Raw genomic sequence first — 70053 nt, forward strand, 5'->3', positions numbered from 1 at the left:
GCAGCCAGTTCAGTCACAATGCATGCATAAGAAATCTGCATTTTATAAGCCTTTTATGGTCATTACTCCTGATGCTCTGTGCGATGTGTCCGGAGTTGGTACGCAGCACTTACACGCATCATTTGCCTGTGTAGGTGTCAGGTGTCTCACAGGTGTCGGAATGTCAAAGTCTTTCAGTGCCGAGGAGATGGCGGAGATAAAGGAGGCCTTTAACAAAGTGGGTGAGTAAAAATGTGTGTGTTTGTGTGTGTTCGTTCACATTGCAGAAAACTATGAATTAACCACTTATTTTTGACTGTGTGGTGTACATGACTGTGAAAAGTGCCTCTTTGTGCACGCCTGTGTACGTGTGCAGGATCTGGCAGACAGAAGCTTTGATACGCCTACATTCCCGTTATTGTTTAAAGCAGCGATCCCCAACCCCCGGGTCACGGACCGTTAGCGGGCCGTGAGAGTTTGGTACCGGGCTGCGAGAGTTGAAGCTCAGGTGTGAAATTGATGATTTTCAGGGTTTTTAACGCTAACTCGGTTTCACTGGGTCTTTTTTCCCATTTTTTTGGTACCAGGCCGCACAGAAAAAATAAAAAACTTACTAGTGCACGATCAACTGTCTTTTCTTTTAAAAATAATCTGAGTGTTACTTCCCATTCACAAAAGACCCACGAACTGCTTTAAAAGCTTTAAAAGTATGTTCGAGACATCAACTACTTTGAATAAAAGTCATGGCAGAATATTCCAAGATTGCCACAACAGCACACACACACTACCTGTGTGAAGCGGGGTTTTCTGCGGTTCCAGCTACCAAAACAAAATTGCGGAGCAGGCTGAGCATAAGCAACACACTTCAGGTGTCATTGTCTCCCCTCTCATTGATTTAGCATTATGGTGAATTATATATTTTCATGTTCTTTATAAATGTTTTGTAGTCATGCGTCTTATTTTGAAAGAAATATTTACGCGTTACCATAGCGACCAGAGAGCATTAAGGGGCAGAGAGGAGGATGTTACTCTCAATGTTGTTGGTGCATTTCAGGAGGACGCTGCTAATAAAGTTACACAATTACACAGTGAATTTGCTTATTATTAATAAATTTACAAAATAGCACAGTTTTTGTCTTGGTCGTATCATTTTATTTGGTTGTATTTATCTGCGACACCTTAAAGGCCGGTCCGTGAAAATATTGTCTGACATTAAACTGTCCGTGGAGCAAAAAAGGACCGCTGCACTAAAGGAGCAATTCAGTAAATTTTACTCCAGAAAAGTTGGAACACTGTGTAACGTAAGAAGAGAAAAGAATGCCATGATTTGCACATCATTTCAATGGAAAATACTACAGAGTAAACATAAGCTGAGACTTTAGGGCACTGACTCTTAGCATGTCACAATGGCAGCACTTTAAATCTCGCCCTGCATATCTGGAAAACTGTAAATAAAGAAATAAAGAGTAGAAGTTTAAGCTTAAGTAAAGTTCTCTTTCATTTCCTGTCTTGACACACCACGTGTAGATGCGGATGGCAATGGGTACATCTCCTCCACCGAACTTGGCAATCTCTTCCGAGAGGTTGGCTGTCCTGTCCCGGGATACCAGCTCAGACAACTCCTCCAGAAGCTGGATCTGAACAACGACAGCAAAATTGAATTATCAGAGTTCGAGGCTGTAGGTAACACTAGTTAACTAACTGTAGTAATTCACAGCTTTACTAACAGTTTACTCACAGCAGCCAAAAAAGTAAACATGTTACATAAAAATCTGTTTATATACTAATGTACTGTAAAGAAAGGCAAAGTACCATAACATATTAAGTGATAAATGACTTATATTGGTTAATATCTTGACAAATATACAGTAACCATGGTTTGATTGTCTGTAAGTTAGCGTGTGTTTGCATATATATTCAGCTCTTTAAGGAACTCAAGGACGACCGCATAGCCCAGAGTTTCAGGAAAGCTCTCAACAAGAAAGAAGGCATTGTAGCCATCGGGGGCACCAGCGAGCTCTCAAGTGCAGGAACTCAACATTCGATCTCTGGTTAGTAACGCCATATATAATATGTGTGGTGTCACCGCCTGGTGGAGTCAGAGAACTCTCTGATCAAACAGCCTCAGGTTTTAGTCGTCGCAGAAACAGATCTGACACTTGGCTTTGTCGTATTTCAGAGCAGGAGCGCTTCGCCTTTGCCAACTACCTCAACTCGGCTTTGGAGAAAGATCCCGACTGTCAGCACGTTCTCCCCATCAACCCCAACACCGAGGATCTGTTTAAAGCTGTCGGAGATGGCATCATGCTCTGGTAAAGCAGTTTTCTTTAGACGCTGTTTGTCACGTTCAGGCAGTGCGCTAAGATGCTTCCCTCACGCTCACTGTTTCAGTAAACTCATCAACCTATCTGTGCCTGACACCATCGACGAGAGAACCATCAACAAAAAGAAACTGACTCCTTTCACCAAACAGGTCAGTTGGTTCCCTTTCACATCTTAATCGTGTGCTGGCTTAATGCGATTTAACCCTTGACCCTTCATATCCTACAGGAGAATCTGAACTTGGCTCTGAATTCTGCTTCAGCCATCGGGTGCCAGGTCGTCAACATCGGAGCTCAAGATCTGAAGGAGGGGAAACCTCATCTAGTGCTCGGGCTCCTCTGGCAGATTATCAAGATAGGGCTGTTTGCCGATATCGAGCTGAGCCGCAATGAAGGTGGAGCACAGATAGATTTGCAGATAGATTTGTCTGTGGAGAGGGAATTTTGCAAACATGCAAAAAGTAAAACACAATTTAAAGGGGACCCATTATTTGTTTTCCTATATTTTCTATCATTTCACTTCCTGGCCACAAAAAAGTGACTCACTGTAAAATGTCACATTGACCCGCCTTTAGCTCTTCACTAAGCTTATGCAGTGTCACTACATTTACTTCTATCCAAAGCTGCACTGACTTCTTTGACAAAATCTGAACCCTCTGTGACAGTTTGAGCCCAGTGAATCCCAGATAAAAAGGAGAGTCCCAGGATCAGAACATGGAAGTTTATATAGCAGTTGTCCTTTAAATACATGCTGGAGTTTAGTTTAGGCACCAGAGTCATTCCTCTCTCTCTGTATAGCTATTGCAGCGTTGCTAGAGGAAGGTGAGAGTCTGGAGGAACTGATGAAGCTCAGTCCTGAAGAGCTGCTGCTCCGCTGGGTCAATTTCCATTTAAAGAAAGTCGGGATGAAGATATCAAACTTTTCTGCTGATGTTAAGGTAAGAAAATGTAACCAGTCGCTTCACTGTTTGCTATTAGAGACTGAATCCTTATTTGATCTTTTACAGATGTTGGGTCACAATTAAAAAAAATCACATTCTCTTCAGGGTAATATGCCTGTGACAGTATAAACACTTCATTCATGGGTTGTAGCTCTGACACACGGGCGTTTGAATAGTTGCTTAGATTAAACATTAAACTAGAATATTTAAATGATGAGGGCAGAATATGCACAAATAGTCCCTGTGAAACAGAAGAACGTTTGTTTTCCACTCATGGCTCTGTTTGAGTTCACATATCTGATATCGTCATGTCAGGCTAAACACAGCTACCTGCTTTTCTCTGAGCTTTCTCTTCATGAGGGACAGCCAATCAGAGGGAAGCTGGCTAAAGGGGAGGGACGTTTTAAAGACAGAGGATAGTTTGTTTCAGGTAGAGGATGAACTGATTGTCTCCACCAAAGCCCAGCATAAGCAAAATAATTATAGGTCAAATTAAATAGATCAGCGGTCCCCAACCCCCAGAGTCGTTTGGTACCGGGGCGCAAGAGTTGAGGCTCGGGTGTGAAATTTATGGTTTTGGGGTTTTTTTATCTTTATTTTGTATCGTATTTATCGTTAACTCGGTTTTCCTGGGTCTTTTCCCGTTTGTTATGAATAAATCTTCTTTTTTTGGTACCGGTGCTGTTTTCATTTTGTTGTGCTTATCCACGACACCTTATCCGCAACATAAACTGGTCCGTGGTGCAAAAAAGGTTGGGGACGGCTGAAATAGATGTTCAGTAAAATATTAAAAAGCAAAGGCAGGTTGGCTCTGCAGTTGGCTGCAATTAACTGTATTCTGCTTTCATATAAAAATTTGTAAATGCACTTTTATTTTTGCACACATTTACACACATTAAACACACATTTACATTTATTTTGCATGAGTATTGTCACATATTGCAACAACACATAATACTATTGAAATCAACCCTGAATAAATGAATAAATGTCACTCAAAATTCATGTTTACTCTCAAAATGCTGACTTTAACTAATCAAACTACGCTAAGTACAAGTAGAATATAAATATTACATTTAATTGAATTTTACTCCTTCATGTTTGTTGAGGGTGAAGAATCTTTTTTTTAGCGCTGGGAATAAACATGAGCGCAGTCTGACACGGGTCTGTCTCTGCCTTTGTGCACTTCTGTTCCCACGCAGGACTCCAAGGCCTACTTCCACCTGCTCGAGCAGATCGCCCCAGATGGCAGCAAAGAGGATGTTCCCCATGTTAACATTGAAATGAGCGGTCTATATGTGAGTTTGCTTGAAAGGCAGCATGTCGTTTGCCTTGTAGATTCTTTGTTTGTAGTGCTGTTCTAGTCAGGCCTAACCCTTCATACACACCCTGCATACACACACACACAGTAGAAAAATGCCCCAGTGATGTCAGAGAAAATGGTTCAATTTCTTTATTTGAACGCTTGAAAACTGAGAACTAATACAGAGGATGAATCTGTCATTTAAATACATGCATATCACACGCCTCTGTGCCTGTGTGTGTGTCACAGGAGCAGGATCTGGTAAAGAGAGCAGAGTGCATGCTGCAGCAGGCCAACCGTCTGGGCTGCAGGCAGTTTGTCACTGCCACCGATGTTGTGAGTGGAAACTCTAAGCTCAACATGGCCTTCGTGGCGACCCTTTTCAACAAACACCCGGCTCTCACTAAACCAGAGAACCAAGAGTGGATTGTGGAGAGTAAGCATGGATGAGCATTTCCTTTCTCGCTCCTGTAGTCGCTGAGGTAAGATCCTGTGGCTGACTCTGTCTTTCACGATCTCCAGGTGAGACCAGGGAGGAGAGAACTTTCAGGAACTGGATGAACTCTCTCGGCGTCTCTCCAAATGTTCATCATATCTATGGGTCAGTGTGCGATCTGTACCGTTTAGCAACACTCTGATATGTATTTTACATGTGCATGTTCACCTCACACGCCACTGTGTGTGTGTACAGTGATCTGCAGAATGCCATAGTGATTCTGCAACTTTATGAAAAGATTATGGTTCCAGTGGAATGGGACAAAGTCAATCGCCCTCCATTCAAAGCAGGAGGAGGCCACTTAAAAAAGGTAAATACACAAACTGCTTAATTCAAAGAACAGTTTTTAATAAAAGATGTTCACGTGGAAACGACGCATACACATTTAATGGGTGTGTATGATGCTCATTTCCAGCTCCATATATTTATGCCTTAGATTGGGTCTTGGTGGAGCACCTTGTTTTGTTTCACACTCGACACACATTCTTCCCGTCTCTTTAAGACAACCGTTTTCTTATTGGCTGCCCCTCATACAGAGACAGTCTAGTCAGCAGATGTATGGAGCTTGTATGCTGACAGTCTAAGCTTAGGTGATCATATTAAGGACATCTTACTCACAGCGATGACAGCCAAGAATAGAAAAACTGTCTTAGTGTTTAGATCAGCCTGAAAGCTGAACTTATGACTCGTGAAATATATTAAAAAATGTTGCAATGTGTAAAACGTTAGTAAAAACAGAATGTATCCAGAATGTATCCATCCATCAACAACATTAACAAATCTCATAAATCCATATTTTACTCACAGTAGAATTTAGAAAAAACTGCATCTACAGATTGACCTTTTTAGTATTATTATTTAAAATGGTAATCTACTCTTTTTAAACATTTGATATGTTTTCTACTATAAATTAAATGTGGCTTTTGAAATTTGCAATGTTTTGTTTGTGTGCGTGTAAAAACTAGGATTCCCAAAAAAGTTGGGACAGTGTATAAAGTGTAAACAACAAGGTGCAGATCCCAAAAATGTCTTTCTGCGCACTGCAGATTGAAAACTGTAACTACGCCGTGCAGCTGGGGAAGCAAAAAGCCGGGTTTTTCCTGGTGGGGATTGGTGGACAGGACCTGTACGACGGAAACCCTACTCTAACCCTGGCACTGGTGTGGCAGCTGATGAGGAGGTGATTTTCTTTTGATTCCTATGTTGGGTTTGCAGTACAATCGAGGACAGATAGGGGGTACTGCTGTTTCAGGATGGAAACCGAAAAAGTCAGAGCTCTCTCACCAAGTTCATCGAGTTTAATGCACTGAGCTGTTATGATGAGACACATTGGTGCACTGATGATTAAAAACACCGGGGCTTATGGGAAATATAGTGCTCAGTAACGAGGCTAATATTCTCACATCCACATGCAGGTACACGTTAAATGTCCTCAAAGACCTTGGACATGGAGAAGTTGCTGGAGATGATGTGATCATTTCCTGGGTCAACAAGACTTTGTCTGGCGCTGGCAAGACTTCCTCTATAAAAAGCTTCAAGGTAAAAAGTTACACTTTGCCAGAGAAAGTATGCATTCATTACACAAACTAGCCAATTACTAGTGTAATGTGAGATATTTTCACATGTATATTCTGTTTTGTCATTGTGGATTATTGCTTGTGAAGAGTGAAAGACCAGCTGTGGATGTGTGATGCTTGTGTGCTCTTCTGTTTAGGACAAAATAATCAGTAGCAGTCTGCCAGTTCTCGACCTGATTGATGCCATCCAGCCGCAGAGTGTCAACTTTGAGCTGGTTAAAAAGGAAAATCTGTCAGAGGAAGACAAACTGAACAATGCCAAGTAATCACCTCTGCTGCTCCGTTTGTTTCCAGTAGTTACTGGGCTTTTGTATTTCATTACATTGCTATCTAGAACCTTAGCTGGCAGTGGGGCATTCTGATTATTACATCAACGTTGTGATGATGAGGTGATACACTCTAATTACCATCCTTCCTTTCTCCAGGTATGCCGTCTCCATGGCGAGGAAGATTGGTGCCAAAGTCTACGCCCTGCCTGAAGACCTGGTAGAAGTCAACCCCAAAATGGTGATGACCATCTTCGCCTGCCTGATGGGGAGAGGGATGAAGAAAGCTTAAAGGAGACACGCTTGCACCTAAAGACAAACAGACACACGTGTAGTGGGCATAGATGTACTGCGTTGTTGTTTTATGTGGTTATTCTGAGCTGAGTGAATCCAATCTGAGTGTAAACAGTAAAGTGCAGTAAAATGGGACTTCTTTAACGGCTACATGATATAAAGGTTGAGGTTTGGTTTGGGGCTTTTCTTTGGATCTCATTTTTACGATCGTTTACGAGGTGATCATCGTCTGTGCTGCTCGCTGAGATGAATCTAATAGAGCGCTGACTATCACAGGGTCTGAGCCATGCATGCTAGGACTGTGCGAAGGGGAAACCTGTTAAGAAAATATGAAATTGTGTCTTTATGTTTGTCTTTAAGTTATGACACGTGGCAAATATTCAAAAACAACTACTTCACATCTCACATAGAAGCACCTAATGCTGCCTTTCCTCCATTCCTGAACATATTTAACATTTTCTCAGCTGCTTTTTCCTCTCAACTTCCCATGTGTCAGTTATTGTTCTCGAGCCATAATAATCTTTCATGTATATGACCAAAGCTGTGCTACATTATAGGCAGATAATATATTCACAGAATATAAAACTGAAACCTGTTTTAACCTTCAATGTCTATTAAATGCTTTGACTAGGATTTTTAACCCAGAACAGCACATCTGTAGTGCTTTTTTCTAGCGCTTTGTCTGTAGACGGTCTGTTCCAGCATAACACTTGAATTCAGTAGCTCTGCTTTTGCTGCCATGATGACTGCAATAAACAACCTCAAAGGTTTAGTCCTGGATTAATTTAAAGTCATGCGAGCAATACTTTCAATGTGTTGTGTGCACAATTACGTCTGTTATGGTAAACAATAAAATCTTTTTTCATATATTATCTAGTTTTGTGTTCTGTGTGATTTGTTCTGTTGCCGTTTCAAGCGTGTTATTGCAACAACCACACATTTACTTACTGAACAGAACCAATAGCAGTCATTCATTTCCATTTCCTTAAATATTATTATTGAGATTTTGCTTCCATCACGTAGCAAATAGCACGATGTTATATTTATTTGTATTTAGCAATTAAAGACTGTTTTACATTTAATTGATGGCACAGCTGAGGCTACTCTGAATTTTCTTGGTCTACTGAAACAGGATATCATGGATAAATGTAAGTTTCATTTTTAAGAGAACTCAGACTCCTGACAGGGACTAGAAAGAGAGAGCATATTTCTCCTGTTTTGGCTTCCCTTCATTGGCTTCCTGTTAAATCCAGAATTGAATTCAAAATCCTGCTCCTCACATACAAGGTCTTAAATAATCAGGCCCCATCTTATCTTAATGACCTTGTAGTACCATATCACCCTATTAGAGCACTTCGCTCTCGCTCTGCAGGCCTACTTGTTGTTCCTAGAGTATTTAAAAGTAGAATGGGAGGGAGAGCCTTCAGTTTTCAGGCTCCTCTTCTGTGGAACCAGCTTCCAGTTTGGATTCAGGAGACAGACACTATCTCTACTTTCAAGATTAGGCTTCAAACTTTCCTTTTTGGTAACGCATATAGTTAGGGCTGGACCAGGTGACCCTGAATCCTCCCTTAGTTATGCTGCAATAGACGTAGGCTGCCGGGGGATTCCCATGATGCATTGAGTTTTTCCTTTCCAGTCACCTTTCTCACTCACTATGTGTTAACAGACCTCTCTGCATTGAATCATATCTGTTATTAACCTCTGTCTCTCTTCCACAGCATGTCTTTATCCTGTCTTCCTTCTCTCACCCCAACCAATCACAGTAGATGGCCCCGCCCCTCCCTGAGCCTGGTTCTGCTGGAGGTTTCTTCCTGGTAAAAGGGAGTTTTTCCTTCCCACTGTCGCCAAAGTGCTTGCTCATAGGGGGTCATATGATTGTTGGGTTTTTCTCTGTATCTATTATTGTACGATCTACTGTACAATATAAAGCACCTTGAGGCGACTGTTGTTGTGATTTGGCGCTGTATGGTAAATGGCCTGTATTTGTATAGTGCTTTACACGTCCAGTCATCCACCCATTCACACACTATATAAATAAAATTGAATTGAATTATACATACCAGTCATTTCTTTTATGTATGTGTGTGCTGCTTAAGTATTACATCAAAGAATTGGCTTTAACTTCAGCCAGTCTGCTCAGCAAACAGCAGCAGGTTAATCCAAATCTTCTACTGGGTGGGGGGGTGGACTCATGCTTGAGAAACTTTGAGATGATCTGAGCTCTGTGACGTTGATCGTTATCTGAAGATGCATACACTGTGGTTATAAAGGGATGGACATGGTCAGCAACAGTACTCGGGTAGGCTGTGCGATTTATGCTCAATACTCCCAAAGTGTGCCAAGAAAGCATCAGCCCACACCGTTACACCACCACTACCTGCCAGAAGCACTGATAGAAGGCAGCATGAAGTTGCAGCAAATAAGCAGACTCATCAGAGCAGGCAACCCTTTTCCAATCTACTGTTGTCCAGTTTTGGTGAGCATGTGTGAAATGTGGCATCAATGTACAGTACTGTTTTTACCTGGCAGGAGCGGCAGCTGGTGTGTATTGTGCTGCTGTCGCCCATCTGCTTACATTGTTGCCCATTCAGAGGTGCTCTTCTGCATGGCTTGGTTGTTTTTGAGTTACTGTTGCCCTCCTGTCAGCTTGAAGCAGACTGGCCGTCTCCTCTGACTGCTGGGATCCACAAGTTATTTTTGCCAGAAGAACTGCTGCACACTGCATATTTCCTCTTCTCTCTGTAAACACTAGAGAGGGTTGTGTGGGAAAATCCCAGCAGATCACAGACCAGCCTGTGTGATACCATCAACCACGCCACATTTAAAGTTGTTTAAATCACTTTTCTTCCTCATTCTGATGCTCAAACCGAACTTCAGTGTGTTTCCTGTACAATCATGCCAAAAATTCATTGGGTTGCTGCCCTGGGATTGGCTGATTAGATTCACATTAGCCAATAGTTGAGCAGTTGGTCCTAAGAAAGTGGCCATTTTACTTATGTTTATATTTAGGACTCAAGGACTAAAGAAGTTTATTGTCATTTCATATGGTGTTACCCAGCCTGAAACAAAATGCTGTTTCTCACCAGCCTCTACAGTGCAATAAGCAATACAGTTTAAAAGAATAAGTTTAAAAAAGAGCAGTAAAAAAAGGCATAAATAGCATAAGATCTAAGTTCTAAAACAAACTCCAGTCACATGTCACATTCGTTTGGGTAGATAGCAGCAGTCCTTTCACAGAAGTCCTTTCACAGATTTAATATAATGATTACAAATGATTTCCATAAACTTTGCAGAAACTATCAGGACGCAGTTACGGCTGGCTTGTAAGGCTGGAACACAACAACCATTTACTCTCTAATGAAGGTCATAGTCATCAATCCATTCATCCATTCTGCTTATCCTTATCAGGATCACGGGGAGGCTCCTGAAGCTCATATATTACCCAATATTGAAAGCACAAAACCAAAAAGGAACAGCAACCTAACACAAAGGCCAGATTGCTGCTTTACGAGGGACCGTAAAGGAGCAGAAAGAGCCGAGGCAGAAGCCACTATACTACATCTATCATCAGGGGGCGGGTCCTAGGCCTCAAAAACACGAATCACAGCCAAATGTATGCACAGACAAGCAAACAATAGCAGTGGTAGCGATCCATAACCTTGTTTTAACTAATTTTACATACAGCCTGCTTTGATCTTAAGTGGGCCGGACCAGTGAAAATCTTTCTGTCAGTGTGAAGACTTTTAGCTAAACACTTAATCCCTGAGATGTCTTAATATTGTTATTGTACATGTACAACAATTAGTAAATGCTTTTTAAAATAGAATAAAATTGTAGGTTATTATGTGGCAGGTAGTGGAAAAACTGTAACTTTTTCCATTGAATTGTTTATCTATCTATTTGGTGTAGTGTGAAAGTCTTTGTCAACAGGAAATCTGTCAAATTTATGAAAAAACAGTTTAAAGTTCAAAATCCATGCACTCCTTCACATTTTCCAAAGCCTTCGAGCTGCCCAGGTTGGAATTCTTCGCTGAGCTGATTCTGGTCCCCGGGCCTTATGTTTGATGCCCCTGAGAGTGTTAAATACAAGTTCAGAGTTATCTGAAGCAAAAAGGAGCTAAGCTGTGATTTACAGACAAAGCATTATGTTAAAATGTGTTAAGACACTGATGGGAACCGACATTATATTTGATTTGCTATTTTGCTAAAATGACAGGCAGAATCCATCAAGGGTTTAAGTGATGTTTTCAGTGGAGGCAGCGTGCACAGTAGCATGACCTAACATGGGTGGAATGCAGGTAGCATTAACTTTATTGAATATACAGCAAGGTGACTATCTCCAGGCTTAAAATGAGCAGGAGTTGTTTTTGTGAAACAAAGGCTTAAATATTTGCAGCTGTCCTGCAATATAAGAGGGAAAACTGGGATAGGTCAGTTGAGCTTCTGACAGGTTGTTAATGTGTCTGCAGTGCGGTGTATTTGTCATCACTGCAGCAGTGGAGCTGCTATCATGATTGAGAGGCAGCTGCTTCACTTTCTAAATGTGTGCTGGTAATAACTGAGCCAATTACACGTGACACTCGATCCCAGAAATGACTTTTACCCTGTAAGGCACTCGTGTTTTCTGTCATTTTGAACAGACATGTCAACATCCCGTCACAACCAATCAAAACACATGGTGAAAACACGTTTTTGGATAGATGGGTATATTTTTGTGTTGTTTTGTAATCCATCTGAACAGAGCTGAAATAGTGCAGGTGCACTCACAAAAATCTCTCTCAGTAATCAGCAGAATACACACACACATGCACAAAGACACATTTCCAGATCAGAGGCCACTTCAAACGAGATTCTTGAATTCAGATGAGCATGCTGGTGAAAAGAAACACACACATATATGCACGTACACACACAATTTGCAATTTAAACGATGCTTTTTTCCCCCCGAGTACCACGTGATTGTTCCTTTTATCGGTTACATTTGTTCACTCCATCCACCGTGTTATGTGTGTATTGCACTCGAGTCTGTTCATCGTGTCTTATAGCCTGTAAAAGACGTTGAGTTTTGTTTTGTGTTTTTTGAAAGAAATAATACTTTGGCGAGATGCACAGGATCTGAGCTGATGGACTGACCACCTGAACGCTGGAGCATCAGAACAGTTACCAGGTTTGCTGAATGGATCACTTTTGCATTTCTGTCTCTCCCTCTTATGATCTGTTGTCATAACTACTGTACAGCTTGTTGCTATGTCATCTGGTTTCTGTGGTGATGCTCGACAAAGGATGACCTCGTACTAGATGACCTTCCATATAAGTGCGATATGTGGGTGTGAGTGTGCACGCGTGAGTGTGTGTTCTGACACATATTCTGACGGTGCTTGGGACCTTGGGTTGGGTACAGTCGACCTGGCTCCATGTGTGTGTTTTGTTGTGTTGTGTTCTTTTCGCAGTGAACAAAATGAAAATGACTTGAGTGCTGCTGTGTTTGCGTCTGTAGGATGACGGGTCTGGTTCAGGATTCTCACAGGCTGTCTGTGAAAACATGGACAGAGGAGGAGAGTGACCGAGCTGAGAGCACACTTAGCAGGTACACACACACACACACACACACACACACACACACACACACACACACACACACACACACACACACACACACACACAGGTACAGGTATTGTTACAGTTTAGTTGATGCTTAAATCCGTATTCTTTCTCATGGCCAGCAGGGGGCGACAACCGTGATAGCAAAATTAGTCCAAGTGGACAGAAGGATAATCACTAGTTTCAAGTTGTTGAAAGCTCTACACACTGTTTGCTGAGTTACATGGTTTGTGTGTTATGTGTTTTGTATGTGCATGAATACACAGAGGACAGTCAATATGTGACGACACTTCTTCAGAGCTACAGCAAATGGCAGCCATTGACAGGAGAGATGCTGGTTCCCAGAATTCCTTTCGGGCCCGAGGGGCTCTGTCCAGGTATGATAGCTGATTTTCAGATGATAATGGATTAAAACAGTACAAGAGTGAATGTTTTAGCTGGATACAACCACAATAACAAAACAACAATACAACCTTGGTCAGAGGGCCCGGTGGCGCCAGTGTCCGGCAGCCTCGCCTCTGTCAGTGCGCCCCAGGGCAGCTGTGGCTACAATGTAGCTTGCCATCACCAGTGTGTAAATGTGTGTGTGAATGGGTGAATGACTGAATGTAGTGTGAAGCGCTTTGGGGTCCTTAGGGACTAGAAAGGCGCTATACAAATGCAGGCCATTTACCATTTTACCATAACATTTTCTGCCTGTTTGTCTTCAGGATAGTCAGTATGGTGATGACCCTGAGAGAATGGGCGCAGAAGAGTTTGGCTGAGGAGACGGAGCGACCGGATTCTTTCCTGGAGCGGTTCAGAGGCCCTGCTAACATGGACATACAGGCGCCGCCCAGCAGGTTCAGCCACAGCCGTACCGGCTCAGATGCAGATCACGAAATCAGACGCTCCAGACGCACGTGAGGAAACTACAGCTAACATGCAAACAGTGTGAAACTTCAGTTGATGCTTACTGTCTGTGTTTTGGGTTCTCTCTGTCAGGAGAAAAAAGTGTAATATTGTGGTTTTATCTCCATCTGATGACGCGTACTATTACTGGCTGATGGTGATTGGTGCTGCAGCCTTTTACAACTGGACCCTGCTAGTTGTCAGGTAGGGAGCTGACATTGACATAGCTTCCGCTAATACAAACGGTCAAACTCCCTCTCAGAAGCAGATTCCTGTTTGTGTTATTACTCTTACTAACACGTCTCTGGGGCAATGACATGTGTCTGGAATAGCAGATTGATATCATTTTTGTCACTTTGCTGTTTGTATTTCTTTAGGGCTTGTTTCGATGAACTCCAGATGAGAAATGTGCTCATCTGGCAAGTGCTGGACTACACCTGTGATGGAGTCTATATCCTGGATATTGCTGTTCGGCTTCACACAGGTACTCTGATAAGTTTCCATCATGAAACAGACAAGAAACTACTGAACATGAAATATTATGACACTGACCTCTTTTTTGTTCCTGATGGAATCTTAATTCAGGTTTCTAAAAATCCCAGAAGTGGGACATTGTATTTACATTTATTATGTACATCAAGGTTTCTTGGATCAAGGCTTGATGATCAAAGATGTGCGCCGTCTGAGAGAAACCTACATTCGAACGTTACAGTGTCAGTTTGACATCTGCTCCATTCTTCCAACTGACCTCTTGTACCTGATTGTTGGAATCGGCTACACTCCGCTTCTTCGATTCAACAGACTGCTGCGCCTGCCCCGTCTCTTTGAGTTCTTTGAGCGTACAGAAACACGAACGGGTTACCCCAATGCTTTCCGCATCTGTAAACTGATTCTGTACATCCTGGTCATAATCCATTGGAATGCCTGCGGATACTACAGCTTCTCCAAAATCCTGGGACTGGGCTCTGACTCATGGGTTTATCCCAATGCGTCTGACCCTGAGTTCGGCACCTTGTCACGAAGTTATATATACTGCCTATACTGGTCGACCATGACGCTGACCACTATAGGAGAAACTCCTCCACCCGTTAGAGATGAAGAATATCTGTTCCTGATATTTGACTTTCTGGTAGGTTTATAGCTTACTCAAACCCTATACAAAAGGTGTATACTAGTTTTTCCAGTCTGCTAAAACAATTACTACTGGTATTTCTCTCCAGGTTGGTGTTCTGATATTTGCCTCCATTGTGGGTAATGTTGGATCCATGATTTCTAATATGAATGCAACAAGAGCAACCTTTCAAACACGTGTAGATGGACTCAAACACTACATGCACTTCAGACATGTCAGCAAGGTGCTGGAGCAGCGTGTCATCCGCTGGTTTGACTACCTTTGGACCAATCAGAAGACAATTGATGAACAAGAAGTCCTCAAGAGTCTGCCTAATAAACTGAGAGCTGAGATAGCTATCAATGTTCACCTGGACACACTTAAGAAGGTAAAGACCCATATCTTACCCTTTTACCTCACTTGGCAAAACTAGTCAAACGATCTGAAGTTCCTAAATGTTGCTTTTGTGTCTGTTTTTGGACCTAGGTGCGTATCTTCCAGGACTGTGAGGCAGGCCTCCTTGTAGAATTGGTGTTAAAACTCCGACCGCAAGTTTTCAGTCCTGGAGACTACATCTGTAGAAAGGTATCACGTTTACTGGTTTACCTAACTGTATATATGCAATAGATAGAAGGGCTGTACAACGTCACTGTCCAACAATTCTGCTAAAATTTACAAAGCACATACACAAAAATAAATTCATTAAATCTTTCTTCGACTTTCTTACGCCTTCTCCTAAACTGTTTGGTGACTGGACCTCTGAGGCAGATGAGACTTCCCTCAAATTCCTTGAGGCTCTGGATGTGGTGGGGCTGTCCTGGTTGACATGCCTTTGAAAGTTCGCGTGCCTTTGGATAAAAGAAATGGGGGCTGGTTTCCCTTCAACTTCACTTGGATCCCAGCCTCCCTAGCAAGGTCTATGCCAGGGTGCTGGAGAGGGAAGCCCACTTTTTAGTCAAACCTCAAATCCAGAAGCAACAATGTGGTTTTCTTTCTGGTTGTTAAATCCTGGACGAGTTCTTTTCCCTCATAGATATTTGAGGGTGCATCGGAGTTTGCCTAGCCAGTCTAGATGCGTTTGTGGTCTTGGAGAAGGCATTCAACCATGAACCAGTGTCCTGAGGAGGATGTTTGGAAGAAAGGGGGATAGGACCTGTTGTTACAAGCTATTGGATCAAACACAGAATTTGCTTGTGCATGCATGAATCCAGGGCTGTACATGCATGTGCATTCTTGTACAAGCAAAGCATTACAACACTTGTAAAAAAAACAACACCCCCCCCCGAAAAAAAAGCTCCATATCATTGCCAATAGCCAGAAACTTCATAGGCACATGTACTTCTTGGTAGCTGAAGCTAGTAACATACCTAGCAATACCCGGTTATCAAGATAGTTGTCATAATTCTCTTTATACAGTGTTGCTGTTAAAAATGCTAATGTATATTTTTTGTCTGTCTTTTTTATCCAAGGGAGATGTGGGTAAAGAGATGTACATAATTAAAGAGGGCCGCCTGGCAGTGGTTGGGGAGGATGGCGTCACACAGTTAGCTGTTCTGACCGCAGGAAGTTGCTTTGGTGAAATCAGCATCCTAAACATCAGTGGCAGCAAGATGGGGAATAGACGCACGGCTAATATTAGGAGCCTTGGATATTCTGACCTGTTCTGCCTTTCCAAACAAGACCTGATGGATGCGCTACAGGAGTTTCCCCATGCCAGGGCACAGCTGGAGCAGAGGGGGCGGGACATCCTGATGAAGGAGGGACTTCTGGAGGAACTGAATGTGTCTGCAGGGGAGGAGTTGGAGACGAAGGTGGAGAGGCTAGAAACCAGTCTTGATCGGTTGCAGGTCAGTACTGTTATGCTGAATATTGTAGCTGGTGGTCTTGTTTCTCATAACACAGTTTCTTGCATTATGGCTCTTTGTTTTTGAAAAATTAGAATGACTAATAACATTGATGTTACTTTCAGACGTGTTTGGCCCGTCTGCAGAGTGAATTCAACTCATCCCAGCTTCGACTGAAACAGCGAATAACGGCCCTGGAAAGCAACATCCCCACAGCAGCAACTGGCAGCGGCTTCCTGTCAGATGCTGACGGCAATGAGAGTATTTCTGGTGGTGACAGTGTGCGAAGTGAAATTACCTTCCGATTTTAAATAATGTCTTAAATTAGTTTTCCTGAAATATTTAGCATAATTTCTTCTTAGAAGTTTCTTTTAGTTTGAAGCTTTCTTAATACCACTGAACAGTTGCTCACACCTTTATGATTAAATATATAGATAAAATTGCCAGTATACAGTAGAGTAATGCAATAAATAAACAATGCTTGAGAGAGAGAGAACCTAAAGACGAAAAATACAGCTCACTTATGTCCTAATTATGTCTTAATCTACTATTTGGCATGCATTAAAGGTACAGTATGTAAAATCTCACCACTACACGTCAGCAGATTGCAATGTGAGAATGTAATCAAATTGTTTATCAGAGGGAAAGTGGGATTTTTAGGACACTTAAGCCTCACATTAGCTGGTATAATGTTAGCTTATGTTTTGTTGTTGTTGCATTTTTTAGTGGCTTTTTGTTAGCTGTCTGAAAACAGCAGGTTTGCATGCCTAACCTGCTGACACTAGCTAACTGTGACAGTAATGAAAATGTTTAAGCCCTAAATTCATTTAAGGACATGAGGCTTGAGGCGAGGAGGAAGAAAATGAGGTGCAAATGAGGAAGGAGAGTGGGCAAGGGTGTAGGAGGTGAATGGAGGCATAATGAGAATGAGAACAATTTTGCCACTGATTTCTAGCCACATACATAAAAAGACGATTACAGCGATGTCCACTTTGGCCACTGTATTTAAGATTTGTGTGACAAAAAGGCAGCTTCCACAAAGCCACTTTGTATTTTTCATGGATTAATTATGAGTTTATGAGAATGGACCAGTTTGTTGGTAGACTTAATTCAGCTATAAGTACAATAGTAGTTTTATGTTAAATAACTTTAAAAACAAATACTTACTATACCATCAAATCATCTTAAACGTAATCACATAAGTGTGAAGGTTTTTCTGGTCATGTGGTTGGTTTGGTTTGTCTTTGTTAGTATGCCTGTTAGCAGGATTTTTCCCATGGAGCTTTTATCAGTGGTGGGCCTTGCTCCAACTTAGAAATGATTAACTTAATCATCTGAAAAAATCCTCTTGTTCTCAAGAAATAATAATACATTTGGATCAGATATCCTGGGGATTCAGTTCATGGTGTGGAGGGACTTTCAGCCCTGTAAATGATTTCAGACTGGGTCCCTCTTATCTACATTATGCTATCATACAGTGTGCATTTTTAGTTTATGAGGACTCCTGCTGTTCAAAGTGTTCCACTGATCACATTTTCTGTCACAGCCCATTTCCTTTCATTTCATTTCATCCGCTCTAATTAAAGAGATTAATACAGAGCATGTCTTTCATCCTTCTGTCTAAGTGATCACAGATAAAACAGCATGAGTCATTTTATTATTTTCAGTGTTTTTAGCATGCAGTTTAGTCTATTTCTCAGAAACTCTGAAAAAGTATGAACAATTTTGTTATTAAACGGTATATTTTTAACACAAATACTGAACATTTATTAACAATAAATTACATCATTTGAATGCATTCTTTTATACTGTGTGTGTGTGTGTGTGTGTGTGTGTGTGTGTGTGTGTGTGTGTGTGTGTGTGTGTGTGCGTGCAAGTTAATAACGGTGTCATACCCATTATAACATGGTAACTGTATAACTGCAGTCATGTCAGCAACTGATTTTAGAGCAAAGTCCAACACTACATAGCTGTGAGATTTCAGGAAGTGAAACGGGGAAAAATCACTGTTGAAAAGCAGGTAAAAAAAACCTATTTAAAAACAATTTATTTGCCTCGTTGTTCTTTTATTTTCGCCCTTCACTGTTAATCTTTATCTCTCTTGTCGCTGCGTTTCTCTCTCACTTGCATTTGACTTCATCTTCTTGTTTTCCTCTGCTTTAGTTGCACTTTTTTCTTCCTGCCTCTGATCATTGTAGTCACAGAACAAATAAATAACGAATGATTATGATTGAAATCACATTTTTTCTTCCTTCAGAATCTTTGAACGTGGTCTTAACCAAGTATGCTTAGGTCATGCATGTGTATACAGTAACACCTGTAGACAGTATGAGTATTGCTGAAAATGTGTTAATACTTAGTGTTTCTGACTCATGTCAAAAACTGTTTAGTTCAGTACAATTCACAGTTTTCTGTTGTGTTTTATTATTTATTAAGATTAAAAGACTGAAACACCCCATATTCAGATGATTTCTTACGGGACTAAAATTAAAGTCTTCCTCAATGAACACATTCATCCAAGGGTGATTAGGGATGAAGGACCAGAGCATCTCCAAAACTGTGACTCTTGTGGGGTGTTCATGGTCTGCAGTGGTCAGTATCTACCAAAACTGGGCCAAACAAGGAAAGACTGTGACCCAGTGACAGGATCATGCAAAGGCTGGCCCATGTGGTCCAATCCAACAGACGAGTTGCTGTAGCTCAAATTGCCAAAAATCGTGATCCTGGTTCTGGTATAAAGGTGTCAGAATGCACAGAGCGTCGTAGAGTATAGGGCTGCATAGCTGCAGACCAGTCAGGGCGCCCATGCTGACCCCGTCCACTGCTGAAAGCACCAACAATGAACATGAGAGCATCAGAACTGGACCATGGAGCATTGGAAGAAGGTGACCTGGTCTTCATTTGGATGGTTGGATTTGTTTGCAGCACTTACCTGAAGAAGGCAATCCAGCGTAGGCAGTGTGATGCTTTGGGCAATGTTCGGATGGGAAACTTTGGGTCCTGCCATCCATGTGGATGTTACTTTGACACGTACCATCTACACGCTTTCATGGAAACAGTACGCCCTCATGGCTGTGGCCACTATCACAAAGCAAAAATGGTTGAGGAATGGTTTGAGGAGCACTGTGCATTGACTTGGGCTCCATCTTCCCCAGTTTTAATCCAGTTTAATCATCTGTGGGATGTGCTGGTCAAACAAGAACAATTCATGGAGGCCCCACTTTGTATAACTTACAAGACTTCAAGGATCTGTTGCTTACATCTTGGTGCCAGATACCACAGCACACCTTCAATGGCCCATACCTCAACCATTTAGGCCTGTTGTAGTAGCATAAGGGGAACCAACAGAAAATTAGACAGGTAGTCAAACTGTTACATCAGAATATTTAAAAGAAGGTGGGTGGGTGTGGGACAGCTCTGTGAACATACTGGGGACTATGCCAATTATAGAGAATCATCTAGAATCATCTATACTTGAAGATGCCATTGTTGCCAAAAGTTGTTTTTAACTATAAGGTCTGTACTATATATAACAAATGGAATATTTTAATCTTTATTATGAACAAACTGATAAAGGACTACAAAATCTATTTGGCTATGATTGTTGTGGATAGATTGATCAGAGAAAATGAACTGAATTATTTTAAAAGGTTTGGAGCATATAAAAAAAGAGTCTAAAGACATTCAGATCTCATTGCATGCGTGTGTGTACACCTGTACTTGTATTTTAGGGATGGACACCAGCTTTCTGGTGCTGTGCATGATGCTGGCAGCAGATGTGACACCAGCTTCTGCTACAGCAAATGTAAGAGTTTTACTGCATTTATTCTTTTTTTGTATTCACTAAAGATTGTATACAGATTGTATACAGTGTAATATTGTGAAAAAAATGTTTTTTTACTATTATACTTTTTCTTTTCTTATCTTTAAGGCATGCCTAAAAAAAACATATAGAAATCTGCCACTATAGATGCGGGTTGATATAACAGACTAATAGTTTTGCTCTGCAGTCCATGCACCTAGATTACTTACACACCACCTAGTGGTCAGATGTAGAAATGCATGGCATAGAAATGAGTCAGTCATGTTTCCTGCTGATTTTATGACCCCGAATAATGGTCTTGGTCACATTTTTTTTTAAATCCAGTACTTTTGTTTGTTGCTTGCCTTCTTCTAATTTTTTGGCATTTTACATTCATGTGATCATTTTACAAGCTGTTTTGATCTTTTATCCATCATTATATGCAGTTACTTTATTTATCTAATGACATATTTGTTTATGTGCGCTCTAGCCAAGCATCATAGAGACCCTCATTCTGGCCACTTTCCAGCGTCCCTGGCTCTGGGGTCTCTATGTCTTTGTTGTTGGACTCCCCATCGTTCTCTTCATAAGCTTCATGTGGCCAGACAAGGTACATTATACTTAAGAGTAGTTTGGTCTTCCAGAGAAATACGACAGCTCCAAAAAAACCTAAATCTTTAACTGTGTGGTGTGCTTGCTTACAGAGGTTTGGTCCCCCTGATCAACCATATTACTATAAGAAGAGTGATGAGGATCAATCAGATGACCTTGAGCTCTCACCACCAAGGAAATCGATAGAAAAAGGTAATTTATTATTATTATTATTATTATTATTATTATTATTATTATTACATGAATGCAACAGAAGTAGTCTATTTCTACAACATGAAATTTAAGATATGTAATGAAGAAATAAGTAAAGCGTTATCTGAGCTCTTAGGCAAAGATCTTGTGACATTAATTACACAGTGTTTGGAAATAGCTAGCTTATATTTTCTTAAAATTAATTCAACAGCCCTTTAAGTTCCTTTGCATCATATTAATTGGGCAAAATTATATATATATATAATTATATACAATTTCCTATTTGTTTTTTATTGGAACCAGACAGTGATTATCTAATTTAGCTAGTTTATAACAATTTTTTGTTTTTTTGACAAAGTCTAAGTAGGATTGTTACTAAACCTGCGGCCGGCCATGGAAACTGTTGATGAAACTTTTTGTCTGTTTCTGTATGTGTATCTAGATTCATGCACCAGAGCAAGAACCTCAGAACAGGAAACCCAACAAACTCACAAGAACCTGCTGAGAAGAAAGGCTAAGGAATGAATGGCATCCCCTTACTTAGGCAAACTAAAAAAATGAATATAACCAATGTATTTGTATTTAGTTGCACATATATGGGTCCTATCATCACCCCACAAAACTGCTCAGGAATTATACAGAGGAACACGAAAGCTAACCTGACACCCCCTCCCACCAACTCACTACATCTGCAGGATATGCTGCAACAAGCTTGATTCACAGAGGCCGAAACCCACAGTTAACTGGACATAACATATGCCGTGTGTTGGGAAATGACACATTACTGCAGTAACTAAGTACTTCTATATATCAGTTCCTCTTGCCTGCTGTGTACATAACTGGTTCCACCAAAAAGTATACCTGTTTTTGAAGCTATGAACTTGAGTCATAAAAACTAATAAAAATTTAAGATCACACCAGAGGATTTTTTTTTAATGTTCATCTTCTACAGTCTTTGCTTGATTCCTGTTTTGGCTGTTACAATTGAACTGTACACTGGCATTAGAGGAAATAATTGCGTTCTTGCTAGAAAATAAGTGAGAATAAATGTCAGTCTGTCCATTAGCCAGTTTAGCTTAGCACAAAGGCTAACTTCTCTATCCAAATGCTGCAACATTTTCTAAGAAACATATTTAAGATTACTACCTGTTATGAAGTTTACTTTTACTTGTGAGTAAAAAATGAGAACATCTGTTTGTCACAACAGCTGTACAGATTCTCAGTTGATATCGTGCACACATTGCTTGAGAGTTGCTTGTGATACAGCCACCAGTAATGAGGGAAAAATCTATTCTCCAGTTAGAAGCTGAGTGTTTCTTTGCTGTGACTAGGTGAAATCAGATGCAAGAGTGTGCTACATCCAAGGCCTGTTTATGATTGCCTTGGCCACTAGCTGATTGCTGTGGTTGCCTGTAGTTTGCATGGAAGATACAAACTCTTCTGCAAACACTTGCTAACGACTATTTGAGTAGAAACATTATAGGATGAACTGGAAATGGTGAACATTCACCCTCAAAGTAAAAGTTGCACTTCATTGCTACAGCAACATATTTCAAAAAGTGTAATGTTTTCATTGAAGGCTAATGTTCTCCTCTTCTGGTTTTGTGTTTTATTACCACCTGGAGTGTAGTTGGACAGTTTTTACAGATGAGCTGGTGTGTTCTGTGTAAAGTACAGGCAACCGCGGCAATCTGCAAGCAACCAAAGCAAAAGAGATGGTTTTTTTGCCAACTGGTCAGGCAATACACATTTTTCTGTAGCAACCAGTGGTTGCCAAGCAGTCAGTGACCAGTCTCTAGGACTGCGTGACTGGGCTTTACCAGTCAACTTTCACAGCGACTACCAGCAACTTCAAGCAATCACTTGCTATTCTGTGATTGTTTCCCATCCCTGTGTGACTGGTGATTTATTTAGTTGATCCTACATTTTCAAAAATAGTGGACAAATTAACATCACATGGTTAGTTGTCACATGACCACTCATGCTAAACTAAGCTAACCTGCTACTCCAAATATATATTTAGCATACAGATGTGAGAGCGGTGGCAAGTACCTTGTTTAACTTTACTGAAGAAAAAGGCATATTTACACAATGTATGCCTGCTGTGACAGCCAACACTACTATATACTATTACATCCTCCTACAGCATCACTGTCTAAAGCTGTCATTGTTTGGTTATTAAAGCTTTCAACCAACAGAAAACTTGCCTCTTCTTCCCTTGAAATGAAATCACTAAAAGCCAATTAATACAGTCGAGTCTCTTTGTAATCCTTTGAGACAAAATATCTTCTGCTCTTCCTGCTCCTGTTAGAGTTGACCTTCAGTGGCATTTAGCTGCTGGCAACATCTATTTAAAATGGCACAACACTCACTCATCAACAAAATGACTACTTGACTCTTTAATGACACTGACAAAGAATGCAATACAGATCAGTGATAAGTGGTGGATGGATCTGCAGACTATCATCAAATGCACATTTTTGAAAAGGAATAACTTCAAATAACCTTCTGCTAAAATTGTTTGAAAAAAGTCTGTTCTCTTATTTTATGGTGTTTTCCTGAAACCGTGGCTGGATTTTGGGAAGCGGACATCTGTTCTGGATATTTGCTGCATATTTCTTCACTGTAGAGAATCAGGTATTTGGTCAAGTTCTTCTTGTTCTTCTTGGCCACAAACGTGGTTTTGTTCCAGCTGAGGGGAAGATCCAAATAGCAGCATTTGCTCAGGGGCAAAAATCAAAGAGATAAAACCAAACTGGAAAAAGCGAAATACTTATTCATTTGCGACTTCTTGCCACTTAGGGTGTTGTGATATCCAAACACGAAGAGGATGAGAGGCTCTCTGTTGCTGCTGCTCATACTGACAGCTTATATCCAGTCTCTGTGTGTAAGTATGTGGATCTGACACGTTTCTTTTTACATAATTTACCAGGTAGGCTGATCATTTGAATTTAATTTTAAGTTGTATTTACTTCATTTTTTCCTAAACCACAGCAAATGTCAAATGAAGTTCTTCTGCCTAATATATGATGTTAGCTGTGTGTCGTATTGACCAATTAACAATGCAATCTACCATTTAAGCATATTTTGACAAATGATGAAATCAACTTAGCCACGTAACTCTAATTATGTCTTTTTTAACCTATTTTAAATTGCAGGACATATACAAACTCAGAACAGTTCATATTTAAATATTTATGAAGATTCATTGTAGGATCAGATTAAAGTTGTACCACTCAGGAGGCAGAGCCTCAGGTTACCTACCAAGTGGAAATTTGATAGCTTGATCACTGGCTCTTCTGGTCTGCACAGGCAAGATACTTAACCCCGAACTGCCCGAGTATGTGTCAATGGTAGGCAAAGTGTTTAGGCAGGCAATAAAGAGTGGAAGACTGCTGTATAAGTACCAGGCTATATTTCCCCAAATGATTCAGTTTGAATTGTACAGCCTGATCTTGAATTTAACATAAGAATAAAAGTAAGTATTAAACAATGGCACTTTATGTGGCGTATCAGATTTCAAAATTATAGTTATTCAGCTTGTCAAAACTGCAAATGCACATAAACATTAACTGGATATGAAGCTTGGAGCAGAGGGTTAAATGTTGATTTGACTGGAAGCTGATGCTTATTTTTTTTAAAGAAAAGTTTTAGTGATGTGTTACAGGGTTAGATTCAGTTTTGTTGTATAATCTGTTTCACTCTGTATATCAGCATAACATTGGATACCTATCATATGTTATGTGTAGAGGAGGGAATGAGAATGAATGATGATTCTTACAATTACAGCAGTACAATTATGTGTGTGTAGGCGTCAGACAGTTGCCGTGAGGAGGCGGCTCGTCTGCGGGAGCGGGAGAATCTTCTGAAGGGCCAACTTCAGAAGCAAGAGCTTCTTCTGCACAGATTACAGCTCCTGAACCAGCCTCGTAACAACAAAGTCAGAGGTGACCAGAGCCAGGACAGACAGTATGCAGGTCAGGGCAACACCTTCAGGACTAGACTAAAAATATCTTCTTTGAAAATCTCCTGCCGCAGAATCACAAACCAGATAATGTTTTAAATACAAAATATGTGTCTACATATTTAAATTTGAGGGTGTATGCATCAGATTGCTCCCAGGTCTTCAGCGCTGGCCACAAATCCAGTGGTTTATACAGAATCAAAGCCAATGACAGCCCTTCTCCAGTCCAAGTGTACTGTGATATGAGCGACGGAGGTGGTTGGACCATCATTCAGAGACGGACCAGCGGAGCTCGGACATTTAACAGGTGTGTCTTACATCTAACAGCAAGGGTAAAAAAATTTAATTATTTACATTTTAAAAAATTTCTATTTGCCTACAAGGTCATGGGAAGAGTACAAGAATGGTTTTGGGGAAATGGATGCAGAATTTTGGCTCGGAAATGACAACCTGCATTACATCACCGAACAAGGTATTAGCAATGTACTATATTATTCTTATTGTTTAAAGGAGCAGTAACTGATAGCATATATTATCAAGTGGAACACAATAATGGCAGAACATTGCTCTCTGCTCTTGTTCACTACGCAATGACTTGTGGGTAAAAGTCAGTGTCCTCTGGCGTCAGTGGAGTTGTTACAGGTTTTGGACATGTTTTGATGCAACAACGATAGTGTTTTGGCCCTCACCATATTGTTATTATTAGTATTATGTTTTTATTTTATTTTATTTTTTTGAAGCCAGAAGCTATCAGCTAATGTTAGCAAGCTTGGTTAGCATGATGAATTCATAAACTCTAAAACTGAAATAGTGCAACACACAAACACAAATATCTGCTAATTAGTGCTAAGTAAGCAACATTAACAAAATACTAGAATTTCACTCACCAAAACTGATGCACAGACTTCCTGTTGCAATATGCAAAAATGTAACAAACACAGTTGGGTGGTTCAGGTCAGTGAATACTATCCGATTGTTCAGTGATGACGTGACGAATCCTACTTCCGGGCCTAAAGTAGTCTGCGTTTAATATGGCTTTTGTGTTGTTAACATGTTTAATGTTATGTATTTTCTTCTATTTAATCTCAAAAAGCTCCTAAAACATTCAGTGATCACTGTTGACCTCCCTCGGCTTTTATTACCGCTAATCATTTATTTAAGATCAGTTTTTAAAACCTTAGGATGTAACTACAGCCCAGGTAATGCAGCAGTATATGAATGCCTAACCTCGTATTGTGGATGGATTATCTCAGTTGTTCTCCTGGCTGAAGTTTGGTCCTTTTACAGCATCCTGCCATGCGATTACATTCGTTCCTGACCACCGAGAACACTCACGTTAACTTTTATCGAGTGGAAAAAAAGTTAGCTTGTTTATATTGTGCTAACATAGCTGTGTAGCTAGCAGTCACGTAGCACATCATTATATACCAGCTAGCCCAACTTCAGTAACCCTACAAACGTCACTGCTGTTTAGTTTTCTGTCTTCATTTATGCTGGAAGTGATAACAGAGCTGTACGTTTTAATTTGTTTCCAAAACTCCGCAGTCAGGACATGCTATATTATATTTAGATAGAAGCTAGCGAGCTAACTCCCTGCTAACTTTTAACTCCGTTAAATGTCATAAATTCAGTTTTCATGGATGCCTGGATATTAAACTGAATTGTTACACCTGGTAGAGCAGAACGCTGATCATTTTATTAAAGATGAAAGACTTTAGACAGTTTTTCAACTCTCAGTAATGCTATAGTGATCATTTGATATATGGACCTGCAGCGGAGTTTAGACCCAGACACGGCTAGTGACGTCAGACTGAACAACCGGATTAGAGGAGATGAGGTGCTAGCTACAGCTACATCTGACCGTCACAGTTTAGTAACACTAAATTCCCATAAACCAAATACAGCCTGTTGAGATGTGATTGGTCAATACTTGGACTACAAACATAAACCAGAAAGCTTTGAGTACAAAAACATTGAATGCATAAAATCACATGGTGCACAAAATAAGTTATTACTGCTTAAAAAACTGCTACAGATCCTTATTGTGTTTGCAGGGGTCAAGATTTTAAATTGGTTTAAAATTGTCATTTTTGTTATGTTCATGTGTTTGTTCCAGGGAATTATACTCTGAGAATCAACTTGGAAGATTTCGATGGTAACCAGCGCTACGCTGAGTACAAGAACTTCAGAGTCACGGATGAAAAGGTAACGATGCTAGGCGACCGCTAAACTAATAGATAGTAGACTTGACAGTCATTTAATGTGTTTGATTGTTGCTGGGGAAAATAATCTTGAATCTCATGCATGTCTCTGATATATCTTATATCTGGTTTTCTTCTCTCTATGAGATTGTACCATTTTTAAAGGATCGATGCTAATTGAAAGATACTGAACAGAAATATGAAGCTACAGTCAGCTGCTGGTTAGCTTATCATAGCATAAAGACTAAAATTTGGGAATTGTAACATAAGAGGGTTAAGTTTTCTCATTCTGAGTCGGTCTAATTGAATTTTATCCATCCATCAATTGAAGTCCCACTCCCCCAAAACAAGTTCAAGTTCTTCCTGGTGGGTCCCCAGATATTCGAAGACCAGATGAAATTTATGTAATCTCTCCAGTAGGTTCTGGATCTTCCCCAGGGTTTCCCATCAGTTGGGTAACTTGTATCATACTTCAGCTGTTATTTTAAACTTATAGCAGCTGACAATCTCTTATTGTATCCTTCTTTTTAGGATCACTATCGCCTTAGCTTTGGAGTCTATGTAGGTACAGCTGGAGATGCTCTTTCTGGAACCTATCAGGTTGGGGTTTCAGACTGGGCCAGCCACCAAGGCATTAAATTTAGCACCTATGACCAGGACAACGATAACTACAAGGGAAACTGTGCCGAAGAAGACAAAGGAGGCTGGTGGTTCAACAAGTATGGGGTTTGCCCATTCATCAAAAGATTTGCAAAGATGGAAAAGTATTTATCAGTCATCCATTATCATAAAAAATAACAAAAGGATATTTGTTTTTTCACACTCCTCAGGTGTCACTCAGCCCATCTCAATGGCAGATACTATCCCAGTGGGTACTACAACTCTGTAACAGATGATGGTGTAGTTTGGTACACTTGGAGAGGATGGTGGTACTCTCTGAAAACCAGCATCATGAAGCTGAGACCCACTGCCTTCGAAATTTATCCCATTGATGACCCCAATGTGGTTCATCGCAGCCCCGATTCACAGGCCGAAGAAGATCTCAAATCAATTGTGGGTAGAAACTAATTAGAAAACAGTACTTTTACAGTAATACTGTAAACATTTTTTCCTGTGTTATTGGACTATATCTTAATGGTAAATGGCAAGTAGAGAAGTAAAAAGTGGATTAACTCGAATTCATTATTTTTCCTATACCGGTATTGGGAATATAAAAATAAACAACCCTTCTTAGCTTATCTTAGTAGGAGATGCTTATGAAATGCTGTTTTATAGCTCCATGTTACAAGAGGAAGTAGAATGCACACACAGCTGTCTGTTTTGGTGGAGAAAAGGGGAATCTGATGTCAGTGTGTGTGCCAGACACAGGCGCAAACATTGAAGTGAAAGGAGCCATTATCATGTCACTGAAAATAGTTGTAAGAGGAGTTGATATTGTCATAGATAGACAACATAGCACTGAAGCCAATGCTATTTCTTTGGCACACACAAACAGTCTGCCCCAGTGCAGCTGTGGCTACAACTGTAGCTGCCTCCACCAGTGTGTGAATGTGAGAGTGAATGAATAGTGGAATTGTACAGCGCTTTGAGGGCCCCGAAAAGCGCTATATAAATGCAATCCATTATTATTATTATTATTATTATAAATAGAGGCTTAAAAATACTATGCATGGACTGTTATCCACTTACAGGCTGCGGACACACCGTCAACTCCATATTCCTCTTATTTGAATTATAACCATGATTCCAGAACATGCAAGTCCTCCCTGTTATTTCATAATGCTGAATTAACTAGTTGTGTTGTTCTAATGCTGTTGTATTTGTTTCTATTCTTTTATTAAAAACGTTAAATATCAAATTTCTTGTGACACCTTTATTTGAATTCTGACATTTTGTGAGCACATTTTGCTACTCCACATGCCAAATCACTATCACTCAAAGGTGGAATTTAACCTTATCCACAACTTTTTGCACTCTTTATTCTGTACCGTTTATGGCTTACTAAAATAAAATAATAAAATAATAGACTCCCACATGACTTTGTACAGGACTGCTTGCCTACATATTGTGACGAGTAAATGTATGAATCGATGTATGTTAATGTTTAATTTTTCGTCTAGGTCAGGTTGGACTGAACGCCATCGACCAAACAGCAAGGCTTATATGTAATCTGAAGAAGGATACTGACAATAAAAGAAAGCCACCCAGTTTACTTGACTGACAATGAATCCATGAACTGACAACTGTGTATTATCACTGGATCGCTGGATTTTTCAAAGGAGGATGGCTTATTTTATTTTTATAAAGCCTTTTGGAGTTAATAATGGCCTAACTACAAATTTATGCCAATCATTACTAGTGCGTCAATTATGAGAAAATGCAAGCCTGTGATTATCATTATAGAAAGTAGGGATGAGGGCAACAGGAAATCGGAATGCAAAATAAATATGTGTGAAATCTAAATTATCATTGTGTAAATACACAGTATCGCCTTTGTTTAAGCCAGTATCTGTAAAATTAAAAAAATCTACGCAATCATAAGCCAACTATTATCCTGTATCTGGCGGTGTGCTTAATTAGCATAACCAACTTGCCCGATGGGCGGTGCTTTCCCTGCTACAGATAGGTTCAAGCGAAAGCCCCGTCCAATCACACCATCTCCAGAGTTAAAACAGACGCGCCGTCGGTGGTTAATGCCGGCGCTGATTGGCTAACACCCTTTCACGTTTAGAGAGATTGTCAGTCAGCTGGAGCTCAAGTAAAACAACACAGTACTTGTTTTTTTTTTATCTTTCAGGGGCTTTTGAACTGGAGACATTTTTTCTCGCTGCGTTTATGGCACCTTTAATACATTACTAAACGGCCCGTGGAACATTCTTTTACGGAGAGAAAAGCGGGAATGTAGCGTTGTTATCGTCCACCCCAATTTTTAACGATAGGTGAGTAAGCTAACGTTAGCTGAAGTTAAATTGCTTAATTAGCACGCGAGCTAGTTAGCCGCCTGTTGCAGTTAGCTTGGCAGCCAAAGAACACAGAAGTTCGAGGTTGCTCGACTCTTCCTTGTATTTTATAAATTTTTTTCTTCCTCGTTTTGAAGCAGGTAGCGGCAACTTATGCTGGCTTTCTAGCGTAGCTTCTTGCTAGCTTAGATTGTAAACGACAGTCGGTGAGCTACCCTTCCACCGAAAGTGTCTCCAAGGTGACGGTGGTTGTTTCTCCATCCATTTACTCCCTGCTCTCTCCCTGTCTCTGCTTTCTGATAGCTCCTGACGCCTTTCCCAGGAGAAGCCCGGTGCCCTCTTTTGTTGTCTGGAGCGCCGTGTTGTGGCTGAGAAAGCTCTCGGGGGTCCGTGATTGTTGCTGCCAGGCGGGCCGACGCTAGGAGCGTGGGGGAACATAGCGGCGTGTGTCTGGTGAGGAGATGTCAGAGCGGGGATGCCTCTTTTTGGAGACAGTTTTGTAGGCGAGGGTATACACGAGTGTACACAGTATACCTCTCGCTGGGACTTGGCGTGCAAACCAGCGGAGCGAGGTTTCAGCATAACTAGCAGTGACACATATATGGATGGTGGGGTCGCAGTATGCCCACCCCCTCGAGTACCACTACATCACCGGCTGGAGGGAGAAGCAATACTGGGGGAGAGGAAGAGGGGCCCATGTCCGCAGCTTCTACCTCCTCAATCGGCTCATCTTTCCGGTTCGTCCCAGCCTTCTGCCTGGGCGTGGTGGCAGCAGTAGTATTTCAGCTGGCATGGGGAGGCCTGTCTCTCACCTCGTTCTTCTTAAAGCTCTTCATCTATGTGTCATTCGCCCTCCTGTGTTTCCTGGCTGGGAGCTTTGCCCTGCTGGTCAGGAAGAGTCCTCTCAAAGTCAGCTGCTTTAACCGGAGCAGGAGGCAGCCTTCTGAATGGCTGGAGTTCTTCAACAAGCTCATGGTAAGAAGACCCCTTAAATTCATTAAGGGACATGCAGCACACCTCCAGGAACGCAAACTGTAGCTCTGTGCGACATCTCATTAGGATCACACTGTGTCTCATCAGAAAACATTGTTTACTGCTGACATGCAGACTTATATCTAAGGGCTTTTTGCACACTCTGCGTTATTGACAAACTAGATCTGTTGAGCATCTGATGTTTTACATTTTGCCTCCTGATTTGGCCTTCTCAACCATTCCACCCCCTTGTTTCCTGCCCCAATTAATTTCCTTCCACCTCAGCATTTGTACCCAATCTGTCTCTCTGATGATGTCTCCCGACTCTTTTATCCTTGCTGTGTTCTATAATAGAAGAGGTACAGTCATTCTTCTGGATTTAGCCTGATTCGCAACACTGAGCACATGCATACACACAACAAATGGTAATTTATTCTTTAAGGAAAGCCTTTGGGTGTTTGCAGCCGGTTGGTGGCATCCCTCAGCCCAGCGGCTGCCTTTCATCTGTGATGTTTGATGTTTTGTGGCGCTTATGACTTATTGATGTCGACAGTTGATGAGTATTGTCACAAACATTAGTCTGAGTGACATGTTGCACGAGCTGTGACCAATTTAGGCTGCTTCATTTGTCATGATTTTAGGCCTTCTGGACACACAGTTCTAAGTCCTAGCTCTCTTCTCTCCTTGTATTTCCTGTTTTTATGTTGTTCCTTAACTGGAATTGCCTGTTTGGCTACTTTTCAGGTTCGTTTTTTGGTGCCAGTTCAGGAGTCAAGCCAGAGCAGGAGGGTGGTGGTGTCGCACAATGTGGACAAAACCCTGAAGGAAGGTAATTAGTCACCTGTTTTATGGCACATTTATGTGAATGCATGAGGAGCTATTGATGTGTGAGGAGATTTTGATATTCTAGCAGATGATGTTAAAAAGAACTTAAAACCCCCAATTGCTTCTTCTGTTTCTGCCATTTTTGTGGCATCCTGTCTTTATAGAGTAAAATGTGTGAGCGAATCAGGATTCTGAAATTGGATCATATGACAGTCAGACGTCTGAGATCACTTGAGAGTCAAGTGTGGTCATTTTTTGAAAGGCTTTAAATTGGCGATTGCAGAAGAGTGAGATTTTCATTGATTATTCATGCTACTTTTTTGAAGGACTTCAGAAGCAAAAAAAACAAAACAAAACAAAAAAAAACTTCAGAAGCAAACATGAATGTGTCTTCCTCAAAATTTCAGTTTCAGTTATTTCAGTGTTTGAATTCCATGTATAAAAAGTTCAAAATTCCATAAAAAGACTTTTCCTTTAGCATTTATGCTCTTTTCAAGCTCTGCATTATTTTTTGTTTTGTTTTGTTTTGTTTTGTTTGTGGACTCTACCGTAGTAGCTTATCTTACATTGGGCCTCGGTCTAGCCTCTCAGTTCATAACACTGTCTGAAACAAAATGTTTCAGCTCCCTTTCCTGTCCATTAATGCTCCTGATTGGCTGCCACTCTCAAACAAAATACATGAACAGCAGCTGTGGTCTTAACTTTGAGATGACTGTAATAAGGACATCCATTCTCACTGGTGTTATTCAGAGTTGAGAGCTGGGAAAACGTAAAATTTTTAAAATGTAGTACTTTACAGCATCAACACTGCCTTCTCTCCAGTCATTGAATTAGACATATTTTGGTGGCATTACAATACATTGTATAATACTGCACTTCGACAGTGGTGATTCAAAAGGATAGTCATGTTGATTCTTATTGTGGCTGGCTCTGTTTTGAAAAAAACTGCTTTTTTTCATATTGAAAACTTGAAGCTTACACAGCATTAAAATCTGTTTTTCACTCTCAGTAGTATTAGGAGACCTTTCCTGAAATGACTGACTGATGGAAAAAGTTTCAACTTCTGTTTTTGACAAAATTGCTGACTGACGGAGCTCTGCTTCTGTCATTCACCACGACCTGTCACCCATCTCTCCCACACATTAAACCAGTAGAAGGTTAAAGACACGTACACACTGGGAGCCGCAAACAGACACTTGCACACCCATGCACGCTCAGTAGATCAGTGCATGTGCCTGCCAAGTAACAGATGGCTCCAGGATTTACACTGAGGGTGTGTGTTTGCACATCCTTCTGTGTGTTTTTAAAAAATGGTCCTTTGATTGCAGTGTGATACAAGTTTATGACATTATTAGCTTTATAATCAAGACAGGCTGTGTCAGTGAACTGATGCCTTGATATACCTTGATGTGTTTTGTGGGATTCTTTAGAGTTATGCATTTAAAGCAAGCAGAATACTTGCATTCTAGTTAGAACCTTTCCAGAGGAGCTTACTGTGAGTGCTCAGCACAAAATACCTTCTGAACTGTGTCTCATTTATTTTATTCATTTTTTTTAAAAAGATGAAGAAGTAGTATGAGAGCATAATGTTGTTTGAAGTGGAAACTGAGAAATGGAGCAAATCCAATTGTGCAAGATTGGTCTTTATCTGTTATTAGAGTGCTAACCTCGCTAACCATTCATCCCCCCTCTTCATCTGTTTCTAAAGCACTGATCCTGGTCAGTTCCAGTGTCTAAAGGCACACATAGAGGTTGTATGGTCGCTTAACTTGCATGTCTCTGGTTAAAGGGAAAAACCCCAAGAAGGTGACAAAGTATGTGCTTTACAGTCATTCCTTACAAGAGTGAATGCTGGTCATGTCCGTTGTGAGTATTAGGGTGCTTCTCCTCCTGTTCTGCAACATACAGTACATGTTGATAATGTGCTGTATATAATCTACAGAGGGTTCGCTTGGATCACTGCATACACTTCAAAGACAGAGATTCTGCATTTAGTTAAAAGATCACAACAGAACAATTGGTTTGGTTCACACATTAAAACTGAATTTCACAGAGAAGGGGAAGTGCCACACTGTACTTCAAAGCATAACTCGATCAGTATGCAGTTATTCAAGTGATAATATTAATTAAATTTTTACGGTTGAATTCATTTTTTACGTATATGTTGTACTGTTTAGAATACTGGACGAGCTGCTCATATTTGGATTGCATCTGATTTTTTTTTTTTTTTTTTTTTTTTTTTTTTTTCCCCTGTGATTTTGCTCTTTGTGCAGTTTGTAAGTTAAAGATTTGACCAGTAAAATCTGTTTTTCAGCAGCTAGTTAAAGCAGAGCGCTCACTGTTAAGCTATGGTGTTCCCAGGGTTAAAATTAACCTTCCAGTTGCAGCCGTCTGTGTGGAGTCTGGGTGTGTTATTTATATATTTCTGTCAGTTTTTTTTCCAGGTGCTGTAGTAGGTGTCTCCTCCTATATTCTTCCTGTAGTTACATCATTTGAAAGTGAGTGTGAGGGATTGCCAGTGTTTTGTTTGTTTGTTTTTGTGCATCTAAGGGTCAGCTCTGTGATGAGGTGGTGAGCTGTCCAGTTTCCAGTTACAGCTTTCCCCTCACAGAATGAATGCTGGGATAAGCTCTCGGGGGGGAGGGCTGGGGACCGTTTACAGAAAAGCGGGCACAGAAAGTAGATGATGGAAAGCGTGAACCACCCTCCAGCTTTCATAAGCTGCACCTGGGCTTTGGGGAAATGAAACTCGATGCACCCGTTGTGGTCTTCAGTGGCTCATTGAAAACAGAGTTTATACAGGGTTTGTGTTTTGTTTTGTTTTTTTTGTGCATCAAAAGTTTGAAATGTAAAAAAGCCATTTGGTGTTACTGTCAGAAGAGTACTGACTGCAGCTGTTTGTCTATTCTAACAAAAACTGGATTTAGATTTTCTTTTGCTGTCTCCGCAGTGTTTGACTATGCCTACAGAGACTATATCCTATCCTGGTACATTCCTTTGAGTCATGATGAAGGCCAGTTGTACTCCATGCTGTCAGAGGACTGGTGGCAGATGATCGGGCAGTTGAGATCCAGGCTTGCTGAGATCGACCTCGTCAACGTAGTGTGTTATGACAGCATCCGGATTCTACACACACACTTCACCGACCTCAAAGCTGCATCTGCAAGGTGCACTAACACACACTCTTTAATTGTATGAAGTTCTCCCACAATATTCATCACCTGGAAATCAAGGATGGGAAAGCTAGTGAAATAATGTGTTGTTACTGTCAGAGTCACTGAGCCTCTAACAGCTTTCTTTGCACAGGTATGACTCAGTTGTTTATCAGGAAATATGTTCCATCTTTGATTTGTTACTGAAAAAGATTTCTCTTCCCACCAGTGTCCATACCTAGTACCATAATTTTATGTACACAGATGGTGTGAAATTACTGCAATTTGGTCCAGCGTAACCGCATTAAAATCCCCCTTCAGTGTGTGCCAGGTACACTATCACACATGTGTGTGCAGGAAAAAGAACAGACAGAGCGATGATTCACACATCATCTGGTTTTATTATCTTGGCCAGTCAGACGAGACTTATGATTTGATTGCACTGCTGTGATGTCTGGTCTGCCTAATTTCCAATTGCTTGGGAACAATGTAGCAGCAGCAGCATGTCTTTAGAAGCAAAAACAGCGAGCTACAACACAGCTGAAGTATGAATAACAGAGGGAGCGAAGCTTTAGCTCACGTAATATAATCGGACATCTAAGGTGTGTGTGTGTGTGTCTGTGTGTCTCCCCAGACCAGAGGAAGTGGCTCGGCCGTTTCCTCTCCATCCCTGTTTGGTCAGTCCGGAATCGGAGCTGGCCTTCCTCCGCTGTGTAGCCAGAATACTACTGCTATGTCTGCTGCCACAAAAGGATGCCAAGTCGCACACACTACGCTGCTGTCTCACTGAAGTCATCACTAATAAAGGTACATAACTTCCTTGGGGATTAATAAAGAATTCTGATTCTAATTGGTCATTGTCACATACATGCATTATTGTTGTCAAAGAATAATATGTTCTGTTTTAATGTACTGTTTATAAGTCATTGCTTTTTTGTCTTATGGATTGTTATTACAAGTAGCAGTCGTTGAATGTTTATATCTTTATTTTGGCTCTACTCCAAGTCATTAAACACAAGAGTACCGTAATTGTCGGGCTATAAGCCGCTACTTTTTGCACCAGCTTTGAACCCTGCGGCTTTTAGTCAGGTGCGGCTTTTCTATAGATTGTCCATGATTTTTGTGATATCGTAAGACGATTTGTTTTGTTTGTTCCGCTGTTGTACGGCACTACGTTGCCTGGCGGAAGGATCGGGGTTCAAGAGTGGTATGTTGGTCACATGTCCATCCTCCAGGCAACATAGTGCCGTACAAGTAGCGCGAAAAACAAACTTCAAAGTAGCGCTACGCGTTCAGTGGGAGGCGTGGATGACGAGCGGCGATAAACTTGCGAAAAGCAAGTTATGCTCAACTCCACCGGTGGAATCTGACAGCGTGGAAAAGTGTGAAAACATCCACGATCACCAACGGATTTCGAAGGGCTGGACTGCTGCATGATGAAGAGGAGGACACCGCCACGGCCCTTCTGAGGGTGTTCGACTCTGACACTGACAACGAGGATTTCTTTGGTTTTGAAAGTGACAACGAAGGAAAGAAGCTGAGAGTGGATGACGAAGCCATCCTGAACCTGTTCGTTTCCGACACTGGAGAAGAGGACTTTGGTGGTTTTAGTGCGCAGGAAGAAGAGAAAGATGGTGGTGAATGACTGACTTTTCTTCTTGTTAAAGCCGTGTCACTGCACCTGAGCCTAAAAGGTAGTCCGACTCTATTTTTCTGGTGTGCTATAGGTTACTGTTATGTACTACATTTGTTACTCATTTATGAAGCACAGCACATGTGCAAATATGTACCCATAACTTGTTTTTCAAAATATTAATAAAAGAGGTGTGTCTCCAAACAGCCATCTCTTTCCTGACAATTCGCTTTGTGCATATTCTCTTACATATGATAAGTCAACATTGAAACACCTGCGGCTTTTGGTCAGGTGCGGCTAATGTATGTACAAAACAGGATTTTCCCCTGATTTTAGCTTGTGCGGCTAATATTCAGGTGCGCTTTGTAGTCCGGGAAATACGGTAGTTGAATCAGCTCCACAGTGCAGACATGGTGATGAAATGTGCACCATCCTCTTGGTGGACTCCGTTTGTCAGTGTCACACTCCCATAATTGGGGAATTAAACATACGCTGTGAATGAATTTCATTTAAATAGAATGAAACTTTACTCAACACATTAGGACACAATTCATGATAAGCACAGTTGTAATTAAAAACACAAATGGTGTCTCCTTTCCTCTAGTTGTTTAATAGTTGCACCTGCTCAGTGAAAGAGATGTAACACTGAGGTGTTGTTGACATAGATGCATAACACTCGCAGCTCTTCAGGTGTGTTTGATAAACAAAGAATAAATATACAATTCTGCTGAATAGTTTTACTCTTTAATATACAATACTATGTAGAACTCTTGAGTTCTTTAATTTCTTTTGATTTTGCTAGGAAAATAAGAAACGGGTGCAGCGATTTATTGAATCATAGCCAAGCATACATGTCAATACAATAATATAAGGCAAAAACCGTGTCTGTACAATTCTCACTAGCTTTAAAGTCAATATTTGTATGACCACCTTTATTCTTCAGCACAGTCTGGTATAGTTCATTTCAGGTCTTCTTTGGGTGTTGGCTGTCTTTTGTTTGTTTCTGTGTCGATGAACTCACACTGCCTCAGTAATGTTGAGGTCTGCGCGCTGGGAGGCCAGTGTGTTCCCCTTTTTTTTTTTTTTTTTTTTTAAAATATCCACACATGCTTTTACTGCATTGGTAAAATGCAGTAATCATCACTCCATTATCACTTACTCCTGCCACTGATTCTTTTTTTTTTTTTTTTTTTTTTTTTTTTCCTTTTGGACATATCTCCACCTTTTATCCCATTTCTGGTGACGTTTGAACAAACAGTATTTAGATCAGCTGCAGGGTCAGACGGATTTCTCAGGTCCTGTGTCACGTCTTTGTTGGTTTTTGCCTATTACATGACTTTCACTTACTCTCCATCTGCTGTAGATTGCTTTTTATGCCTGTCACTTCTTCTTTTGTCCTCTACTTTGCCAGTTTCCTCATTTTCTTTTACCTTTTTTTTTTTAAAACCATGTAGATGTAAACTTTGACAAGATCACCTTGTTGGTGCATTTTCTGCCTGTCAAAGTGTCCTGCCGTTGGGATTTTTACTAGATTTGAATAAAGAAATTGGAACAAATATTATTGTGACAGGCTTTTAGCAACAAAGCGCCTAAAAATACAATATAAACTGTCTCTTTGCTAAGTTTCCTGGTATGTTTGGAGACAGCATTGCTTCTTTTCTTGAATTAGATGCTTGCTTTTTTTTGAATGAATGACTCATAGGTCAGTGTGGCTCAACAAACAAAAACATTCCTCTGGACAAAGACTGGACTCATATTCCTTCCAGTCTTTGTACCTTGAATAAAGACCAAGGGATGAGGGGAGTAACAATAGTGAAAATAATAATTTTCTTACAAAGGATTCAACTCAGAGAGATTATTAAATAGCCAAAGGAAAAGGCTTTGCTGCTCACTAGTAGCTCCACCATTAATTTCAGTCCAAACTCAGGCAAAGCACTTCACTACAGCTCATCACTCTCAGGCTGGCACACACTGAGTCCGAGCAACTCCACACCAGATCTTTTTATAGTGTTGGATGATGATTGGTGAGCAGAGCATGCTCCACACTGGTGGCTCCTCACAGGCAAATGTGTGGCAGCTGCAGGCAGGGGAGAAGGAAAGCAGAACACACCCACTAACAACACCTGTTAGGGTTGTAACAAAATATAACAAATGACGAGTGGCCCAGTCTTTGGACATTACTGCATGTTATAAATAATTTAATTGTCATCTAATTATTGAGCATTGCAAAATGTACTCTTAGCTGTTGTAACAGCACTGACTCACAAGGGAAGTGTGGCAGTGAAGCAAGGAGAGGAAAAAAGAATGCAGGAAGATACAGAACACTTTTTCTTCTTCTCCTGCATTGCAGCAGAGCGTCACACTGTTACTTCTGCACTTGGCTCTTGTTTCCAGAGTACATGTTGGTTTACATGGTGTGAAATGAAACAAATGTTCAATTTTGCTGGCCCGACACACGAATCAATGGACTTTTGTTATTTATCTGTAATGTTTTGCTGTTCTGGAAAATTTACCTGATGAAAAACCAGAAAACTTCAAAAAAAGTTGGAATTCAACTGAGAAAAACTGGAATCTTACAAACTCTGTGGTCATCCTTTCCTCTTGAGCAGGTGTGTTGTCAGTGTTGTTTTGAATGCAGCTGTTGTTGTGTTCCTACTGTGAGAAGGAACGATGAAACGATAGTATTAAGAAAATGTGTGATATCTTGATGTCTAGCTGCTGCTCTGTTTCTAGACCTGCATTCCTCAATTTCCCACACCTAGGATTTTTTTTAATTTTTTTAATTTTTTTTTTTTATTTTTAAGATCAGTGTCTCATTTTATTATGCGTCACAGAAATCTGTGGTTCTAACTTCATCAAGAGCATTTGTCCGTCCTTTTTACATCAACGTATTTTTATCTTTGTGTGTGTGTGTGTTCTCCAGTCCTGAAGCCGTTGGTAGAGGTACTCAGCGATCCAGATTCCATAAACAGGATGTTGTTGTCTCAGCTGGAAAAGAGGGAGCAGCAGGCTGAGCAGCAGAAGAAAGCCTACACCTACGCTGCCTCCTATGAAGACTTTATCAAACTGATATCAACTTCTACTGATGTCAATTTCCTCAAGCAACTCAGGCATGACAGTGACAACGTGCACACAGACACACACACAGTAGATGCCTACATTACCTCATTTAAGTAGACTATCCTGTACCTACATAGAGTCAAATTAAACAAACCACGTGTGTCCTTATATACATAATGACAAACATGTTAACCAGGCAGTCTTAGCCACCAACATGTTTGCTGCTCAGGGGTTACCATGGGAACAGACAATGTCTCTGCAGCAATATACTTGATCTAAATGCGGGGTAGACATGATACTGCTATATTGTCTCGTTAGTTTGAGAAATGGTGGCTCAGTACTGGCTTCTTTTTGAAATGTTTCTTCTTTTTGTTTGTTTTGATTTATTTTGGCCTCGTCACTTTCCATACTACATTTCCATCTTTCTGTGACGTAATTCATCTAATAATTGTATTTGTCTCCCGTCTTTCCTCCTTTGTAGGTATCAGATCGTGGTAGAGATTATTCATGCCACCACCATCAGCAGCCTGCCTCAGCTCAAGAAGCAGAAAGGTACAGACAACACTACAGTTTCCTGCATTTAAAACCTCAAAAGTATGGCAGCGTTTCAGTTCACGTTCACTGCCCCTAAAAAGCTAGCCAGGTATGCAATATAGGCATTCATTCATAGAAGTAAACAATAAGAGTACAGTCACAATTCTGCTTGTTTTGCAACAATTTGAAGAGAAGTGATGTGAACATTTATCTGTCAGACACTTGCAATATGCCTGAGTTCAGCCTCGAGTCAAAGACTTTTAAGGACCAGGAAGTGACAATGAAAGCGAAGTTTCAGGACAGCTGTGTGAGCGTGGTTATAATGACATTACCAGAGTGACTTTAGTCGTAAATGTATTGCAGCAAAGGCTGATTCCCGTCAGTTTCAAACTTTTACATACAATACTTACCTTCAGACCCAACCACTGAGTCCCATCATTAGTGTTGCAGGTGGTTGGGTCTGAAGGTAAGTATTGTATGTAAAAGTTTGAAACGGATGGACACACAGCACCAGCTGATACAGATTTACAAACAAAACAAGGGAATGAGTGGATTTGAACTGCCCTGCAGTGCAGAGCCTAATTTTTATTCTCATTGATTGAGGGGGGGAAATGGTCCATAAACTGTCTCCATGTGCACTTTTAAACACTATACTATCTATACTGTGTGATCCTGCTGGACTACACAGTATAGACTAGCACTTTTTCAATTTGCTTTTGGGGATTTTGGAGACCCAGTACTGGTTTCTGTTTGCACAGGCTATTTGCTGTTGAAACACACAGTCCCTGTTCAGCAGTGAATGAATTCATGAGTACATTTAAAGGCCAGTCGGCTGTAGAAACTGCAAGTGCATTCACATGCTGTATCTGAAAATCAATGACCAATAAAGTTCACTTGCTGGTGTGCTTAGCTTGAAGCACATTTTCATAGAATCAGGCCATCGGTATGTATCAGCTTTATCCCGATAGTTCAGTGGCTCCACACCAGGTGATTGTGCGCCTTTGTGTTATTATGTGGCCAGAACTTGCTCAGACAGACTTTCCCTCTCCCTTAGAGAAAAAAGGTAAAGAGTCAGCAGCCATGAAGGCCGACCTGCTGAGAGCCAGAGATATGAAAAGATATATCAATCAGCTGACTGTTGCTAAGAAACAATGTGAAAAAAGGATCCGCCTCCTTGGAGGGCCAAACTATGAGAATAGTGAGGAAGGAGGGGCCGATGACAACGACGAGCCTCAAAGCCAGAAGGTAAATAATATGTCATGTAACTCAGCGGTCCCCAACCTTTTTTGCGCCACGGACCGGTTTATTCCCGACAATATTTTCATGGACCGGCCTTTAAGGTGTCGTGGATAAATACTAGAGATGGACCGATCCGATATTACGTATCGGTCCGATACTGACCTAAATTACTGGATCGGATATCGGAGAAAAATAAAAAATGTAATCCGATCCATTAAATATCACGAAAGCACCTCACAAAACTTGCAACACACCGTAACTCGCCTCAGAACGTTAGCACGTCGGAGCAGTATGCATCACGTGATAGAGCGGCTGTGGCATGCGGGACCTGTGGTGGTCTGGATAGCATTTGGAGCTTCGCTAGCAACCCGGCATTTCATCTCCGACAAAGTTATCCCGAGAGAAGTAAAGCAAGTGTGTAAGTCCATCTCTGAATGTTTGTAAAGCATTCCTGCGTTAAGCTTAACAAGCGACTGCCTCTCGCTCTCCGGCTGCTACTTCAATCGTGAAACTGCTTAAATGATCAGCTGATCGGCTTTTCTGTCGCGAGTCCGTCTCTCTTCTTTGTTTTTGGCCCACTTTGCACCAGAAAGAGGAAACCAGCGGCTGAACAACAGCAGCACGTTTAAGCTTGATAAGCTGTTGTTAGAATGTATTTAATATTACTTTCTACTCGAGGATCTTTTTCTACGTTGCTGACGGCTGTAACTGTGCAGGGGCGGATCTAGCAAAGTTTAGCCAGGGGGGCCGATAGGGCATTAACAGGGAAAAGGGGGCACAAAGACATACTTTTCTTTCTTATTCTCATTTAAAATGTCGAGCTTTTAATAAATAATTATCTGACACCCAAAGTTTTAATTTGATGTAAAATGAATAGAAGTCCATTACTGTATATAGTAACTATTAAGTCTAATATATATATATACCCTAGTAAGCTATAGTACTTTTTCCTTTGGGAAGGTACCATCTGTGCAGTCTGCAATTTTGTTGAAGAAAGATGTTGAATCTATTTAATATTTCTTGAAAAAATAATTGATTTCTGTGCATTTTTTTTCACACTGCATCAAATTAAGGTTGATTACGTCGATTAAGCATCATGAGGTGGAGCGTGAGATGTGGTTCCCTATTATTTATTTATTTATTTTTGTTGTTGCTGGGAGTTGGAACCCTATTAGTTAGGTTGCTTAATATTTATGCTAAGTACTCATTCAAATACCAGAATAGGGAGGATGGTGTAGGTTTAAGTTTATTAGATTGATCAGTATTGCTGAACTATGAAATAATTTTTTTGCATACAGGTATAACAGAATAGCTTTAGTGTAGTTGTTGTTTTAAACTTGAGTATGAACTTATACAAAATGCAGCAAGATATTTAAAAAAACAGTTTTGTTGATTAAAAATCACTATCGGATTCATATCGGTATCGGCAGATATCCAAATTTATGATATCGGTATCGGAAAAAAGTGGTATCGTGGTATCGTGCCATCTCTAATAAATACAGCAAAATAAAACTAGTACCGGTACAGAATAAAAGAATTTATTCATAACACATGAGAAGACCAAGGAAAACCGAGTAAACGATAACAAAATAACGCTGAAAACCGATTAAAAACCCTGAAAACTATACATTTCACACCTGAGCCTCAACTCTCGCGGCCCGGTACCAAACGACTCAAGGACCGGTACCGGTCCGAGGCCCGGGGGTTGGGGACCGCTGATGTAACTAATGCGGTCTCTCTTCATTTCCTGTAAGGTGTGAAATTACTTTGGTTCTTTTTAAAAATTCTCTCCCCTTATGCAGATTCTCCAGTTTGATGACATCCTGTGTAATCCAAGTTACAGGGATCATTTCAGAGTTTACATGGAGAGAGTAGATAAGAGAGCTCTGATAAGCTTCTGGGAACTGGTGGAAACACTGAAAACTGCCAACAAGGTAACGGCTGCACACATTCAAGAGCTCGAGGTGTGACGAGGCGATGGCATTCATACTGAGATGTACACAAAAGTAGAAAATTGGAGTGCTTGATGTAATTTTATTAAACAGTCTTGTATAAAGAAACGTAGCATAAAGCTTTTTGTGAGTCCAGTGCACAAAATCAGACTTGAAAATAACTGCACATAGTGTCAGCAAATGTCTTTTGCTTTAATGTCTTTAAACTTGGAATCTGCTGGTGTGGCTGTAACTGACAGTTAAAAGAAACTTTATTCGTTTTATTAAAAGCTTTGGTGCAGCTTGTTAGTTCATCTACCGTCTGAAGCAAACTATTTTCACTCACCTCCTTTATAGCCAGTGATGTGACCAAATTTAGGATGTCCACTTGCATTCGCACCACAAAGACTTCAGGGTAGAAATAAGAAAAACAGAAACTTGAGATTTTTGCTCACAGAGATTACATTAATTCAGTTTTATTTAAATAGTGTCAAATCACATTTGCCTGTTGAGAAAACCCCAACGATCATATGTCCCCCTATGAGCAAGCAGTTGGCGATAGTAGGAAGGAAAAACTCCCTTTTAACAGGAAGAAATCAGGTAGAATCAGACTCTGGTATGGGCAGCCATCTGCCTTGACCGGTTGAGGGTGAAGGGAGGAAGACGGGACGTTAGTTAGTGTTAGTATTAGTCTCTGGATCACTAACACTAACTAATGATAAATGTAGAGCTCTGTATAAACACAGTGAGTGGGGGGGAAGAAAGGTGAGTGAAGAAGTAAGATAATTTTATTCAGATTATTTGTTATTCAAAACTTTGGTCATGAGCATCAGCCATTGTAACAGTTTGTGAATGTGAAAATATATATGTGTATGTATGTATGTATGTATGTATGTATGTATGTATGTATGTATAAAAAAGGGAAGCAAAAAATGTTCAAAACGGTGAGAAAAGTATGTGAGAAAATAATTTTTGTTTGACAGAATGAGGTGCCCCAAATTGTTGGGGAAATTTACCAGAAGTTCTTTGTGGAGAGCAGAGACATTCCAGTGGAGAAGTTTCTTCTGAAAGAGATCCAGCAGAGTTTGGTGGGGAACAGAGGAACACAAGTCTTTGTTAAACTACAAGAACAGGTATGTGCTGCTCTGCTTAGCCAGCTGCAGCTACCTGTAGCTACAGCAGCTGACGGTGGATTTCTTGAAAATCTCAAAAGAAAGCTGTTGAACTTCGATCATTAAAAGCGTGTGTAACAGTGGAAACTGACACATCCCTTAGGTTGCTGAGACAATGAGAGAGCGTTACTACCCCTCCTTCCTGGTGTCCGACCTCTACGATAGGCTGATCAGACGAGACGACCATCACAGCCAATCGCGGTGTAGCCCAGAGGAAAAGGGAGAAGGGGTGAGGCATTCATACGCAAACGACACACATGCATACAATACTAAATGAATGTGTTTAACACTTGTTTTTCTTTATATCCTCTGAAGTGCCAGGGTCTAGATACAGGAGAGGTGTGTGACGAGGGCAGTAAAGGAATCAATGAGCAGGCGAGCTATGCTGCTACTAAACTACACCAGCTCTATGACAAACTGGAGTACAAGCGACAAGCCCTGGGCTCAATCCAGAACGCACCCAAACCAGACAAGAAGGTAACAAAATATAGGTCAATGTGCTAAATACAGTCTGTTGGATCACTTCAGTATTGAGTATCAGGATGTTGGAATGAAGTGGAACCAATTGCAGGATGTTTGATTGGGTTAAACTCCCATTTATCTGATGTGGTCCCTGCTAGAGTATGTGACAACTTTAAAGTAGAGCTTTGAAAACACCTCTGAATGCAAAGACTTTTATTTATTGTGGTTCAGCATAATGTCATTTTACTGTAACTCGTGTGCTTATCTGCCTCTGGTGTGTGCTTTGCAGATAGTAAGCAAACTAAAAGAAGAAATAGGAGCCATGGAAAAAGAACACAGCGAACTTCAGCAACACATCACAAGGACTGACTGGTGGTGTGAAAACCTGGGGAATTGGAGGGCTACGATAACTACAGCTGAGGTAAAAGGAAACAACAAACCTGAGTGTAGAAACGAATGATGCACTCACCTAAACAGTTTACAGCAGTCTGCAAGCATGCCCTTCATCCTTTATGCTCTTGCACAGAAGAAACAAATGAGCCACACAGCACAGATAATTTAATACTCTGCATACTTTATGCTTAAGTATAGAAGATAGATTGGACAACACATACATTTGTATAGATCAAGCACATTTCTGTTCTTTATCTATACAGGACTAGATTCACTAAACTTCATGCAGCAATCACAGAAATGGCCCAGTGGGAGTGGAAAGTTCTGTGGTTGATCTACTAACAGTGCACATTAAATTCATAGAAGAACAGAAATCATCATTTAGAGTCAGATCGTGTATGTGTGTGAAAATATTACTGTTACTTTGATGTGTGTAGAAGCATATTTTTCTTTCTTTCTTTAGTTTTTCACCAGGCTGCATGTTTTTAATGAAAAGTTAGTGTTAAACATTGTAACATTGGATGTTAATCAAAGACACTGCAGGTTTGCCTGAGTGTCTCGTCCTTCAAAACTCTTACACATAACATGCACTAAGGCCAGCCCTAACACTGTCCTATGTTAATGAATATTGACAGTATCTCTATAATGCTAAACGATTGTTTTTCCAGCCGACATTAAATCTGACCCTAGTCATTCACATTTCATTCATTTTGTTCTTTCGTGTACTTACGTGTGTAAATCCTTTGTAAATTTATACTAAATTATAAAAATATATTGTGACAATGAAGGACCCGACAACAGCAGCGTTGCAGTTCAACACATCCTTTATTGACGGACTTCCCAACATGTGCAGCTTTCTGGCTGCCCTGCTCCTGTAGCACACAACACCGCCCTCTCCTCCGGTCCTGGCAACATCTTTAACAGGGGAGACATGATTAGATGATCAGGGTCAGGTGTGTCAGCCTCCCCTGCAGCTGAGCCACACCCCACCACATATATATTAATGTGCCTGAATAAAGAATATCCAGGTTGTGTCAAAAAGAATCCTCTGATTTCAAAGAGCTTAATTTCAAGGCCACTCACCGATAACGACTTAATTGCGCATTGTTAAAAAGAGTGGATCTGTGAGCAGCATAACGACAGCAGTGGCTGCATTGACTCAAAAGTATGGGACAGATTTGACTGTGGTATGGACTAAAGCTGTGTGGCTGGAGGGGGACACATTGAGCACTTGGGAATATTGTTTTTATATTCTTTTTTTCTTTTTTAAAGTATATTCTTTATTTTAAAAAAGTGTCACCTTTTGATATCAGATTCTTTTTGATACGCCCTGTATGGATACTACATCTGTCCATTTTGGGGTTGTGTGTTTTTTTTTTTTTTTTTTTTTTTTTTTTTTTTTTGGAAATTCCCAAGTAATCTCTCTCCAGAGTAAAGAGGTGGTGGTTTATTGTGTATGTTTGTGTGTATTTCAGGCTGCAGAGGAAGGTGGTGAGACTGTAGCTTGTTACAGTGTGTGTGTTAGCCTGGTGGAAGGAGAAGAAACGGCCAACAGTCGCTGGAGCGTCCAGAGGAAACTCACTGAATTCCAAATGTTGCACCGCAAACTCACAGAGGTAACAAGGCACCAATCCTGCACACATGGATCAACAGCTGCTGCCTTGTTGTTTAAATGCTTAATGTCCCCTGCACAATAAACCAGTAAGGTCATCAGCTCACTGTGTAGCACTGAAATGGAAAGACTCTCAACAAAAAAAAATAATGTGATGATGGATTTACTGCAGCCTATGTGCCACAGAAAGCAGAGACTGCTGTTTGTTAGAAGCATTTCCAGTCCTCTGTGTGACCATCTGTGGTCACTGTACAGTGATAAATTGGTTTAGATGAAATCTAATATCTGTGACATCTGGAGAGCTGCATGCTTTTAGTCAGTCTGCTCTATTGACTAATTTATGGTTGTTAATGCATTTCTGAATCTAACAAGAGTAAACAGAGTAGCTGTTGAAATCAAAAATACACATATTTTTGCCTCCTGTTAGTGTAAAATCACCACCTGTTAATGTGTCTCTCCTTCAGTGTTTTCCATCACTGAAGAAACTCCAGTTACCATCACTCAGTAAACTTCCCTTCAAATCTATTGACCAGAAGTTTTTGGACAAAAGCAAAACACAACTCAACACTTTTCTCCAGGTAAACAAGCAGCTGCTGCATCTATATTTTATATCTCTATCACCTGCTGTGATACAATCACAAATGCTTCACTTTATCTCTACATTGTTAATTATAACACACAAAAACCAGGGTGCTGAATCACAACCTATTTCAGTCTATGAAATGTGTGAGCTCTTTTAATTAAATATTACACTGTAACGAGGTCTGTAACCTTACAAAGTCTGTGCTCACAAAAGCTTATTCTGCTTATGATCACAGCTGTTGATGATAACGTCAGGTGTGTGTGTCGTGTGTTAGCGTCTCCTAACAGATGAGCGGTTGTGCCAGTCAGAGGCTCTCTATGCTTTCCTCAGCCCGTCTCCAGAACATCTGAAGGTAAGCCATTTCTCATATTTCAATTTTAAAAAGAACGGGGAATAATATGCTTATTTCCATAAGTGTTTGCACATTTCTTTTTTTAAAATTTATTGCCTGTACATAACAACAATGGATTTGAAATAAAGTTAACTCAATGGGATTAACTGACATATTAGATCAGCTCTGTAGGAGTTACAGTTTCCCTATTTTTACAGATTCATCAGTGATTGTACATATAATAATTATTTTCTTAATTCTTCACGTTTAATGACTACCAGAGGTTTGCAGCCCATAGACCTCATGCGATGCTGGATTTTCCTGTCTGAGGCTATAAATTTCAATTTTTATTTTTTCATAAAATAATGAAGAAACAGGCCCCACCCAGACGTGAAATTGTTGTCTTGCAATTGTATATTTTATTTAGCGTCTATTAAATGGAAGTGCAGTGACAAAATGCAGTAATTCATGAATGTTACAGCAGTTTTTGTTATCATTCTTTTTTACCTTAAAGTCCTCACCTTATTCCAAATCCACTGTGTGGGTGTACAGTGTGAAATGACCAAAATTGTATCACATATTTCCTTTCTTTTCAAAGCCACCACTTTGTCCTAGAGCTGGGCGATAGAACGATAACGATATGTATTGCGAAATAACTTTTCCTCGATAGAAAAGTTAAACCTACCCTGTTGAACTTATTATGGGAAATAAATATTTAAATAAAAACAAGCTGCTGATTATTTCACATTTTACTTGTGAGCAATATAGTTATTTGGCTTATATCGTGATAGATATCGTTATCGCCTGAAATGAAAAAAAAAAACAAAAAAACATATCGTGATATGAAAAAAATCTTAAATCGCCCAGCTCTACTTTGTCCTGTTTTAATACTTTTAAAAGTTAAATAACCATTTAACTTCATTAAAACTCAATCTATTTTAAACCCCAAACCAGAAGAAGCATTAGTTTCCTGTATTAGTTAATCAGCTAAAGTTCTCTGACATGAGTTGTGTTTGTTACTTTAATCTGAAATTTTGACCCTGTGAATTTAATGAGCGGCAATTACTTACATCAGATATGGGCCATTAAATACAAGGTTATTGCTCTAATTACCAGCAGCTTATTGATGCTCTTTTACGCACATTTATGGCTTTGTGCAGTGTTCGAGCAGCAACACTGGCAGAGCCGCTTCATAAGAGGGTCACTACTCATTTGACACTGGCACCATTAATGAGGAGATGCTGATTACAGGGCCGTGTTTGTGGATTCACAGGGATCCTTTCATGTTTCAGACCTTCCTGATAGGTGTGTTATCTGGATGATTTTGTCCATTGTATGCAGACCATTTTATAGTAATGATATCTTGTATAACGTTTGAAGGTGATGTCTATTCAGAAGAAATCCTCTTTCTCACTGGCCTCCTTCCTAGAGAGGTTACCTGGAGATTTTTTCTCCCATACTGAGGTACACACTCATGCACGACGAGTAAAGCAGCATTCCCATGCTGTCCTGCATCCTCATTTGCATGATGTGCGCTGTACGTTTTCTTCATAGGAGGATGGCGATGACGACAGTGACTTGTCAGACTACGATGAAACAGACGGGCGGAAAGATGCTCTGGCTGAACCCTGCTTCATGCTCATAGGAGAGATCTTTGAACTCAGAGGAAGTGAGCAGGACACTGTTTTGATGTTACACACGCTCGTGTTGGTGAATTCTAACTGCCTCAGAGTCTGTTTATCTGAATACATTCCCTCTCTGTCTGTCTTCCTGCTCAGTGTTTAAGTGGGTGAGGAAGACTTTAATTGCACTAGTCCAGGTGACATTTGGACGAACTATCAACAAGTAAGTACTAACAAGTACTCTTTTAGTCAGTGGTCTGGCAGTATTGTTGATCCAGAATAAAATATCTCATCTGTCGAGTCCAGATCCAGAGGCTTTGTTAACTTATGCAAGGTAGAGAGTGTAACACCTATTGTACATTTTCCTGAGATGAAAGTTTTCAGGCCTCTGTTGTGTATTTCAGACAGATCCGGGACACTGTAAACTGGATCTTCTGTGAACAGATGTTGGTGTGCTACATCAGTGTGTTCAGGGACACCTTCTGGCCTGATGGCAAGCTGGCGCCACATATCAAAGCTCGAACGGACTATGAACGCACTGAGACCAAGGAGCGCGCTCAGCAGAAACTACTTGACAACATCCCAGGTAGCAACACACACACAGGCGTGACTTATTATTTCATTTATTATGATTGCACATGTTTGCAGTGTAAAAGAAATAAAGAATAAAGTGCTTGATTCAGCATGCTTTTCCTCGTCCACCAGATGCACTCACAAATCTAGTTGGCCAGCAGAATGCCCGCTACGGCATCATCAAGATCTTCAGTGCTCTGCAGGAGGCCAATGCCAATAAGCACCTTCTCTATGTAAGCGTGACACACATTTCCAACATCAGCGTTTCATTAAAACAAGATTTCTTAGCCATTTATTTTTTCCCTGTCTCCCTGTGTTTGTTAGGTATTGATGGAAATGTTACTAAAGGAGCTGTGTCCTGAGCTCAGGGCTGAGGTGGACAGTATCTGAACACATGCATGAGAATGAGGATCGGCTGGTTCGTCTTTCAGGCCTTTCTGTAGCTGACCAATCACAAACTGCCAAGCCAAACAGGGAGAGGGCCATTGGGTGAATCCTCAGACAGAAAGCAAGCTGCGTTGGTCAGAGTTGAGATGCACGAAGACTCTGTTCAAAGAAATTTGCTGTGAACCGGTGAAAAGTTGGCCTGACACTCTCCTGACAAAGCTGCTGACAGAAGGGTGCATCTCTAAACCTGCGTTTGGACAGGGAGAAACCACAGGGACTTCTTCCTATCTAGACTGCAGTCTGATGAGACTGATCACAGAAGAACAAAGTGTATTTTTGACTTAAGCAACTCACATCTGTGTTTTTCTTTTAAAAATAATTATAATTCTTTCACTAGCACTGACATTCAGCATCTGTGCCAGAACAGACTGAAATGAAATGTTTCACTCAAATGTAAATGATGGTGGTTTGGTCGACAACTTCTTTGTACATCTTTAATTTTTAGAGTAGATAATCGACTGACTTGACTAAAGACAAAAAAAAGACAGTCAGACTCGCTGTTGCCCTCTAGAGGCGACCGCTGTGAGTCCCAGCCCACATACCTCTGAACATTCCTTCTACACACAACCTGAGCAACACTTGTTCTGTGATTCTTGTAATAAGGCTTATAATTGTGCAATATAATGTAATGTAAAAGTCATTGTGATGATTTTATTTATGATTTATTATTGATAGATTTTATTTTTACCAAAAATTGTTTAGAGAGCATTTATATAAGCAATAAATTGCAAACAAAAAGCGGTTGTGAGTTTTGCATTTCTTTGGGGGGGAAAAAAAAGTGTGTGTGTGTGTATGTATGGGGGGGGGGAAAGCACAATGACGTAGTCGCTTGTTTAGAAAGAGCTTAGAGGTCACAGCAGAGATATGCAAGTATTGCGCTACATTTAGTAATGCCAACATATTAAGAGAACAATATTTGTCTCTCATATATAATACACTGTCAAAGATACTTGACTTTGAGTGAAGATTTAAGGTGATAGGAAATATAAATAACTGCAACAGCAGTGAATTCAAGTTCACTGGTGTAATAACTAATAATGGTTAATATAATAATAACTTTAATATTGGCCATATTATATTTACATTACCAAAGTAAGATGACTTTAGTCTCATGAACAACATTAGCTAATTGTTATTTACTAGCTAATCTTAAAATGACTGCTCAGTACAGAAATGAAGCCCAATAATCACGTTTTTACAGTCCCGTGGTCTCAGCCTCAGATACTTATAAAATCAAAGCTCATGTAGAAACAAACAAATGAACAAAATATTTTTTTCTTCATTTCTGTCAAAAAGTGCTGTACGAAACGTTTCCAGCGGTTAGTATCATAGTTGCTAGGCAACCTGGGCAGCGAGACGGAGGCTAGACCGTCCCATTTCACAAGCCTCGCACTTCCGGCCTTAGCGGTCTTTGAGTACGCGGCCCTTGTGGACCTTTAAGGCTGAAGACCCAGAATTGGGATAGAGCCATAGTGTCGATATGCTAGAGAACATGAGATTGAAAAGCCTGTGATATGTGAACGATTGTGTAACTAGCTTATAATGGAGATACAGAGAAAACTTGATTTGATGAATTCCCAAATAAAAAACATATGTTCCTATTAACACGGACACATCAACATAGTTTCAAATTTGAATGGTTTCTGATAGCTGACACATCACAAAGTATTCCTACACAGTATTTTATTTCGACACCTGCGACCGGAAGTACTGCTATTTGTTTGCGATATACAATCGCTCAAGACACCGCCATCCTTTTCAAGCTAACGAACACTGCCTCGCAATCATACACCACCTAATGGTAGGTTTGACTTAATTCTAATAACAACAGTACAAAGTTCCAGTAGAAAGTTAACGCTAGCAGCTCGAAGCCAAGTGCTCATTAGCTAAGATTAGCTTTCATGTGCTTTTGTGGTGTTTTTGCTAACTTTACTTTGCTTTCCATTAGTCAAAGCTAATAAGCAAGCGAACCATAGCAATTTAAGTCGGTTTAAACGAACCAAACACGTTCTGGGCGTTACAGTTACGAGCACTTTCCATGCTACATACTAATTGCATTATTATATTGCTAATTGCTAAGCTAATACAGTTAAGCGGGTTAATGCTATCTGTGCCTGGAACTTGACGCCGGTTGCCTGACAACAGTAAATTAAAGTGATAGAACCGACTTGCAAGCGAAGCGGTGTGTGCTGCAGTTCATATCAGTGACGGCCGTGACGCACTGAACCCTGTATAACATACATTTTTATCATTTGTTCTCGCTGCAGTGAGCTCTCTGTAAGCTCACTGTAAGGAGGATTAAGTTGTTGTTTCCAGCTCGGTTGTGTAACTTCGCCGGATGGAGATGGACGACGAGCTGGAGAACTTCATCATGGAACGCAAGGCGAGGGTGGCAGAGGATAAAGCCTGTTTAGAACAAGACCCCCCATACATGGAAATGAAGGTGGGTTAGAAATAGATAATTTTCAAGGCAGACCTTTTGATAAACGTCTGAAAAACAACACCGTTTTAGACCAAATAAGAAGTTTATTGAAGTTAAACTTTAGCCGCCCTCTTTGCCGTTATATGCTGTAACTAAGAAGTAATGTGGATCTTCTTTTCCTTCTGACTGACAGGCAAAACCCTACCGAGGCTACGGGTCTACTGCTAAGGAGAACATCCCTCCTAAGTCAAAAGCACAGGGAAGAGGTATAGATCCTAGCCACAATTTGTCACGTCAGTTCATACTTTAAGTTAAATATTATTTAAGTATTTCACTTGTCACTTGAGATTTGTTTTGCATAACACTGTTTACCTTCTATCTCTATGAAATGTTGATGTGTTTTCAGAGGAGAGCTGCAGTGTGGGTCTCCCCCTTGGTGTGGAGTACGAGAGGAAGAAACAGAGGCTGCAGCACGAGCTTCGTATGGACTACAGGCGCTACATGACTCGGGTGACTGTCACACACTGCTCTGTTTATGTGTGTGTGTGTGACACTGTAGCGAGTTTGAGTTTTCAATCTATATGTGTCAGATCCTTATTCTAAACTTATACTTTTATGCTGCAAGTTAGCTATCACTTGTCTCAGGTTTACAAAAAAATTACATATCTTTTTCATTTTCTGAGAATTCTTCGGGTATCAAACTGCTTCCATTCTATAAATTGTTGGGGTTTAGTAGACCCAAACATCACAGTTTGCCACAATTCATCCAGCACTATCATCACAGCCTAAAGAGAGCTGCTAGCATCTCTGAGGCTGAGTTAGACTTCTGTGGGGAATCTTTGTAGATATTACTGATGTAAGTGGCTGAAATTGTTGTTGGCATTTATGCTTGTGTGTGCTGCATTATGGGTTAAGTACATTGTGATTGTGTTTTATACATGATGCCAGCCGATAGCTACAAATAAAATGCTGGGACTTTCCCCCCACCTGGGTCCCAACTCGTTGTCATTTTCCTTTTTTTTCGAGTTTGTCCACTTCTTTGTGGATATCCTCACATCCATTCCTATATCAGTCCCCTCTAGCAATTTGCTAACATTTGTGAGGCCTTAGATTGATCCTCGACATGTAGTTACATTTCCAAGGAGGTGCACTTTAGTTACAATGTAGGGTTTCAGTTGGCTTTGCGGTTACAACGTAGCAATATCATGAATTTCCCGCTTAAGTATAAATCTCCAGTAAGGAGGCAAATTTCACCAACTGACCAGGTCACACCTTTAGATGTGTGTGACTGTGCTGAGTGGGGTTTTTCTCTCCATCGTGGAAAAGTTTGCTGGGTATAGGATTTAGAATAAAATGGAGCATTGTTTCTTTGCAGTTTATTGGTGAGAAACTGTTCAATAAACTACATTTTTTTTTTAGACATAGTTCTGAGAGAGATTGCAGACAGATTTCCGTGGCGGTGGCTTGGGAGGTAGGACAGATCCTCTAATCGGACGGTTGGTGATTCGATGTCTTCCTTTTGGCAAAATACTGAATTCCACTGAACCCCCAAAGTGTGAATGTGATGTTAGATAGAAAGCACTTGGACACATTGGGTGAATGAGGCATGTTGTATAAAGCGCTCGTCATGCTGTGTCACAAATATGACAAAGCTGTGTGGCAATTGAAAGACAGTCAGGAATAAGAAACATAGAAACCCAACTGAACATGTGCTCGGCCTGTTTATGTTGCTAATCCTGTGTTAATGAAGTAAAAAATAAGACAAAGGTTTCAGTTGTTCTCCATGTAATACAGTGACACACATGAAATATTACACACTCTACTGTAAACATCAGCGTTGTTGCGTACCTATCTGTACACCTGAGGTCGCAGCTCTAGCATCAAAGCCAGTTTTTAGATTCTAGCTACAGTCTGCTCATTAGGTTTACACCACCTGTTTCATCTCTGCTTTTATTTTATGTTACAGAAAAACCAGTTTGAACGTGTTGAGACTGCAGGACCATTACTCCAGTTCAATAACAGGAGGCCTGTCAAGGTAAATGCCTTAATGTCTTTTATGATTTTAATATATTTAAAGATTAGATGCTTGGCCGAACAGAATGGCTGCTAAAGTGGATGGTAGATGACAACAGTCCTGCTGAAAATAATTTTCTCATTTGTTCATTTGGAATAAAACACTTTTATTTACCAAAACACTATAAACACAAAAGACTATAAACACAGTTAAGATGCACTGTGAAAGAGCCCACACATGTTTTCATCAGTGATTCTCAATCCGGGCGACTCTTAGTGGAGCGGTTACTTGTGATGTTACCAGATGTTACATAAGCCATTGTCCTGCATGAATCAACATGTGATTGTTGGGAGGATCATGTTGTGGCAGTGCTGAAGCTGTCCTTTTTCACATGCAGGATGCAGCAGTAGAATGTCTGCTTGCTGGCACTATCTGTCGCTGGTACAGTCACACCTCAAACAGACATTTTCCTTCCTACGTAAAACTCTGTTGGCTCAGAGCTTCAGTGTGTGTATAAAAGATGGAGACACCTCAATATGTGCACAAACACCATGTGAATGTCAGTAAAGACTAAAGTTAAAAACTAAGCTAAAACAATAGATCAGCGATTGACGTAGAAAGCTAAACACATCGAGTAAACTGTTGCAACAATAAAGGCTTTCATCTAACTTTATAAGCAATTTAAAGCTGTAAACTTTGAAACAGCACTACTCCAAGTGATACTCGTACAAATGCAGTAGTGACAGCTTGACAGTCCATTAATCCACTCTGATGTGATAATGAAAGACTGTAACATCTAATGTCAGATCAGACAGTAGCTTTGTTACTGTACTTGATTTCATCTAACATGACAAAACGAGCACGGTGGTTCGCGCACAAGAAGGCCCTGAGTTCAATTTCACCATCAGGCTGGCGTCCTTTTGTGTGGAGTTTGCATGTTCTCCCCGTGTTTGTGTGGGTTCTCCCCGGGTACTCCGGCTTCCTCCCACTGTCCAAAGACATGCAGTTTGTTGGGTTAGGTTAATTGATTAATCTAAATTGCCCATAGGTGTGAATGTGAGTGCGCATGGTTGTCTGTCTCTGTGTGTTAGCCCTGCGACAGACTGGCGACCTGTCCAGGGTGCACCCTGGGTGTGCCTTATGATAGCTGGGATAGGCTCCAGCACCCCCCACGACCCCGAAAAGGATAAGTGGATGGATGGATGACAGAACAAAGGCAGCCTCTTTCTTTCTAGTGATCTCTGTTTATTTCTTCAATGTTGCCTTGTTATGATGGTGTGTCCTCTAGCCACGCCTGTCTGTGCTCAAACAGAAGGACGTAGCCACTCTAACAGAGGAGAGCAGGACGCTACACAGGCCTCTGTGCCTAGCTGAGGATGAAGAGAGGCAGTCGCCAGCGCTCTTCAGGCATCGAGACAGGCTGGGGAGGCCAACGGACCAGGAGTCAGAGGGAGAGGAGTGTAAAGATGAAGTGGAGCTGATTGAAGGCACAAGACGTATGGCAGTTAATGGCAATTATGAGAAGAGACGACCTACAAAGACCGATGGCAGGTAGAAGATTTTGTTTTTGTAGTGTTGATTTATGTGTTTATGATAAAAGTAGTGTTAAAGATAGTGACTTCTTTCTCCCTCATTTTATTTGTGTGTTTAGGGAAGATTCAGCTAGTGTTACCAGAGATGGACAGACATCCAGAGTGCGGAACAAATCTGCAGATGCTGAGTTTGCCACTGGCCTTTTAATAGGTAAAAAGACTTCCCGTGAGCAGCTCAAAAAACATCATTTGTGTTAAAACAGCTGAACATACAGTTACAAACTTATGAACCCTTTAAATGTGGAAAAGAATTGGGAAAATGAATTCAAGGTTTCAGATGCGGTCCCGTGTTTTCAGGAACAGTTGATACACATGAGGCTTTGCAGAGGAGGAAGGAGCGCTACCGACAGGAGCTGCAGGAGCAGATAGCTGAGCAGCACCGCAACAAGAAGAGGTGCGTCTTTATTTATGGTGCTTACTAGAAGCCCTAAATATTTCACCACTTAGCACTTAGTTATGACTTGCAGTGGCTGCAGAAATGGATACAAATTTGTCTTTGTTTCAGGGAAAAATATTTCGAGTTGAAAGTCGCAGCAACAGGAATAAATGACCCTGAGAAACAGGTCAGCTTACAGCTCATAAGCCACTCTCCTTTGCTCTGAGAATGTTTACACTGTGCAGGATATTTATCAGCTGTTTCTTTATCCAGCCGGACCGAATCAGACAGTTTGGACTGAGCAGAAGAAAAGGTGCCCAGGTGTCAGATCCTGTAACCACAGGTGATAGATCATCATCAAGTGCTCTACCTGACATCGAGAAGATTGGTGCTAGAGAGAGGGAAATGCCTCCCCTCGGGCAGGCTCACGTGGCCTTCCCGTCCCCTTTGCTGGAGTATAGCTCTGCCCTGGGCTTAGGTGGAAGTGGTCTGCCTCCCAACAGCAAGCCTGCCAACCCTGTGACGTCCATGGACATCCCTAGGTAGTAATACGAAACTTTACATCAGTTACAGTCTGAATGATTTCATAATGCAACACTTAAGATTAGGACAGGAGGCAACACTTGAGCAGCAAGTTGGTTGACAGTTTGACAGTGGAGCCAAATATGTCTGCATTGTTTTCATAACGAAATCAGTTAATAATAGCAATGATGTCATACTGCAGGACATGTTTAAATGAACTGAATGCAGCTGTGGAAGAGTAAACAGTATATAATGGCTCATGTCAGTGAGATCAAACAGTAATGATAATACAGCGTTTTGTTTTGGGAATCAGTGTCCAGTACGTGTTTGTGTGTTGAGAATCTGGATCCAGCAGAATTGACAAACACTGTAGTTAACGTTGCTCAATATAAAGATGTATATCGGATGACGATATGAAAACATCTATCGTCTCATATTATACGCTATCGTTTGTTTCGTGGTGTCACAAAAGAAACCGTTTACGGCAAATCTTTCCATCATTTTGATGGTCACTGTAGAATTTGTTGAAGTTCTCCCTTTTTTTATATTTAATGTAACCACACTACAGACGGACAAGCGACTGTTTTTATGCGTTGTCGTTAGCAACAACGATCGCGTGGCTCCACAATCCGCATGTTTATTTTCCACATAAACCTTTCACAATAAAGTTGAAGATTTGAGATTTTTCAAAATAAACAGAATCATGTGAAATAGTATGCAGAGTGTTTACGGATGAGAGGCCAAAAAACCCCCCCAAAAACCTTAGAGCAGGCTTTTCCCCGCAGCACGCCTTGTAATAAATAGTCACAAAGAAAACTGCGGCCATTTCATCTTATGTAACTCCAGGTACACGACGCCCAGCTGAAAACACTTTGCAAGTCGAGTTGCCTGAGATTCATAGAGTTTACAGAAAATATAAAATTTTTGTGATACATATCGTTGTCGGGACGATAAATATGAGATTTTGGTCATATTGCACGGCCCTAGCTGCAGTTAATGAAAAGGACCTTAAAGAGAAACTAGAATGATTAACCGTTGCAGGGCTTCATGAACCCTTTAAAGACACTTAAAAAAACACTAACTAGTCACAGTCCCAGCTGAATCCAGAAATTCATTCAGGATTGAATATTTATTTAGTTACAAATCACATGTTTTGAAATGGTTCCTCCCCAGACATCCTCTGTTTCATCCCCGCCCACCTCCTTCAGTGAGTGATGCATACAGAAGCCCCTACGTAGAGCCACATCACTACGCCAACAGAAGCATGCTTGATCCAAACATGGCCTACTGTAAGTCCGGGTCTCTGTTACATGGGAGTAAAAACACTTTCTGGTCTACATTACAAAACCTGATCTGAGTATAATTGGTATATTAGACAGGTGTTCTACTTTTAGTTTATTATGTGATTGATTTTCTTTCAGACGGGCACATGCCTGCTCCTGGTGCTGGCTTTCCCACGCCCTACTGGAATGTCCCACCAGGGGAAGCCGTGCCCAGCCAGCTTGGTAACCACAGCCCTCAGAGCCAGCACAGTGGCAGCAGCTTTCCTGAGCCTCCTATGCAGTAAATATCTACTCTTACAGTTTTCTAGAAGACAAGATGGCAGTAATTATATCTGTTATACCTGCACGCACACAGTCATGTTAGTGAATCCTGCCCAGGCCAAGTAAACTCATTATAGTTTCCAACAGAATGGTAAGAACGTGGCTTTAACTCCTGTTTGTGTTTGCTGTAAGACATGGTAGTAAGACACACCAACCAAAGTGCTCATCGGGTCTCAACTACTCTAACAGGCCCAGCAACGAGACGGCTACTGAACCATCGCATGCCTACATGTTCCCTTCAGAGAGATCCAGATCAGCCAGGGAAAGGATTTTGAGCTACAGGGATGCTCTGAAACAACAGGTAGGTGAGATAAAAGGAACCCTTTTCTTTGTGCTGCCACCACCCAAAGAACTTAAATTTTGTTGGTGCTCGTGATACAGCAAATCTAGTTACAACAGTGTTAAAGTATAAGCACAGAAGAATGTCGATGGATGTGGATTTGATTTATATGATTAAGGGGGGGGGGGGCTTTAAATCACCAGAGAAGCATTCAGCACCGTTGATATTTAAAGGTGAATAAATTTGGCCATCACGGACGTTTGTGGTGATGATGTTGCTGGGCTCCTCCTTTGTTATTTGACTGAAAACAGTATTGGTAGAGAGTTGAAGGTAATGAAATTTCACTGCATCCTAGTGTGTGATGTGTTGACAGGAAGCTTCCAGGAGTGGAAACGGTGAGCTTTACAGCAAGGTAAAATGGATAAGGCTCCCTGTAAGTTATCTGGAATCAAAAATCCTTCTCATGTATTAGTCGAGTTGGCTGTAGAAGTAATTCTGAGATCCTCCTCTGTTCAGTTACTTCATAACCAAATCCCACCCTGACCCCTTTTATTGTGAAAATCCTCTTTCCATCTGCTTAGCGTGCATTTTCCCCTGGTCTTCTCTTTAGCATACAAGATCACTGGAGAGTCCCTAAAATGTTTTCCAGGTAGTTCGTCGCTGTGCTTTGGTTCCTTGTCGTTCTGGTGCAGTAATAACTTAATTCTTCTGCTTTTTTTGGTTCCATATTTGCAGCTCATGTTTGAAAGCTTCTGATAAACTGAGCTGAAATGTGAAAACTGGAACAAATGAAGTCAACACAAGATATTCAGTTTTACTTTTGTTTTGTTTTTTAAATGTTTTTGAATTTATATAATAGGCATCTTGACACATTTAATGAGAAAACGGTGGTAACATTCATCACTGAGGCTTACTGTTTTCATCAATTGGACAGATAGTTGTGGTGAAAATAGAACATTTCACAGTGTCTTGGGAACATAGTTGTTGATCGCTGACATTTGATGAGTGTTGAATAAACCGAGAAATACTGTTTGTTAGATCCAGGAGCAACAGGAGCGGAGGCGTCAGGAGAGGGAGGACAGGGAGCGTTACGAGGCTCAGCTGGAGGCTGACATGAAGAACCACCAGCCCTGGGGGAGAGGTGGAGGAGGAGCGCCGCTGAGGGACAGCACTGGAAATCTCATTGGTATGTCCCGCTTTGTACCGTCTTTTTATAGTATGCAGCATGTAACGAATTCAGAGGAGCTGTTCTAACTTAGCCTGCCTGACTCTGCAGCTGATCTCAGTCAGATGCACAAGCTGAACGAGGAGGCGTACAGCAACCCGGAGCAGCGGCAGAGGAGAGCCACAGCTGCTGCGGCAGCCAGCCGGACTGAGCACCTGGACCCCAATGAGAGGGTTTCTGGTAGTGTGGCATCCATAGCACTAGAAATATGACTTTGCTTTATTTAGCTTTTGTTTGCTATCAGATTATTGGTGACACCACAGCCATAAAACACAAAGAAAACAGGCTAAAACTGGCTGTTACTTCAATGTTCAGAAACTGGCATCTCCACCGAGTAGCATATCAGAATATCCAGAAACAACAGCATTGAGACTGATACGTTTATTTTGAAAGATCTGTTTCATGTTTTGTAGGTTTCACCCATGTACAAACCCCACAGTTTGCCAGAGGCAAAGTATTTGCCAGCCAGCCCACAGAGCAACAGCTCCAGGAGCAGGACAAGTACAAAGCTTACCTCAAACAGCAGGTAAAAGGCTACGCAGCTGGGGGCATTTCTCCTGTCGGTATTATATGCTACGCTGTCTTGTTGAAAATCGCTGGTTTAGTTCTTTATCAGCCTGCATTTGTTTGCAGATCGAGGAAAAAATGCATAAAAGGGCAGAGGAGAGAGAACGAATCAGGCTGGAGGAAGAGAAGGAGGAGAAGAGGCTGGCAGAGCAGAGGGCTCGCATCCAGAGGGAGTACGAGGAGGAGCAAGAGAGGAAGAAACGAAAGGAAATGGAGGTGAGAAACTAAAATCTGACAGATAGAAAGGCTTCGATTTGATTCGACTCGACTCGATTGGTAATTTGTTTGAATCAAATCGAAGGCTTCATCTCTGACTTAGGCTACGTTCACACTGCAGGCGAAAGTGCATCAAATCCAACTTTTCTGACCCTATGCAACCCATATCCGATCATGGTATGACAGTGTGAATGGCACAAAACCGATCTGGGTCACTTCTGTATGTGTTACTGAAGACGATACATATCTGCTGTTTGAATGGTCATGTTGCATTAAATCCGTCTTTTACGTCACTGATACAAGACAGACGCCAATTATCAGCGCCGGAGAAGACATCGGGAACGCTTCCTGGCCATCCAGTGAAACTGTTGGGAAGACAACGTTGGAGAAACATGAACATTTTATTTGTACTGTATAATCTACAGATTCTGACAAATCTGCAACTATCCTTTGAAGCACCGCTCCTCTCTAAAACAGAAATAAGGATCATTATTAGGCCAAATGTAAATAACAAAATAACTTTGTAACTTAAAGCAAAATTGGGAAATGTAAAGTCCGAAGTCTTTATATTAAGGGCCATCAGTCAAACAATACTGTTTGCTCTGAGTCTAAACAGAGCGTGTTGTGTGTGACGTCTTCTTTTGCGCATGCGGCCGCTTTGAGGGCCGTGAACCGTTCACACTAGAGCGCGTTTGCTGTCACATTTTATTTGTTGTGTGAACAAGCAGAAAAAAAAATTGGATTTGAGCATTAAGACATGCAGTGTGAACGTAGCCAAAGTCACTTTGAGTACTTTGGCAGGTGTTTTTATGCCTGTCTGTCGACCGATCTTTTCTGTGCAAGATGTAGTCATGAAACTGTGCAGATGTGTAGCTGAATTTAAAATCAGGGTTGAGTCCAGAGATGGGCGTTGGCCAACCCCTACAGAGTGAACACGCATGTAGTAACAAGTGCACACAGGTTGGACTGTAAATCATGTTGCTGGGGATTGCGGATGTTGTGATGGTCTCTAATTATAACACATTGCAAGTCTTTCTCATTTCCCTAAATCTTTGTCTTGTGCACTTCCTCTAATATTTTTTCTTTCTCTCAGCAAAAGGCCAAGAATGAGGAGCTGATTCAGCTGGCTGAACAGAGGAAGAAGGAAGCTGAGAGGATAAAGAAGGAAGCAGAGGAGAAGGAGAGTGCGATACTGAGGAGACAGTATGAGATAGAGAGACAGGCACGGGTGGAAGAGGTCAGTTCACAGATGTACAGCTGTGTCACGCTGTCCATCTTTTGACTTGATGCCTACTTAATAATCCAGGTAACAAAATCCCAGAAAGCAAATTGTCCCAATCATTAATCACTAAGAGTACTGATCACAGAAAGCTGTGGAATGGCTGAAATCACAGGATTGTAACATAGTGAAAGATACATTTTTGCCCCCTCGGTGGGTCAGAGACGGTCATTCCCTTTTCACATAAATGGTCTTCATGACTCTGTGATCCTGCTTCAGTGATTAACTTATACACCTGGACAGAGACGGAGTCACTATGAGCTGGTAAATAGGCGGCTGAGTCCTGGCGTGATGAGGTAGCTCTTCTGCTCAGCCAGAAGTTGTTCGGTTTTCAATGCTTTGGCACTTGAACCCCAGGGTTAGTATCTCAGGTGTTTGTGTGTGTTGGAAAGTGCTCAGGCACGTATAGATTGGGTGATTGAGAAAGTGCTTTGAGTGTTTAAGTTGAGCAGAACGATAAATACCAGTCCAGTTACTATACTGGTCTTTGTTTTGAGGGACGCGATCCTCGAGGTTGGATCTCCCCGAGTCCAGATGAACAAAATGAACTCCATTGCTCACTTTTGTTAACTGTTTACACTTATTGTGAAACACAATTTGTAGTACTGTCAGGGTTAAAGTCAGTTTATACAAGGAACAGAAGTATGAGATGCGAAGCAGACATCTGATGTTCAGGAATAAAAGTCATCATCCTCCATGTGACCAAATGTCTGCTCAGGTGTTGTATTTATGTTTCATATTTCAAGACACACATAACTACAAAGACTGTAACCAGTGACCAGCTGACCACCAGTGTTGGGAAGGTTACTTTTAAAATGTATTCCATTACAGAATACAGAATACATGCCCCAAAATGTATTCTGTAACGTATTCCGTTACGTTACTCAATGACAGTAACGTATTCTGAATACTTTGGATTACTTAATATATTATCATGCTTTTTACAACAACGTGAATGTACTATTGCTGTGTGATTTATTACTATTACTGAAGGTCCGCGACTCCGAACTGTAGTAAAGGGACCTCTGACTAATACGGCGGGGTCCCTGTCGGCTCGTAGCCGAAAAATAGCTTTACTTTGTTGTGTGGGTCAACTTTTCTTGCGAGAGACAGAGAGAGACGTTGAAAGGCTGCTCCAACGGAACTTATTGTTTTCGGAGGAAAACACGAACACGGTGTACAGTCGAGTCTTAATAGCTCACTTACAACTGGGCTCGTCAGGCACTCTTCTTGGCTGAAGTGGTTATTATTATATTTACATGCTTCCAGCTCCCGTTTTTCCTCGATGACAACTCGTACCTTTCCACTCCCCTTTTTCTCCCTCCTCGCGCTCACAGACTCATAACGTGTATGGCAGTCCATTCTCCCTGCAACACGGACTACACTGCCCATGATGCTACATTCTTTAGAGCTATGCTTGTAGCATTCTGCCTGTTAGCTTAGCACAACAACAACAACAACAAGGCGCTCTCTCACCCAAATCAAAATCAAATCAAATCACTTTTATTGTCACATCACATGTGCAGGTACATTGGTACAGCACATGTGAGTGAAATTCTTGTGTGCGAGCTTCACAAGCAACAGAGTTGTGCAAAATACAATAATGTAAACAAGCAAAATACAAGAATGGCTACATCTGAAACTAATAAATATATGTACAATATATAATAGTATATGTATTTCTGGATGTGTATACTAAATATTTTTCTACGTGTGTGTGTGTGTGTGTACACATATTTTACAAATTAAATAGAGTAAACAATAAGTAGAATATTTAAAATAAATAAAATAAAATATACAGAGTGAGACATGTGCAAAACAGTGGCATTACTGTACAGTATGGAAACACACTGTCGCAGAGAGAGAGAGCGTCACCCTGTAACCATGGCAACCGTAACGCTGCCGCCTGGAATGAAAGAACGTAGCTGTCAAACAAAACCCAAACAGTCCTGACCCGCGACAAAATGAAACAGGAAAGTACCGCAGTGTAATCCATTTATTTCAACAAAGTAACTGTATTCTGAATACCACCTTTTTAAACGGTAACTGTAACGGAATACAGTTACTCATATTTTGTATTTTAAATACGTAACGGCGGTACATGTATTCCGTTACTCCCCAACACTGCTGACCACCAACATACAAATACTGTATGTGTCTGTGTGTTCACTTGAATTATTTGAAGACACCCCTTCATTATTTTGATCCAAAGACCAAACAGTGCCACTATTTGGTTTATCCCTTCCCACACCAGCGGAGTTGAGCTACCGTGCATGGTGCTGGTGTGAGCACTGGGAGCAATTAGTTGGGGTTCAATGTTTTGTCCAAGGACACTCTGACAGATGGACAAGCCTGTCAGCCCTGTGGTTACTGGGCCACCTACCTCCTGAACGACAGCTGCTTCTTTTAATTTCTTTCCTTTGATTAGCTTTCAAGATGAAAATGGCCGTCGCTGATTCCACTCAGGACACTCTCACTCAGTTCAGATCACTTCAGTCCTGCTTTATTGGCATGATGGTTTCTGAAAAAGATATTCTCAAAGCACCAAAATACTATTAACAGCAGAGCAATATAAACATGATGATGTGGAAAAAAATAAAATGAAACCGTTTTTATATCAATATGTTTGATTAAATAGAGCACACAGATTAATTCACAAAGGTGTGTGTGTGTGTGTGTGTGTGTGTGTGTGTGTGTGTGTGTGTTCAATCGTGTTCTTAGGTCAAGATGAAGGTAGTCACCATTTGTAGGGACTTCTTCTCTTGTAGCTACACTGCTATACCCTTCTTCCAAATATTCTGAACAATAAGTTTCAAATAATCAGTTGGCTTATATTAACTGTAGTATTTTAAAGTTTTATGTAGTAAATCACAAGCTGTGTGTCTTCAGGTCTACAGGGAACCCTCACCTCCAATCCCCACTCTGCAGAAGAAACGTGGCCTTCACCAGTATACCCCCAGACCTCCCACTGCTGACAGCCAACACTCTACAGTCCCATCGTCTGTAAGTCTCTTACACTCACTTCCATTAGTCTGACAGCATCTTGAGGTTGGTTTATCTTATGTGAACATGTTTGAGGGTTGAATGCACCCAGAGGTTTTTTGTAAAAGTTGTTATGCTAATGTTACTCATCCAGACTGAGTAACACTTTCTGTGTAAGTTTCAGTCTGTTGCACATGTACACATTTATTTCATGTCTCTTATGCATAGCTTTTCAGAGTTACTCAGGTCACAGTTAGCCGGTGCTAACTACCTGCAACAAGTCTTTTCTACAAGTGTTTGCACAGATCACATCTGTACTGTGATGAATGATGATGTGAAAGGCATTAAAGTCAAGACTCAATGACAGAATGTTACCAGCAGTGTTTTGTATTTAATATTTGAAAGGCTTAAACACAGGCTACTATAGCTGCACTGTTTTTAAGACTTTTCTTGGTCCAGTTTATTTAAAAGTTAGAAAATGTTTAATTTATTTCTCTGTAATAGAATATTTTCTGCTAAAATCCTTTGTGAATTAATCTTTTTGTTTTTAAGGAGCGGTCTCTGTCCGGTCTGCAGTCCCCTCCCGTCCCTGCTTGTAGGAACCAGTTGCGAGCTGCAGGTACTGTGTGAGAGCAAACATAGACGCCTCTGATCATATCTGCAGGATCTTTGTGTTGGGCTCAGTCTCCCATAAACAGTGTTACATTTTCTTTGACACTTAGAGTGATCCGTCCTTTCTTACACATCGACTCGGCTGTGTTTCTTTACGTTTTGTTGGTGCTGAGAAGGGTAATGATATTGAAAACACTGTATCAGCTATAGACTGTGTGTGTTTTAGGAGACCGTTGCGATCTGTTCAGTGAGCTGTCAGCATTGCGTCGGCAGCTCCGCAATGAACAAAAACGCCTGGAGGGTGACCTGCAGCAGGCGGATTGGGAGGATTTAGACTCTCCTCTGAATAACAGGTAAAACACATTCATCACTCATGCTGTAACCTTTGGCATACTAATGGATGCATATACATTTACTGGACTTCATATTGGATGTAGCTGTGCATCAGTTAATGCACATTGCATACTTAGATATTTCATATTGTAACCACCAAAAGTGTTCTTCTCTGTGTTTGTCGACAGCAGCTTTGCAGGCTTTTGCTTTCATGTTGTCACCAGGAGACTGTGTTACAGATTGCTCTTAGTTGTGCTGTTGTTGGTCCTTCAGAAAGACGTGGAGAAGAGTGAAGTTAGCAAGTGAAACTGAGTGTTTAATACACACTATCATTCACATTGAGCTACAATACCAGTAAAAGTTTTGTTACACCTTCTTTTTTAATGGTTTTATTTTCATGACTGTTTATGTTGCAGATTCTCACTGAAGGCATCAAAGCTATGAATGAGCACATGGAATTATGTAGTAAATAAAAAATTGTGAAATAACTCAAAAAATGTTTGATATTTTAGATTCTTTAAAGCAGCCGCCCTTTGCTTTGCTTACAGCTTTGCTCACTCTTGGCATTCTCTCCATGAGCTTCATGAGGTCGTCGCCTGAAATGGTTTTCCAACAGTCTTGAAGGAATTCCCATAGATGCTGAGCGCTTGTTGGTCCTTTTTCCTTCACTCTGCGCTCCATCTCATCCCAAACCATCTGCACTGGGTTTAGGTCAGGTGACTGTGGATGCAAGGCCATCAGGCGCCAGCACTCCAGCACTCTCCTTCTCGGTCACACAGTCTGGAGGTGTGTTTGGGGTCATTGTGCTGTTGAAAAATAAATGATGGTCCAAGTAAATGCAAACTTGATGGGATGGCATGTTGCTACTGGATGTTGTGGTAGCCATGCTGCTTCAGTCTGCCTTCAATTCTGAGTAAATCCCCAAAAGTGTCACCAGCAAAGCCCCCCCACACCATCACCACCTCCTCCATGCTTCACAGTGGGAACCATGCATGTAGAAACCAACGTTCACCTTTCTGTGTCGCACAAAGACACGACGGATGGAACCAAAGATCTCAATTTTGTCTCATCAGACCAAAGCACAGATGTCCACTGGTCTAATGTCCACTCCTTGTGTTTGTCTTGGTCCAGACAAATCTCTTCTGCTTGTTACTTTTCCTTAGTTGTTGTTTCTTAGCAGCTATTTGACCATAAAGGCTCCTCTGAACAGCTGATGTAGAGAAGTGTCTGCTACTGGAGCTCTGTGTGGCATTTATCTGGGCTCTAATCTGAGCTGCTGTTAACTTGTGATTTCTGAGGCTGGTGACTCGGATGAATGTATCCTCAGCAGCAGAGGGACTCTTGGTCTTCCTTTCCTGGGGCGTCCTCATGTGAGACAGTTTCATTGTAGAGCTTGATGGTTTTTGCGGCTGCACTTGGGGACACATTCAAAGTTTTAGAAATTTTCCGCACTGACTGACCTTCAGTTCTTAAAGTAATGATGGACTGTCGTTTGTCTTTACTTAGCTGATTGGTTCCCGCTTGTGTGGGAAAATTCTAGCAGATGAGCAGTTACTGAAATACTGAGAGCAGTTTGTCTGGCACCAACAGCTATTCAATGTTCAAAGTGACCTAAACCACCTTTCCTTCCCTTTCTGATGTGATTGGCTGCCTGGGTATTTATGTTAACAACCTCTTGAAGAGATGCAAGTGGCTGTTAATGCTTTGTATAGTTGTGCTTGTACAGTCTTTTTGTATGTTTACAGTGTCTCACCTGTCCGTCTTCTCATTCTTCATTGTAGAACACACAACAGTTTCCCACTGACAAAAGTGGGCGGTGGGGTGGGTGGGAGTTGAGGAGATGAAATAAACAAGCATCTGTGCAAGTGCAGACTTATTGAATTTAAAAATCAAACCAGCAGTCAGAAATAACCTCCATCTCGTCTCTCATTTGATCATAATGAGTCAGTGTGCCACTCTGCACACACGAGCATAAAGATCCAGACATGTTTGTGTTGGTATATGTGGAGATGCAACATGAAATTACAGTGAGGCAGACTACATGTAGCTGAATGACTCAATCATGGAAATGAGCTAAAAAGCTTGGCGACCTACTGCTTATCGCTTTGACCATCGTTGATCCTTGGCATTGTCTAGCAGAACAAGCCAAACTCAGACAAAAGACTGATCTGCTCTTCCATAGAAACTGATATTTCTGTGCGTACACCTGTTTCCATTCCTCCAGGTATCGCGAGCGTGCTGTGGTGGATGTGTTTGATATGGCCAGGCTGAGGCTCCAGGCTCCAGTTCGTAGGCCTAACTCCAGATATACAGAGCCACGAAATTTGTTACGAATCCACGACTCCCTTCAGCTCAAGTACAGAGGTAACACAGTGATCTCAAAGTGTTGACTGTACTCTATTAGTAACAACATTACTTCACTATTATATGTTTACATTTACTTCTAATGTGGTAGATGAAGAATCGAGGTTGGGCTCCAGTGAAGTTCCTAAACTAGAGGAAGTAGGTGGGACCAGCAGACGGAGGCGGGACTACAGGGATTCATATCACCAGTTGAGCAGCCAGAGGTCTACGGTCCAGGACGGTCAGACTATATTTCAATTACTTTTTTTACCCTGTTATTACTTTTCAACAGCCAAAGTGCCATCCATTGTTGATAATAAAGAATATCCTACTTGTGTTGCAGATTATTTCGACCTGTCCCCACCACAGCAAAATGATCTAATGGTGAGAAATAATGTTTAAGCTGCACAAAAATCCTGTGATTTGTACCGTATCCACCAGCTTGTAGTTATTAGAGTGGAACTGTGAAAAGAGCTGTGTGTATTTCAGAGGAGCGAGACCAGGGGATCTGCAAGAGGTTCTCTGCTGGAGTCAGAGAGTGCTTTCATTGGTAAGACATGGTGAAATAAAAGCATTTTACTGCTGGTGAAATCCACATTCTCCTTTTGAGTCATAGAGCTGCAGGCGTTTCACTGACTTCACAAGACCCGAGTCTTCATGGCAGACAGCCATCCCGAATTCTTTGAGCTGTTACAGTACTGACATCGCTTGTTCTCTGGATCACAAACATAATTTACCTCCTGCTTTGTTTGTTTGTGTTGTTTAGCTCATGCTGGAGAAGTATGAC

At 41.0% G+C, this 70053-nt stretch overlaps 5 protein-coding genes across 7 annotated transcripts in view; all 5 read left to right on the forward strand.

Moving 5' to 3' along the window:
- Positions 1-8053, forward strand: part of LOC308408420 (plastin-3-like) — a 10319-nt gene extending 2266 nt beyond the window's left edge. The window contains exons 2-16 of the mRNA XM_080900643.1: positions 135-221; positions 1507-1658; positions 1901-2030; positions 2159-2291; positions 2371-2452; positions 2530-2695; positions 3099-3238; positions 4444-4539; positions 4794-4980; positions 5067-5145; positions 5236-5350; positions 6087-6220; positions 6456-6579; positions 6755-6879; positions 7043-8053. Of these exons, the coding sequence (XP_080756769.1) occupies positions 161-221; positions 1507-1658; positions 1901-2030; positions 2159-2291; positions 2371-2452; positions 2530-2695; positions 3099-3238; positions 4444-4539; positions 4794-4980; positions 5067-5145; positions 5236-5350; positions 6087-6220; positions 6456-6579; positions 6755-6879; positions 7043-7175 (1857 nt within the window). The 5' untranslated portion in view covers positions 135-160 and the 3' untranslated portion in view covers positions 7176-8053. The remainder of the gene's footprint in view (positions 1-134; positions 222-1506; positions 1659-1900; positions 2031-2158; positions 2292-2370; positions 2453-2529; positions 2696-3098; positions 3239-4443; positions 4540-4793; positions 4981-5066; positions 5146-5235; positions 5351-6086; positions 6221-6455; positions 6580-6754; positions 6880-7042) is intronic.
- A 4625-nt stretch (positions 8054-12678) lies between these two features.
- On the forward strand, positions 12679-17207 carry LOC308408419 (cyclic nucleotide-gated cation channel-like; the record flags this gene model as incomplete). The annotated part of the gene is made up of 10 exons (XM_080900642.1): positions 12679-12767; positions 13048-13158; positions 13492-13683; positions 13766-13876; positions 14050-14156; positions 14314-14801; positions 14893-15171; positions 15270-15368; positions 16253-16630; positions 16753-17207. 10 exons carry the CDS (start codon positions 12679-12681, stop codon positions 16936-16938), a joined length of 2040 nt encoding a protein of 679 aa, XP_080756768.1. The 3' UTR covers positions 16939-17207.
- Positions 17208-23919: 6712 nt separating this feature from the next.
- fgl1 (fibrinogen-like 1) lies at positions 23920-29235 on the forward strand. Its single transcript, XM_080900886.1, has 7 exons — positions 23920-24120; positions 25045-25210; positions 25345-25504; positions 25581-25669; positions 27314-27402; positions 27930-28117; positions 28229-29235. The coding sequence occupies exons 1-7, from the start codon at positions 24064-24066 to the stop codon at positions 28464-28466; spliced, it is 987 nt and encodes a 328-aa protein (XP_080757012.1). The 5' UTR covers positions 23920-24063; the 3' UTR covers positions 28467-29235.
- Positions 29236-30111: 876 nt separating this feature from the next.
- Positions 30112-50947, forward strand: snx25 (sorting nexin 25). The gene is made up of 22 exons (XM_080900923.1): positions 30112-30337; positions 30662-31333; positions 32075-32159; positions 35106-35322; positions 35942-36114; positions 39864-40050; positions 40482-40552; positions 41589-41779; positions 43576-43707; positions 44688-44837; positions 44980-45105; positions 45192-45353; positions 45628-45759; positions 47207-47347; positions 47808-47921; positions 48201-48278; positions 49638-49721; positions 49812-49926; positions 50036-50102; positions 50284-50465; positions 50585-50685; positions 50777-50947. The coding sequence occupies exons 2-22, from the start codon at positions 30980-30982 to the stop codon at positions 50840-50842; spliced, it is 2928 nt and encodes a 975-aa protein (XP_080757049.1). The 5' UTR covers positions 30112-30337; positions 30662-30979; the 3' UTR covers positions 50843-50947.
- A 1407-nt stretch (positions 50948-52354) lies between these two features.
- The window catches only part of LOC308408591 (centrosome and spindle pole associated protein 1-like), an 18912-nt gene continuing 1213 nt past the window's right edge, over positions 52355-70053 (forward strand). The window contains exons 1-25 of one of the 3 annotated variants that reach the window (XM_080900926.1): positions 52355-52700; positions 53167-53342; positions 53515-53614; positions 53728-53831; positions 55288-55356; positions 56624-56886; positions 56987-57078; positions 57225-57321; positions 57433-57490; positions 57577-57845; positions 58999-59114; positions 59247-59388; positions 59619-59730; positions 60748-60895; positions 60986-61114; positions 61348-61460; positions 61568-61717; positions 62811-62954; positions 65886-65999; positions 66531-66597; positions 66817-66943; positions 69148-69287; positions 69379-69507; positions 69610-69650; positions 69756-69816. In XM_080900926.1, the coding sequence (XP_080757052.1) occupies positions 53238-53342; positions 53515-53614; positions 53728-53831; positions 55288-55356; positions 56624-56886; positions 56987-57078; positions 57225-57321; positions 57433-57490; positions 57577-57845; positions 58999-59114; positions 59247-59388; positions 59619-59730; positions 60748-60895; positions 60986-61114; positions 61348-61460; positions 61568-61717; positions 62811-62954; positions 65886-65999; positions 66531-66597; positions 66817-66943; positions 69148-69287; positions 69379-69507; positions 69610-69650; positions 69756-69816 (2890 nt within the window). In that variant the 5' untranslated portion in view covers positions 52355-52700; positions 53167-53237. The remainder of the gene's footprint in view (positions 52701-53166; positions 53343-53514; positions 53615-53727; positions 53832-55287; positions 55357-56623; positions 56887-56986; positions 57079-57224; positions 57322-57432; positions 57491-57576; positions 57846-58998; positions 59115-59246; positions 59389-59618; positions 59731-60747; positions 60896-60985; positions 61115-61347; positions 61461-61567; positions 61718-62810; positions 62955-65885; positions 66000-66530; positions 66598-66816; positions 66944-69147; positions 69288-69378; positions 69508-69609; positions 69651-69755; positions 69817-70053) is intronic. The other 2 variants (XM_080900928.1, XM_080900927.1) reach the window with 2 other exon arrangements.

Source organism: Rhamphochromis sp. 'chilingali', assembly GCF_963969265.1.
Source record: "Rhamphochromis sp. 'chilingali' genome assembly, chromosome: 13".
Taxonomy (NCBI): Eukaryota; Metazoa; Chordata; class Actinopteri; order Cichliformes; family Cichlidae; genus Rhamphochromis; species Rhamphochromis sp. 'chilingali'.

Coding starts and splice junctions, on each gene's coding strand:
- fgl1 (XM_080900886.1), top strand. CDS start 24,064: ATGAGAGGCTCTCTGTTGCTGCTGCTCATACTGACAGCTTATATCCAG. Junction 25,505..25,580: donor GGAGCTCGGACATTTAACAG/GTGTGTCTTACA, acceptor TTTGCCTACAAG/GTCATGGGAAGAGTACAAGA. Junction 28,118..28,228: donor GGAGGCTGGTGGTTCAACAA/GTATGGGGTTTG, acceptor CACACTCCTCAG/GTGTCACTCAGCCCATCTCA.
- snx25 (XM_080900923.1), top strand. CDS start 30,980: ATGCCCACCCCCTCGAGTACCACTACATCACCGGCTGGAGGGAGAAGC. Junction 45,106..45,191: donor CAGAGGAAAAGGGAGAAGGG/GTGAGGCATTCA, acceptor TATCCTCTGAAG/TGCCAGGGTCTAGATACAGG. Junction 49,927..50,035: donor GATCTTTGAACTCAGAGGAA/GTGAGCAGGACA, acceptor CTTCCTGCTCAG/TGTTTAAGTGGGTGAGGAAG.